Genomic DNA, 62,910 nt, shown 5'->3' with positions numbered 1-62,910 from the left:
GCACAATTGAAGAAGGATAGTTCTTAAAAAAACTCGACTCTCATCGCTTTCTCGAAGAAAGCATAGAAGGCCTTGATACACTACTTGTGCACCAAATAGAAGGCTTAGCCTCCACAAGTGCAGATCTTTGGACCCAAGAGCAAAGAGTATGGAGAAGTCACTTGCTTACCACACATGCTGCATGAAAGGAATGTTGCGCTATCGAAACAGGTCCAGGAGTCCATGGACCATGTGAAAGCACTTAAGGTAGCGGCAGATGTCACACACAAGGAAGTGATCCTAAAGAGCTTAAAGGCAATCGAGGAACATGAGGCAAGAATGTAGACCTTGGAAGGTAATAACAGATTCATCAGCATGACCATAGTCCATACCACCAAAGAAAACGAGGAGTTCAAGGCAAGATTAGAGCAAGCCAAGGGACAACTACAAAAGGAAGTAGCATATACCAAGGAGAAGGAAGCACAATATACAAAAAGCAACTAGTGGAAGCACATGCCACGTTCCAAGAAAAGAAAGATGGATATACATGACAAATCAAAACACTCACTGAAGTAATTACTCAAGCAGAATATAGAGTGGTAAGCCTTCAGATCTCCAACTATATTTTTCTTGGATTCACAAACGTCATTTTTTTTCTATCTCCATTATTATCTTTAGGTGGCTTACAAACAAATATGATAATTGATGCCATATTAGTATTTATATAAATGGACATAAGGATGTCATCAATTTAACATGCTCAATGATGAGTAATGTTCATGGATGTAATGTTGAGTTCATAGAAGTAAATAAATCTGTGAACTTTGAGTTTAGATCAGAACATGTGTAAACTTCGAGTTTAGATTAGGACATGTTATCTTTGTAAATAAATTTGTGAACTTTGAGTTTGGAGTAGGACATGTTATCCTTATAAGGGTTTATCATTAATTATGACTTTTGATAAAAAGGCAAAATGATGAGTGTGATAAAATTTGTGGTAATACAATGTGTATTTGAATAAAGCTTTCCCATCATATTGTCCTTAAATATAGTATACTTTAAGTATTGTAAGCCTCAATATATTTTATTGACATATTATTGGCTAATTTGTCCTAAACATATTAAAATAAAAATTTGATTTTTTTCAAATTCCCCAATATGGACTTGAGAAATTATTTGTTTATAGGTTTTTGGTTATTGCAGGCAAACATGTATGACGGACTCAATGAGATTATTTATGAGAAGTTGGACAAGTACAACTTCCATGCTTAGAAGTTCAGAATGGCTAATTTCATGATGGGTAAAGGATTTTGGGACTATGTTGAAGGAGACAATGAGGAACCTCTAGAGTTGTCTAAAGAGAATGCCACTCCAGCACATATAAAGGCATTCAAGGGCTAGAACTAGGGTGCAAGTAAAGGCATGTATTGTCTTTTAATTAGTTTCACCCCCCACACCACAGACACAATGATAGGACACATACAAGATGCCACCTGGTGTGCAGACGTTCCAAACAAACACAAAGACAAGGAAATTGTAGCTAAAACAAGAGCTACATATAGTGGAGAAAAAAAGCATGTCTATCTATTGAGATTTGAGGTGACGTAAGAGCTAGAGAGAATGAGAAATATCCCACATGCAAGAGAAAAGGCAAGTTGTACTCTCCTCATATAAAAGGGGGAAATTTCAAGCAATGGAATACAAGCACAACATCTTAAGTCTTTTGTGAGTATAAGTTTCCATCTTGTAACCTAACTGAATTGAACTTGAGTATAAGTTTCCATCTTGTAACCTAACTGAACTGAACTTGAGTATAAGTTTCCATCTTGTAACCTAACTGAACTGAACTGAACTTGAGTATAAGTTTCCATCTTGTAACCTAACTGAACTTGAGAGTCTAATCTTAATTAGCACACACTCTCCTTCATTTCTATCCACCTTAGATTAGCTAACATTAGAGTAGATTAGTGTGTGATTAGAATGTGTAGTTAGGAGAGCTCAATCCATGTTTCTCAACACTATTAGTAAGTATGCTTTAAACATCAAGGGCATTGTTGAATCCCTTGGGTCTATAAATGTATTGGTGGTGGAAGATGATGATTTAGTGAGCATTTGTCTAAATGGGCTTGGCAAAGAGTACAAGCCATTCAAGACCTCCGTAATAGTTAGAGAGAATGTTCCCAACTTTCAAGACTTAGTGTCTATGCTGATCATAGAAGAAAAGTCTTTGGGTGAGGACTCTTCTTCACAAAGCAAGAACACATTAGAACATGCCTTCTACTCCAATTCAAGTAGAGGCAGAGGTATAGGTCATGGTTGACGCCAAGGTGGTGGCCGACATAGAAACCAGAATTATGGATAACAACAATCCAATGATTCGCCAACAATAGCAGTAATCATACACAAGTGGAAGAGGCCCTTCTAGAGGCAAGGGGAGCCAGAGGGGTCAAGGTGGTCAGCAAAGAAATCAGAGTGCAAATAGCATAGAGTGCTATTATTGTGGAAAACTATGGCACATGGCAAAGGACTGCTTGACAAAAGTGGAAAGTCGCACAAGGCAACTACGCATCATCTAGGAAACAAGGTGGCGATGAAAGAAGTGAGCAGCTGTTTGTGATATAGCACATGCTTAGTTCCACAGCTAGAGATATTTCAGGATTTAAAGATATATGGTATGTGGATTTGGTGCCTCTAACCACATGACCAATCATGGTGAGTGGTTTAGAGACATGTAGAAAATGGAAAAACCAAGTTATATAGAAATAGGTGATGATACTGTGCATCCCATTGTGCATGTTGGCAAAGTGCTATTGTCTATACAGAATGGAAAAATGAAGTACTTAGCAAATGTACTTCATGTTCTAAATATTACAAAGAACTTGGTTTCTATTGGACAAATGATTGAGCAAGGTCTGTAAGTGAGGTTTAATCCTCAAGGATGTTTTATGGAAGACTACAAAAATAAGTGTTGCGGGGGTAACAAAAATGGCAGGATATTTACTTTGGATGTAAACATACTTGAGGTAAAAGCAAATATATTTGCGCATGGAATAGGTGTCATTGTAGACATTGACATATGGCATAAGCGCATGGAATAGGTGTCATTGTAGACATTGACATATGGCATAAGCGCATTGGTCATATGAATAGGCGGTTGAAGTCTATGCAGGACCAAAATATTATTGTAGGTTTGCTAAAGTTTAAGGTTGATAGTATGCATAAAGTATGTGAAGCATGCCAGCTTGGTAAGCAGGCCAAACATGCTTTCCCACATGAAAAACATGTCAATGCAAGGCCATTAGATGTTATACATTTAGATGTATGGGGGCCGACCAAGACTGCAATAATTACAAGTTGCAAGTATTATGTTCCATTCATTGATGATCACACTAAGAAAGTGTGGGTTTATTTTATGAAGGAGAAAAGTGAGGTGTTTGCTCACTTTTAGAGTTTTAAAGTCTTGGACGAGAAGGAAAAAGGCATACAAAAAAAATGTTTGAGATCAGATGGTGGGGGAGAGTACTTCTCCAAGGAGTTCAGTGATTTCTTGAGATCAGATGGTGGGGGAGAGTATTTCTCCAATGAGTTCAGTGATTTCTTGAGATCAAATGATGGGGGAGAGTATTGTTCCAATGAGTTCAGTGATTTCTTGAGAAAGCAAGGATCAAGAGACAGTTTACATACAAGTACACTCCACAACAGAATCATTTTGTAGAAAGAAAAAATAGACACACTGTAGAAGTGGCACGTGCTTGATGTCTGAAAAGAATATGCCACATTATTTTAGGTATAAATAGTAGCAAACTACTCTGTACATTATGAAAAGGACCCCCACTGTTGTTCATGGTATGATGCCTGAACAGAAGTTTATAGGCATAAGACTACTGTTGTTTATGGTATGATGCCTGAACATAAGTTTACAGGCATAAGACCAGATATGTCTCACTTAAAAGTGTTTTGGGTGTATTGCATATGTGCATGTTCCCGATGAGAACAAAGTTGGATCCAAAGACAGAGAAATGCATCTTCATTGGTTATGCTTTCGAGTAGAAAGGTTATAGATGTTATAACCCTATCACTCGTGAGATGCGAGTGTCTTCTTTGATGAGATGAGTAGCTGGTATGTACTAGCAGTAGTGAAGGCAACAGAAGATGTAAATGTAAGTAGTATTGATACTGCATCACATGTAGAGCGGTAATCTCACAGGTACTTAGTGGACCTCGAGAGTCGTCTAGCAATGGATCCAATGTTAGTCCATGGTCAGGCACGTTGAGGACATATACAGGTACACATGTATCATGCAAAGGGAAGGAAAAGGTAGATCACATTTTGTGCCTGATTTGTCTCAGCAGGTCACTCATATGTGGATGGTGACTCTAGTGGCTCTGAGTAGAGACTTGATGAGGAGCTTGGCATTCCATCTGTGGTTACTCCTAGTGTAAGGAGATCTAGGGTTGTTTTGAGGACATCTGCAGTGATCCAGGTGTACGCAGGTCTATGAGGGTCCTTGCTGACAAGTTTAGATATGATGGATATATAGCCCATCATTATGCTTACATGGTTAAAGTAATACAAGAGTTGGAGCCCACTTGTTTTAAGTAGGCACTTGGAAAAAAAAATGGAAAGATTCCATGAATGAGGAGATGGCAGCATTGGATAAAAATGCAACATGGGATTTAGTACCTTTGCCTAACGAAAAGAAGGAAATTGGATGTAAGTGGGTGTATAAGGTCAAGGATAATGCGTTTCTAACTGGCCAAAAGAGGACTGATTTGACTCGCCTGCGAGCTCCGCTCCTCCCCCCCCACTGCTTCTCGCCATCGCGCCTCACTCTCCCCCCCGCCAGTCCTCCGCTGTCTCCTCCGCCCTCTCCCCCGCCTTCTTCATCGCGCCCCTTTACGCCATCTCTCCACCGCCTTCTGCCTCGTGTACTCCCCCGCCTTCACTCCCCCGCCTCCCTCCTCTTTTCCGCTTTCTTCCCCCCCGCCTTCTCTTCCTTCGCCACCTTCCTCGCTGCCTTCCCCGCCTCTCCCCCTGCCGTTTGCTTCCTTCCCCCATCCTTTTTCCTCCGCCTCTCTAACCACCTTCGCCTCCCTCTCTCTTCTCTCCCCCGCCACCTCTCCCCCCTCCGCCTTCTCTCTCCTCCCTTTCGTCTCGCCCCTCCGCCCACCGCTAACTCCTCCCCGCCTCAGCTTTCCCCCCCCCCCCCCGCCCCGCCCCGCCCCCGCTATCCTGTAGCCCTCCGCTTCTCTTTTTTCCTCGCAGGGCTGTGTCCCTCCCGTTGGTGACCCCGGTTTCTGGCTTTTTCCCTCTGGAGGACTCCATGGAAGCCGCTCCGACTAACCCTGCCGATTCCGGTCTCCGTCTGGAGTTCACAGCTGAAGATCTTCAGTTGTTTGTTTCCACAGTTTCCGCTCTTGAGGCCTCCTCCTTGGTCTGCAAGATAGTGGGTAGCCGTCCGATGCGGAGAGAGCTTCGCGACCTTCTGCAAGGCAGCCTTGTTGGCGTGCCCGCCAAGATCGTCAGCGTAGATTTTTTGGGACGTGGCTACTATCAGGTGGATTTCGAGTCCCCACAGGCAGCTCAGATGGTGCTGGCTCAGAGCCCCATTGCCCTCCGCTCTTCCCGGGCGTTCTTGGCGCGATGGACTCATGGTTTCGACCCCGCTTCTGACCCGCTCGCAGGCGCGATAGGTTTCCCCGTCACTATCTGTTTTCCTGGACTCCGTAGGGAGTACTTGCCCCTCTTGTCATCCATTGGCAAGGCGTTCGGGCAGGTGGTGGAGACGCCTCAGACAGCGGCTTCAGTGATTGCTCGGGCAGCAGGACTCCCGGCCATTCGGGTTGTGGTTCCGTCACCGGAGTCCCTCCCGAAGACGATCCTTCTCCCTTGTCTTTCTGGAGGACATATGATACAGCGTGTGGAGTATTCGGGCCTCCCCGGCCAGTGTTACATATGTCGGGAGATGGGCCATCTCGCACGCGCCTGTCCCCGCAAGGGGGCTCATCCTTCACGTTATGCCGCCTCCGGACCCCCTACAGGAGACCCGAGGGGTGGCCATCCACTTCAGAGACCGGACATCCCTGGCTCGTCACAGCAGGCGCCATCATCTGACGAGCAGGCCCCGGCGGAGGATGCCGCGCAGTCCCAGGAGGCTGGCGGATGGCAGGAGGTTCGCCGGCGGAAACGCCCGGCCCACAGGGACCGTCGTTCGCAGACGCCAGAGCAGGCAGCACAGGCTGGCGGACAGGCGACTCCGGCTGGCGTACAGGCACCTATCCGCACTTATGCTCCTGTCAGGGATAGGCGGCCAGCAGGTCCCACCCCGATGGACGAGGATTCGGACTCAGTGCCCGTTGAGGCCGCTGGTGGAGCCTCCCACGTGGAGACCCCGCTCCCGCCTCCCCCCGCGGGGGGCCCCCCCCTCCTTGGAGCAGATTCCTGAGGATCCTGGGCCGCACTCTTCGACCCCCGGCTCCCCTTCCCCTCACCCGGAGAGCACTCCTTCCACCCTCCCTTCTCCCCCCCCACCAGCCCCCCCCTCCCGCCTCCCCCGGCGGCCCCCCCTGACACCTATCCTCTGGCAGATGCCTCTCCATCCTCTCCTCGCTCTCCCCCCTCCTCGCCACGAGCCCCCATCCCTCCCTCGGCCTCTCCAGGATACTTCGCCAGACCACCCACTGCCACGGGGCAGCGCAGCTGGGTAGGCCAGCGGCTGTTCCACCATCACTCCGGGCCGGCGGTGGAGATGGCGATCCTCGCCTCGCCCGCCACAGAGTTCTCTCCAGCGGGCCCCCGCGAGTGATGGGGCTACCAGTGGATTACGGTTTTTTCAGGTGCCTCCAGCTGGACGCTGGCCCGTTCGAGACACTGGTCGCGACCTTGCGAGTTTGCGTGGTGTGCCATCCCTCTCGTTCTCCCTCTGTGGGTGAGCAGCATGGTGGCTTTCTTCTTTCCTCTCAGTGTTGCCCCAGACACAGCATGGGATTGCAACTCTGTAGAGGAAGTTTTGCGTGATCAGATACTGGAGTTTTCTCACCACTTCAGTGACTTGGGGCTCACGGACCTATTACAGACCCGATTACACTCAGCCTGCATGAGCTTGTTTGGTATAGGAGACTGGCGGGCGGATCCGGTCCACACCTCAGTTGAGGCGGTGCTTCTGATTCTCCTCCATGCCGCCCCGAGGGTGCAGCCTACCTTTAGATACATATATGCAGAGGATTGGTCTCACGCCTATGCCCTGGACAGGGCGAAGGCGGAGTGGGGCTGGACACAGAGACAGGTCACCCTCTTTTTGGAGAGACTCTGCACCCGGACAGACAGTGACTATTCTCCCTCCAAGCCGGCGCCCAAGACTCACAGAGTGGAGGGCAGATCATCCGGGCCGGCTGAGAGGGGTGAGCCAGTGGAGGCTGCTTCACTTGCCATAGCTCATCCATGAGGATCCTCTCATGGAACATCCAGGGTCTCGGTGGACATCGGTGCTACATTGGCCGGGGCAGACTTCGCCAGGAGATCCAGAGGGCTCTCGTTGGAGGACCCATAGATATCCTTTTCATCCAGGAGCACCACCTTTCTGCCAGGCATACCCGCACCTGCGGCGGGAAGATCTTGCCAGGCAGGAGTCACACTTTTTGGTCACCGGCATATGGCTCCCAGGGGAACCAGGGTGGAGTATGCATCTCAATCAGCGAGCAGCTTCTATCCGAGGTTGTGGACTCTGGCATTCTGGTCCAGGGTCGTGCGCAGTGGATCATCCTTCGGGTTGGGGAAGACCGCATTGGCTTCCTCAACTTCTACGCCCCTAATGGGGCGACCGGGAGAGCCGAGTTTTGGAGCACCATTAGGCAGTCCCTCCCCTTGGCAGACCACTGGTGCCTCGGAGGGGATTGCAACATGCTGGAGGATGCAGAGGACAGGATGGGGGGCAGCCAGGAGACCATTCATGGGCCGGAGCTCGCTACCTGGGAGGAACTAGTGCTTCAGGTGAGAGGCCAGGATCCGTGGACTCTCCCGAAGTTTGGCAGGTTGCAGGGGAGTCTATCTTTCTCGCGCTCGGATAGACGGGCCACAGGAGTTAACCTATCCCGCATCGACAGGTTTTACATTGATGAGTGGGCCTGTGATAGAGGTGGCACAGTGGGCATACTTGCAGGCTCCTCGTTTTCAGACCACTATCCAGTGCTTCTCCAGATCGAGGACCACTATCCAGTGCTTCTCCAGATCGAGGACCCCACGAGAGGAGAGCAGGGCCAGAGCGTCCGAATTCCAGATTGTCTCATAGAGGAGCCTGAGATTGCGATCAGAGTTGAGCAGGTCTGGCAGGAGCTGCAGTTCAGGAGAGGATCGGCAGCCAGCGATCTTGCCAGTGGCTTGCAGGAGATCAGCCAGATGCTCAGACAGGCTGCCTTGGACCGGCTGGAGGCCTTCAGAGAGCAGGAGAGGAGCCTACGGAGGAGTCTAGCGTCCCTCCAGAGACTCCAGGAGAGGGATCCTACGAGCCCTTGGATCTCAGAGCAGATGGAGTCAGCTCGCACGGAGATCAAATCCATCGAGGAGAGGAGGGTGGAGTTCCGATTCCATGCTCGGGCTTCCTTTTGGACACAGGCTGGAGACAGAGTGACTCGAGATTTCTTTGAGGCGACAGGGCCTCGCTTCAGACGAGAGGGTCTCAGGCGTCTCCAGCAGGCTGATGGCCAGGTTGTGGTGGATCCCCCCAGGGTTCAGGCTATAGCCACAGATTTTTACAGGGACCTTCTCTCTGCTGAGCCAACAGATGACAGGGTGAGAGAGGCTCGGGAGGCAGTCTGGAGCTTCACGAGACCGGTTGTGCCGGCCCATTTACAGCACTCCCTTCTCTCCCCCTTCTCGGATACGGAACTGGAGGAGGCTCTTCAGGCATTACCTCGGGGCAAATGCCCAGGAGAGGACGGTCTTTCGGTGGCTTTCTTCCAGAGGTACTGGGGCCTCTTACACAGGGGCTTCAGATTGGCATTCCAGGAGATTATGGAGTCAGGAGTCATGCCGGACAGCATGGCTGAGGGGTTGATCCACTTGATCCCCAAAGAGGGAGGAGACAGACTGGAGATTAGACAGTGGAGATCGATCACCTTGCTAGGCACGGCCTACAAGGTCCTAGCTAAGGCGATCAGCAGGCGGCTTCAGCCTCACCTTCCGGACATCATCCACTCCACGCAGACTGGCTTCATCCAGGATAGGAGCATTCTGGATAACATTTTCTCTTTCTGGGAGGCTACGGCTCTGGCTAGATTTCGACAGGAGGATCTGGCAGTGCTCCTTCTCGACTTCGAGAAGGCATATGATCGGGTGGACTGGGCCTTCTTGGAAGGCACTATGGAGAGGATGGGCTTCCCCCCTCATCAGTGGATCCGTGGGGTCTCTGCACTCTACTCATCGGGGGCTCATAGCCAGGTGCTGATACAGGGCGTGCGCGGAGAGAGGTTCCAGCTCTCGCGCTCGGTGCGGCAGGGGTGCCCCTTGGCGCCCTTTCTTTTTCTTTTTGTGGCGGAGGCCATGAGCACTTTTTTGACGGCACAGGATACAGGTTTGCGGGGCCTCCAGCTTCCCATCCGCACCTCGGAGGAGCTCCTAGACTCGGAGTTTGCGGATGACACTGCTGTCTATCTTCAGGGAGGTGAGGAGAACCTTCGCCGCTTCGCCTTAGCCATGGACAGGTTTTGCAGAGCTTCGGGCGCTTTGATCAACTGGTGGGTCAGCTCTATGCCTCCCCCGACTTGGAGGCCAGTTGACGGTTTTCAGTGGCTGCCCCCCGGCACTACAGTGCGTTATTTGGGATGTTATGTGGGCATTGACATATCTCCGGAGCAGCAGATAGCCCCCCTTCTTCTGAGCATTCGGAAGAAGCTTCTGTATTGGAGTACCGCTCGTTTATCTCTGGCTGGCCGAGTAGTTGTGGCCAACCAGGTTCTGCTTGCTACTATGTGGTACATCACGTCTTGCTGGGCCTTCTCTCGGGCATGCATTGGCCAGGTGCAGAGGCTCATCAGGAACTTTCTTTGGTCCGGTGGCGACGGGCGGCCCGCCAGGGCCAAGGTGGCATGGGCGGTGATCACTCAGCCGAGGGAGAGAGGCGGCCTGGGCATTGTTGATCCTATTTGCCAAAGCCGAGCATTGCTTGGAAAGTTGGTAGTTCGTGGTCTCCTGCCAGGCGCTGAGCCGTGGAAGGAGCTTCTTGTTTCCAGGATGCTCAGCCGCACCCCTTCTCTTAGCGGCCCCTGGACCCCTAGCATCAGGTGGATCTTTACAAAGCAGCGATCCAGAGGAGTGGGCCTTGGCTTCGAGGAGCGTTTTGCAGCTAGCCTTCTGAGGGCCTGGTCGCATCTGAGGCCGTCACTCTTCTAGACTCCCCCGGGCACCGATGAGGAGCGCCTGAGGCAGCCATTGATCTGGAACCCCTTGATTCGACTTCCCAGTGGCCATATGGTTGGATCGCGGTCTCACGTGTCGTGGGGCCCGTTGAGCTCCGGCCCAGCCCAGTCCCTAGACGACTGGATATGTTTTCAGTAGCTGCCTCTAGAGGCTCAGGAGAGGAGACTCAGTGGGATGAGGGGCAGAGAGTTGATGAGACAGGACATTGAGGCGGCCATCCCCCGGGAGTGGCGGACCCCAGTACAGGACCCTCCACCTCCACAGTGGATGGGTGTCTTTACTCGGCATGAGATCCTTCTAGCGGTCTGTGGCACAGCGGAGAGAGTCGCCCCACTCACTTTCGAGGTGGGAGAGGGTGGCCAGCTTCAGAGGACACGACTAGATTTGGATGGGCTCCAGGGTTGTATTCTTCAGAGGGTGCGGGTGGTCGGCTTTCATCAGAGACAGTGGCATGTAGACCCCTCACCGGCCTCGATAGGGGAGGACTGTTCTTGGAGATTATGGGCTTGGGACAGCAGGCCTCTTATTCGCCTTCAGTGGGATCCAGGTGAGTGGTTTTGGCGAGATCCCTACTTGGCCCCTACCAGCCCAGGCATCCCCTTTTTTCAGTACACAGCGAGGCTGGGGCGGCGGATTCAGAGGCACAGGATAGCGAGCACCCCGGCGGCGGCCGAGCATTGGCGGCGACAGGGGCTCTCCCCTGCCTTTCTTAGGGACTTCTGGCAGCGCCTTTGGGCCAGCTTCCGGCCCCGGAAGGTGACGCTTTTTCTCTGGCTCACAGCGCATAGAGGACTGGCTGTGGGGGCTTGGCTAGCTGTTGGCAGACACCCAGCGTCCTGCCCTCGGTGCGGCCATGCACAGGAGTCGCAGCGGCACTGCTTATGGGATTGCCCACAGGCACAGCAGGTCTGGCAGCGCGCTCTCAGGATGGTTTTTGCAGGTTCACCAGGTGAGATGCTGGTGACGTGGGGTGCGGTGGCTTGGGCCACGGACAGCGGCCCGGCCCTTGGATATGAGGACGTCCCTGGCAGTGCGACCATCCAGGTCTCTGACAGGGCGATGGCGGTGGTTCCGACGCCAGACTTCTCTTCGGCAGCCCCTCAGGAGGGGGTCGGGCACAGATGGGAGATGATCAGCAGCATGACGGCTTGGCACATATGGAGAGCCCGATGCAGGGAGGCCATTGACCGCCAGGCGACTCCACCGGCGGAGGTCATACAGGCCCTCTGGGTGGACATCATTCACACCTTGAGAGGACACTGGGCGACTCGGATCGCATGAGAGGGCGCCGCAAGGCTTTCCTCCGCACTTGGCAGCCTTGCCCTTTCCTCACCGCGAGGGGCGAGGATGTCACTTGGCACTACAGGCCTCCAGTCTGGCTTTTCTCACCTCCCATATGTACTACTAGGTAGCCCCCCCCAGAGAGCGGCCAGCCACGGGGGTGGAGCTCAGGAGTTCACTGTGTTTTTATCCCTCCTTGCGAGGTGAGCTTTGTAGCCTTATGGCATTTTCTCATTAACTAATAGAAGGATCTTTTTCCCAGAAAAAAAAAAAGGTCAAGGATAATGCATATGGTTAAGTGAGCAGGTATAAGGCAAGATTGGTTGCCAAGGGCTATGCGCAACCCTATGGCTAACTATGAGGAGACATTTAGTCCGGTTATGAGAATGGCAACTATGAGAGCTGTCACTGCTATGACTACATCAAAGGGTTCTTCTTTACACCAGATGGATGTAAAGAACACCTTCTTGCATGGTGATTTACAAGAAGAAGTATATATGATGCAGCCACCACCAGGTGATGAAAGTGATGCCAAATTTGTGTGCAGGTTACGCAAAGCCCTGTATGGCTAGAAGCAGGCATATAGAGCATGGTCAAAAAAGTTTGGGGAGTATCTTGTTACCATTGGATTTCAGATATCCACCAATGTAGATTTTTCACTTTATGTGAAAAAGACAGATAAAGAGATTATGCTATTAGTTATATATGTGGATGACTTGATTATCATCGGTGATAGTGATGCTGACATACATGATGTCATGAGGCTTTTGAAGCAAAAATTTGAGATGAAGGATTTGGATGAGCTGTAATATTTCTTGGACATAGAGGTGGTGAGATCACCTCATGGCATTTTGGTATTATAGAGGTAATGGCTTGGAAATGTTGTCCAAGTATGGTATGATAGGTTGTAAGCCTATGTCAATGTCATTGGAGCAAAATACAAAGCTTTCCACATATTTAGGTAAGCTTTTGGAGGACCCCACTAAGTACATGTGCATAGTGGGTAGCTTGATCTACATGACCATTACTAGGCCAGACTAGAGCTATACTGTTGGACTTGTGAGTTAGTTTATGCAAGCCCCTAGGAAGCCACACTTAGATGTGGCTAGATGGATTCTCAAGTACATAAAGTCCACAATTGATTATGGACTTTTCTATGAGGCTGGTACAGAGATAAAACTACATGGGTACACATATATTAATTGGGCTAGTAGTGTCACAAATAGGAGGTCTACCAGTAGTTTTATGTTTTCATTTGGGAGTGCTATTGTGAGTTTTATGTTTTCATTTGGGAGTGCTATTGTGAGTTGGAGCAGTAAGAAATAGCTAACAATTGCTTTGTCGACTACAAAGGCAGAGTACAGGAAGAGTACAAGGGTGCTACTATGGCAGCTTATGAGGTGTCTTGGTTTAGAAGCTCCTTGGTGATATGGGTGAGCTCGTGGATTGGGCAGTCACAATAGGCGATAAAGTTGTAAGAGCATTAAAGAGACCAAGTGACACAACCTTATATCCCATTTTGTAGCTAAAATTATCTTATGTTGATTCGTTAGATCAATCAATAATTGATTGCGTCGTTTCTCTCTAGGGATCCATAGGCTTCTTTTTTGCAACTGTCCCTAGCACATGCTTTGTGTATGGTAAAATGATCTCAAATTGTTATTACATATTGACTTTCTTCAAATCTACATAGACTTGCCACTCTAAGCATACATAGAGGTGTCATCTCTACCCTAAGGTTGTCTCTCAAAGATTGGTTTTGTTGTCTATGAAAATACATAACCCCAACTCTCGCAAGATTCCAAGGGGTTTGGTTGTGTTTGTTTGTTGCTAGTTTTACAAAAAATGGTTTCCTCCATGGGTGGTTGTTAGGCTCAGACCCATCTCTCAATGAACACACATGAGAGTGAGGTACCCACACAAACCATCTCTCAATGAACACACATGAGAGTGAGGTACCCACACAAACCATCTATCAAAACCAAGAGAAAATGGTGAGAAATACTAAATCTTATTGTTAGGGGTTTAATTTGGTGAACGATTGAGCTCCTTCAACTTTGCAACTAGCCTTTGTGACAACTCCCATCATTTGTCACTGTGATTTGTTAATGCTCTTCAAGGGCTCACTTGCTCATAGCTTGGCACTATGGTGGTGAAGAAGATAACTTGCAAGCCACACACTACCATTCTCTCTCCTACACACTTTAAAGAAAAGGATAATAAGAAGAGACTTAAGTGTGTGTAGATAAGAGCTCCCTATCTCACACAAGGGAAAGTTCATTCTCATTAGTTGAGTTATCGTATATACAAAAAGTATAAGTGGCGAGGTGCACCCAGTTTGGGTCTCACCAATCTATGTGACCTAGGCTATGTTGTATATATGAGAAATCAATTCCAACATTACACTTAGCTCGATCATCCCTTGTTCACACCATTATGAGCTCATTAGAGCATTAAAATCCATAAATATACATTAAGTGAAAAATCACTCAGGCAGGTAAAAATTACGAAGCGATGTAAAATAGACTATTTCTTCATGCTAATCACTTGTAAAAATAACTTTGACTTTGTTTAAAAATTGTTGGTGGGGCTCGTCCAAGTTGTTCACCTAGTTAACCATCGTAAAGTGATTAATATCTCCCCCTACCTAACTGCCCTCAAACCTATACAATAAAGTGCAAAGTTAAGGGGAGTGGGATGACAAAAGATAAGCAAAGGAGACCTTCAAAAGAGAACCTTCATTGTCAGTGAAGTGCATGTTAGTCCCAGGCAGAGAGGGCAAGAGAATGACTGATGGAAGCAAGATCGTGATGGTGGTGCATGTTAGTGTGTGTAGAGAGGGCAAGAGTATGACTAATGAAGCGAGATAGTGATGGCAAGCAAGATAATCAGCACAATAGGAAAATGATTGATTGGGGATTAAAGGGAAGTACACAAAAGTCATGGAAATCATAGTTGTATTATGAAATTTGGTCATCTTTATAGGAGAGGCCCCCTTTACAAGGTGTGTGTATATATGCTGCAACCACACATGCCACATGTCAAGGCATGATGCCAAGTGTCCCTAAGGGGTGTCATCTTTACACATCATTTCTTGCATGCCAAGTGTCCCTAAGGGGTGTCAACTTTACACATCATTGCTTACATAGGATCCTTCTAAGAGGCTGTTCTTACACATAAAGGAACCCACATAGTATAGCAATGGGGCTGTTCACACACACTAGAGCCACGTTATTTAAAACCTAAGCTTACACACATTAGAGTGCTAATTTACACAACCACCTAGCATTGGTTTATTCCCACATTAATCACTATTAATATTTAACATTCCCCCCCATAGCGATAATGTGGTTAGAAAGTCGACTAGGTTTGCTTTTTCTTCTAGGGCGTGCTGCTTCTTATCATCATTTGACTAGGTTTGCTTTTTCTTCTAGGGCGTGCTGCTTCTTATCATCAAAGGTAAAAGTAGCAGAGTTTGTAGAGTCTTCATTAGCTTTTACCTTTACAAGTCTCTTCTAATATTCTTTGATGTAGTGACTTGGCTTATGGTAGTAATGTCACTTTCCTTTCTTCTTCTTGGTGACGAGTCCACTTTGCCTTTATCCCTAGAGAAGAAGGCTGGATCTCCTCTGCTTGCATCACCCCTGGATGTGTTCTTCCTTATCTTCTCCTCATGGAGAAGTAATCTAACTAGCAGCTCTTCAAAGAATATAAGATTTCCTCCTCCTCTCATAGAGAGATTCATAGAAGTATGAAAACTCTAATAGGACTCAAGTAAGGAATTAAGAATGGTTGTGACCAATTTCCTATTTTATCAACTACCTCATTGATATTCAGCTAGCTGTTCTTTAGGTCTATTACCTTGGTAAGGTGATCCACGATAGAATCAACCTTGTTTATAGTCTAGTTGTTCACTAGCTCTGGCATTAGGTACACGACTCGTGCTTCATTACTGGATTGGAACACGGTCTCGAGGACCATCTAGGAGGCCCTTGCAAAGCTACATGATCAGATGTGAGGAACAATGGATCACTTGACTGAAAGAGGGATCATGGCCACATTGCTTGAGCATCATGGGCATCCCACTGTCTTTGATCTTCAGTGGATCCAAGCGACAATGTTAAAATGCCTCACACCACTTTTGTCACAATTTGAGTCCCTCTTGGTGCTAGTGCTACTAGGGGAGGTGCCCAGAGTTGGTGCTAGAAGATGAGGCTCTTTCTCTATGATAATCTCCCATAGGCCCTTGGCTATTAGCAAAATCTTCATCATAAATCTCTATAGTAGTGAGTAGTTTGGACCATCACGATGATCTTCATAGTGAGTAGTTTGGACCATCAAGTTGATCTTCAGTTCTCATGAACCCACCAAACCTAGAAAGATTAGTGACAGCTACTCTTTGTCAGCCTCACGGTACGAGATTTCCCAAAGCTCTTAGGAAGTAAGAGAAGAAGAGAGGTATGGGAGTGTGCACACAAGACACCGAGCTATGATGGGATGTGAGGTGTGATCGCCAAAGTATACCAAAAATACGGTGTATACTTGCATGAGCTAACACAAGGCTTCGGGAGTGTTGCATAGGAACATGTGCCTAGATGATGCACATGTATAAGAGTGCATATGGATGCTTCCACTACACAATTTTTTCCCTTTTATGAATAAGAAACCCCAAAAAAATCACAGTATAAAAGGTTTGATTTTGCCCAAAAATTGAGGTATGGAGAAAAAAAACACCAAAATGTATTTACCTCTATAAACAAAATGCTATGCTGGTCGACTAGACTATCCAATCTCCTTTGTGTAGTATGGTTGCAGAGACCCCAATGCAAGAAGACCAAGAGAGTGCACACATGAGGGGGACCCACCAAAAAATACCAAAAACAGAGGCCACCCAAAAAATTTGAAGAGGCCCTTAAAGACACCAAAATTCTAGTTAGCTAGGTATCGAAGCCTAAGCCAGCTGTGGTGGTGCTTCTCCCCCCCCATGGTGTCGCCCGACTCTTTGCCACCCCATGGGCTGGGTAGAGAGATGAGATAAGATGAGTTGGTGGCACTACCAGGGCTAATGGGATGAGCTGAGTGGCAGCTAGGTAGAGCTTTGGCAAGGGCAGAAACTGTTACCTAGGCAAGTCATCAATGTCCGTAGCACTAGTTGAGCTCAACATCTCAACAGCCTGTTGAGCTCAACATCTCAACAGGCTGAATTTTCTTCTATCTTCTTCTCTTCTCTATAACCATGTAACTAAAAAGATAAGAATACATACCATAAGGGAAAGTACTCTCCTACAATAACATACAATGGTCGGTCCATAGTGTGAACTCGACTTTATAAACTGGCGCTATAACTATGGCATAACTTTAGTACTCCAAAGTGGCTGTCACACAGCCCATCATCCCCACTGGTGGCATATCACCCATAAACTCACCAACCATGCCAATGGCATAAGTGCGGAAGTTATCACCTAGACAGGTCATCAATGTTCGTAGCACTAGTTGAGCTCGATATCTCAACACTTCCCCTCAAGCTCAACTCCACACACTACACTCCAAGTAAGCTCCTAAACCTATGGAGCTTCTCTGTGCCCAATGCCTTCGTGAAGATGTCATCCTTTGTGCTTACATATACCAGATCTACATCACCTCTAGAACCTTCTCCCTTACAAAGTGATAATGCACCTCAATGTGCTTCGTTCTAGCATGGTATACTGGGTTATTGCTACTCATGTTGTCACATATATGGACATGGTTAGGAAATGAGAATAAGTGATATTTTTTTACCATGTGGAAAAAGAGTTGAATTAGTAGAAATCATTGAAAGAACAATACTATTAGGGTATAATTGAGTAGATTTGATTTGAAGATACTTCTTTTTTTAAAAACATGCATATTTTGGCTATTTTGATATCCTTTTTTTGGGTTAAAAACAGGAGGAGAATGGTTGTGGATTTTAGGCACTTTTTGTAGCATTCAAATATTTGTTCCTTTACTTTTTTTAAAACATTATCCTCAAGAGATAGATCTACATCTTTCATGTATACAAAGTAATGAATATTAAAATTACAATGCAATTTATGGCTCCTTTTGTTTATGAAAATCATAGCTTTGATTTGATAAGGAGAGTTTTTAGCAAAACAAATATATACATTATGAGAAAATTCCCTTAGAAAAATCTTATGGAGAAATTTTGTTGACTGTGAAGAGAGATGAATTTTAGTCTTGTAGGGAGAGATGGAAGGGCCATAAGCGAGTGACATAGTTAGCATTATAACAAGGAATTTTGGAGCTATATCTGTAGCAAATTCTTTTCTAAACAAGGTTAAGGGGCTTCTTGATTAAGATGTAATCTTATTAATGATTTGATGCCTTAACTTGAAAAAATTAGGGATTGGAGACCACTTGAGTACAGTTGAGTTGATAAGGTGTTCGAATGCTCTAGCCAAGATGCCGGGGGAGAATATTTCTCCAATGAGTTCAATGCGTATCTGAAAAAGCATGGAATTCAGAGGCAATGCAGGTACACTCTGTAGTACAATGGTATGCTCTAAGAGGAAGAACAAGCACATTTTAGAAGTTGCCCATGCATTAATGGCTGAGAAGAGCATGCCTCATCATTATTGGGCTGAATCATATTGTAGTTTACATAATGAATAGGACCCGGGCGTCACCTTGTAAGGGCGCATGGGGAGGACCCGTGTGTGTGTGTGAGTGTAGATTAGAAAAATTCCCCCCAACAGAAAAAAATATTAGGGATTGGAATATTCGTTTAAATTAATTGGATCAAGGGATAGTACCACCCATACAAATTACAAAAAAGAAGAAGATTTAAATTGACTCTAATAGTGAAATCCTGCAAAAGAGGAAGCAAACATGCTGCTGGCGAGGGTGTTTCGGCGCCAAGTGGTGGTATCTTCTACCGCATCACAGAGGCTTAGAGGTGGCCTCCAAGACTTCTTCGAAGTTGGGCGGGATCCCGACCTCACCAAACCGCCCGTCTATGGTAAGCTCTGCAGAATCCCTCACCTGTAAAACCCTAGAACTCATTATCTTTAAAAACTGTGCAATACTCTCGTCACATGATCTATAGATGACTGCTGTAAAACCCTAATTATTACAGTTTAAAAACCCAATTTATCACAGCCTCTTTTTTTTTTGGGGGGGGGGGGGGGGGGGGCTAAACTATTATCACGAGATTTTTTAAGAGACCCATCTGCGCAAAAAGCAGAAGAGAGACCATTTCGATGCCGTGTTGCTCATTAGGGTTTTGTGCGTGTTTGCTGCTTCAGGGAGGGCATGGAAGGCCTCTGAATTGCGCCTCAAGTCTTGGGAGGATCTGCACAAACTTTGGTATGTCTTGTTGAAGGAGAAAAACATGCTTCTCACTCAGAAGCAAATCATGAACTCCCACAACCTGGGCTTTCCAAATCCGGAGAGATTGCCAAAGGTACTCCCTACATCATTTTGCATTTCAACTCATCTAAGGTTGCGACCATGCCATACAATGTGGAAAGCTGGGCTTTGTGATGTATTTTACCTGGTGAAAATCTAGACTCTGCCATGTAGCATATCCTTCCTTGTGAAATCATGCCACACACGCGCGCACACACACACACACACACACACATATATATATATATTTTACAAACCACTAGAATATGGTGCCATTTCACACATCCTAGGTATTATCATTTTTGTTGCGACAAGGCATTGCAGAATTTGAGATTGCAATCATGGGATTAAGGAAATTGGGATTAGGAAGAAAAAGAGATGGGAGAAGAAGAGGTGAAAAGAAAAGCAGAAGAGATCTGGACAATGAGCAGGCGGGCACGGGCACAGGACGCACAGTGTGGACATGCATCAGTTAGATGTGAAAAGGAAACCCATGTTGGAGGCCAGTCCAAGTGTGAAAGGGGACAAAAAGGAACTTTAAAAGTTATAAGGTTTTTAAAACCTTTGATGATTAAAAAAATAATAACAATATTATTATTTGAAAAGCATGCGTTTTTAATACTTTGCTTTTTGGCATTTTTATGAAAAACGCAACCTTTCTTTATATAAGGGAAGGTGGCGGAGATTCGAAGGAGCAGGGTGGTGGTGAAGCCGTGGGAGATCGTCGTATCGATCTTCAGGGTGGCCAATGGTCTACGTGGCGCTGCTGCACAGGGACGCTACGCATGGGGAGCTGGTGTCGCTGCTAGGTACGCATCAAGTACTGCTGTCGCCGCTGCCACCATGTACAAAGCCGCTGCCGTCGTTGCTGTCGGGTACAGAGCTGTTGCCACCGGGTATAGGCGCTGTCGCCACCGGGTATAGGCGCTGTCGCCGTCGAGTATAGAACCGCCGCGGGTGCAGAGCTGCCATGGCCGTCGTTGTCCCTGCCAAGTACCGCCGCCGCCGCCTCCGCCGCCGGGTACCGCTGAGTGCTGCTGCCGCTGCCGTCGGGTGCTAATGCGAGAAGTTGCTGCTGCTGGGCGCTGACAAGGTGCTGATGCACATGGCCTACAGCAGGGCACTGCTGTGCATGGGCAGCCAGGCAGGTGATTAGGTGGTTGAGCATGGGCTACTACCAAGTAAAAAGCGACCAGGCGACTACATCTATGGGCAACCAGCAATGGGCTACAGCTAGGTAGGCGTCAAGCGGGAATTTCTCTGCAAATAGTTGGGCAGCCAGACGAGTGTCAGATGGGAGGCTCTCTACGCAAGGTGACTGCATGTGGAAGCAGTCAGCGTGGGTCTCTCTCTCTCTATCTCTCTTCAAAGAAGGTGAGTTGAAGGAGGCACTGAGGGGCTAACAGCCAAGGAGTCTCTCTCTCTCTCTTCGCAACAGCACGTTTTGTTTACAAGATTAGGATACAGAGGATCAGGCTATATATGCACAGGAAGATGTTCTTGGAAGAGATGTGTGTTGCTCTTCGTCTTGGACCTATGTGTATTCAAGGATGGCTTGACACGTCCTCTATCTTTCTCTCTCTGGGTTTTTGGCATCGTGATTGGATGATGCATATGAGGATTTATCTATTATGGAAACAGGACATTGGTCTTTCGTGAAGAAACGGGACTTTGGTATCGAGGATACATGCCTATAGTTTATGGATACAGGTCTAAGGTTTATCAGATATAGGTCTTTGGTTTCATGTGGAAAGCATGTCTCTGGATTCATGTGAATTGGTTCTAGTTTTCTCGAGGTTACATGCAGGCTGTGACTATAGGAAGGACATATGGTTTGGTACAGTCCTACTGCTGTTTGGGAAAGGGTTCGTGGGGATCCATGGTTGAGATGGAGAAGACCTTTTCAGGCAGGGAGGTGTCGTACACATGTGTCTTCTCTATGGAATGCTTTGCTGTAATAGCGAGAGATCTTATTTGGAAAGTCCTCGGTGAAAAGCTAAAAGGGATCCTATTGGTAAAGGATTCAACAAGTTGTACTTTGTACTCATATTTGATCAAGTAAAGAAATACCGCAAGGGGCGCCACTGCGTTTAGGGGCCAATCGGTGTCCTTGTACTATTTGCAGGAGCATTCTAGCTCCCCTGTTTGTTTTCCTTTTCCAAGTTCTCATGGGTGATGAAGTGTTTTGTGTGCGAGTGTTTGTTCCACCGCCCGTTAGATTTCTGAAGGCCGGTTTCAGATAATCTCTATATAACCTTAGGCTATTCCTTATTTAAACAAACCATTGGTATTTTTATATGGGTGCTAACTGTGCGGTTTTTCTTGCCAACTTTTATCTTTTTACATATGAATTTGAATTTATGGAACGCCTAGTTTCCGTTGATATGTGTCTTGTCTTTCTTCACAATCTTTGTAAAATGAGACGTTTTGTTGATGATCTGTTTGTTCCCTATATTCCTGATTTCCAAGACTTTATGTATTTCAACCCTACCTCTCTGGGTGGAGGAATTTGTCTCAAAGAGTTTTGTGAACTTAAATGCACTCTCATAAGAATGCCTCACTTCACTTTTGATATTTCTAAAATAACTAAATATGGTGTTGTCTCTTCTCAGTTATTCAGATTCTCTCGTATTTGTGCAAACAAGCTTGCTTTTATTACTCAAGTTTGCCAACTCATCAATTTGCTTGTGCAAAAGGATTATTGCCTTAAAAAGTTTTAAGCAAAGTTCGTTGCTTTTTGAATCGAAGTTTGAGATTTCTGCTTTTGGAATGTTTAAGATTATAAGTAATAAGTTTCACAAAAATGGGAAGCTTAAAAGCCCATTTTTTGCTTAGCTCATTTTAGCTCTTAGTTGTTATTTATCATTGCTTTTAGTCTTGCTTAATCATTGCTTTAATAGGGGAGTGATTTGTTTTTGCTAGTCTAGTTGTAAGTGCTAGCCTTCATCATGGCTGAGTCTGCCCTTCACCTATGGAGAAGTGATAGAAACTCAGCTTGTTGGTCTCTATATAAAAATTGTGTCCTCTTGGTTGGGACAAATTTTTATATATGTAAACTTGCACCTACTTTGGAGCGCTGATGACGTGAGTAGGGATGTCGTAGCACGTAGTCCATGCTATGCATGATGAAGTTGATGATCTTATACTTCATGATTGGACAATCTTTGTCGCACTTTTTGTATTCTTTACTTGCTAATTTAAAGTTTGTTTTTGCTAATTAGTTATTAAAAAATTATTTAGCTTGTTTGTTAGAAATTCTTTTGTTGTGGTTCAATAAAGAATTTGTTTGTGTGTATGTGGGCACGTGTGATTTAGTTATGTATTTGTCTATTTTTGCAAGTTATTATTACTATTATTATTTTTATTTTTTCTCAGGTGTCTCTATTAAGCTCTTTTTTTATTTTATTTTTTTTTATAAAATTATTTATTTTTGGTGATTCTCTTCTTTCTTTTAAAATTATTCGTAAGTTCAGATTCATCTGGCCTTATGATGGTATATAATGTATCATCAACATGCTTGAAGAGGTCATTCTTTGTGTAGCAGCGCAAATCTAATCCCAGCATTTAGCCCTAATCCAGGCAAGTTAGCATCTTGTCGGCAATTTCATCATATATGTGTCAATCGGCAGTAGTAGATGCTCGTCGGCAGCGTCAACCAGGGTCGGTAGCATTTATCAATATTTAGGGTGAAGAGTTTGGCATTTTATATCACACATTTCATGTCAGAGAACACAGAAGCTGGCCGATTGTCCCTGGAACTGGCGGACCAGCATCCATGCATCATCGATAACTGCCCATCGGCTCGAATCCAGTCGATAAGTGCCCATTTGTACATTCGATAAATGGTTTTTAAGAAAAGCCCGCTGCCCACACGATTTGGGGAAAATCCCCCAAATGGTGTGGGCAACGGGCTTTTTTAAAACCACGTGGGCAACACAACGGACGGGCTTGGCCCTTTAAATTTTTTTTAAGGATAGTTGTGGCCCGTGACGCGTGGCTTGGTGGCCATGCTAAATGTTCGACTAGCCGCCACCTGCACGGGTAGTCGATGAAGAAACGCAGAGAAACGTGTAGTCGATGAAGAAACGCAACAAACGTGTACACACACCTCTCGGCAGCAAACACAACAAGTTTACCTCTCTCTCTCTCTCTCTCACACACAGACACACACACTCCCCAACAAGTTCACCTCTCTCAGTTTCTCTCTCTCTCTCTCTCTCTCTCTCTCTCTCTCTCTCTCTCAGACACACACACACACACACACTTGTCACTGTCACACTCACATAATCACATTAAACATTCTAGTGTATACCGCTCTCTTAGAGCATATTTCTTTCAACATGGATAGAAAACAGCACCCATATTGGAAAATTCACACAATAGGCTGGCATGATGATGGCTCAAATAGGTGGCAATGTCGCTATTGTTCCAATGAACTTTCAAGCTCCAGCATGCGTCTCATATATCATCTAGCAGGGGTTGCAGGACATGGGATTGGAGTGTGCAAGTCTGTTCCACGAGATGTTGCAGTGAAGGTGTGAAAGGATCAAAATCTTCAGCCATTAAGCGAGGCTAATGTGGCACATGATGAGGATCTCTTGGAGCTCCTTCCTCGCCCAGGTGTTTCTTCAACTCATTCGACTGCTGCATCTTCCCATGCATCTGCCCCAAGAGGAGAGCCTAATAGAAAGAGGCCTCATGTAGAAGGCAACATAGACACAAAAACAGGTAATTATGTTGGCCATGATACTCCTTCCTCACAATCTACAAATTGAGGATATTCCTTGCAAACAAACCACACTTCCATCTTGTGTGTTCTCCAGCTCATGGATAAAGGAACGGCAAAGAGTTGCCGAAATAGAGATTGCTCGCACTTTCATCAAGTGCAATATTTCTTTTAATGTTCTTCGCACAGAGCAGTGGAAAAGAATGGTGCGGGCAATTGCATCTATTGGCCCATGTGATGATTGGTCAGGGGTGGAGTACAAGAAGATGCGTACAAAGATACTAGACGGGGAGAAGGCCAGGATTGATGTGGCCTTGCAACCTATACGAGATAATTGGAAAAGGTTTGGATGCACTATTTTGTCAGATGGATGGGTTGACATTAGGAGACGCCACATGATTAATATATTGGTGTCATCATGCAGGGGCACATATTTTCTACGTGCTGTGGATGCAGGGAAGGTCGGGGAGAGTGTAACTAGTGAATTTATCTACCAGCACATATGCCATGCCATTATTGATGTGGGAGCGGAAAATGTAGTACACAGGTTGTGATAGATAATGCCTCAAATTGCTGGAGAATGGGAGAGTTGGTGTAGGCAAAGTTACCTAGTGAAGGTGAACGCCAAGCCACGTTGAGAGACGAGGAGGAGCAAATCTTTCGCATGCTACATAGAGAGCTGGAGAGCATAGATCGGAGAGTCACACAGAGCTTATGACATTTAGCCTATTGGGATTGCTTCACAGGAGGGCCATGCTTTATAGGCTCATGTTCAAGGTAGACACGCTACTAAGCGTGGGACTCGACGTGGATGAATGGGAGAGAGAATTAGGTTTAGAGATTCATGTGGGAGACATACACAGAGAGAACAAGGGAGAGAGAGAGACAGAGAGAGAGAGAGAGTTGTGGGGATAAGTCAACTCATGGGAATGAGTGTGTGACTCCCCTATCACACATGTATATTGCACTAGTACACACAGTGCACTTAGTACATTAAAAGTACTAAGTGTACTATGTACTATAACTTATGGGCTTGTACACACTATAAGGGTGGGCATAATGCCTTTACCCCAACAACCTCCCACTTAAAGGCAAAGTGTCCTTAAGTAAAGGAAAAGAAAAAATCAGCATGTACATGATAATATACAAGGCCATATCAAGGCTGAAACTGGCCTCATCCAATGCCCATCAAGTGTCTGCAATGAGCAAACCGCTCCGGAGGCAAACTCTTTGTCAACAGATCAGCCGGGTTGTCATCCGTATGAATCTTAACAAGCTGAATTTGCTTGTTCTCTATCACCTCTCTGATGAAGTGATACTTCACATCCACATGCTTCGTCTTTGCATGAAAAACAGGGTTCTTTGCCAACTGAATGGCACTCTGACTGTCACAATGCAACAATGGAATATCCCCTGTATAACCCAAATCAACCACTAACCGAGATAGCCATAATGCCTCCTTGCAAGCCTCTGTGGCTGCAATATACTCGGCCTCTGTAGTAGATAAGGCAGTGCACTTCTGCATCCTGGATATCCACGACACAGCACCTCCTGTGAATGTAAACACATAACCGGTAGTAGACTTCCGGTTATCTGGATGAGCCATAATCCGAATCCGTGTAACCATGCACTAATGCATCTTGTTTGCCAAAGCAAATGCACATATCCTGTGTGCCCTTCAGGTATCTCATGACACCTTTCACTGCTTCCCAATGCTTCTTGCCAGGGTTGGCCATGTATCTGGAAACCACTCCCACTGCAAATGCAATGTCCGGCCTAGTAGCAACCATGGCATACATGAGATTGCCACAAGCTGAAGCATACGGAATCTTGGCCATATCAGCCCTGTCACTATCCGACTGTGGGCTATCCATAGCACTGAGTTTCACATATGGAGGCAAAGGAGTACTAGTCTTCTTCCCCCCGTCCATATTGAACCTCTGCAAGACTTTGCCAATGTATTCCTTCTGAGACAAATACAACACATGCTGATTTCTGTCCCGAAGTATCCGCATACCCAAAATGTGATTTGCATCACCCAAATCCTTCATATCAAAGGTTTGATGCAGCCTCTGCTTCAAGGCATCCATCTCCTTATGAGATTTCCCGGCAATCAACATATCATCAACATACAAGATGAGGATCAATAGACTGCCATCCAAAGCTTTTTTGGTGTATAAGCAGTGATCTATGTCACTTCTCCTGAATTTCTGGGATTTCATGAATGTATCAAATTTATGATACCATTCCCTTGGTGCCTGTTTGAGCCCTTAAAGACTCTTTTTCAGCTTGCATACAAGCTTCTCCTTTCCACTCACTGCATAACCCTCTGGCTGTTGCATATATATATCCTCATGGAGATCACCGTGAAGAAAAGCAGTCTTCACATCCATCTGAATTAAGTCCAGATCATCATGCGCAACCAAAGCTAACACAGCTCTAAGTGTGGTCATTTTGACCACTGGAGAGAAGATCTCATCAAAGTCCACACCATATTCCTGCTTGAAGCCCTTAGCCACTAACCTGGCTTTGTATCTTGGCTTTGCATCTGGTGCAACTTTGAGCCTGTAAACCCATTTGCATGGCAAAACCTTCTTGCCTTCAGGCAAATGCACCAACTTCCATGTTCCATTTTTGTGCAGAGAATCCATCTCTGACTTCATGGCACGCTCCCAAAGAGCCTTGTCTGCCCTCTGTAAAGCCTCCTTATAACATGAGAGCTCCCCACAGTCAGAGTAGTCAACCCTTGGAACAAACCTGTCAGGGGCTCTGGAGGGTCTTGTGGACCTCCGTACCCAATGACCATCATTTGCAGGTTGCTGTCCAGCCTGCATATCACCCATTGGTGGCTCCTGTTCCATGCCATAAGGCTGAAAAATCATGCCCGGTATTTCCTCTAACTGTGGTATATCCATAGGGATATCTTCTGCCATCTCTGGCTGTCCATTTGGACCATTTTCAGCACCATTTAAGGGCTGGTTTTGCTGCTGTAATGGCTGATTTACAGTCCTTGGTTGTTGTCCATGATGTCCATCATCATCAAAGATGACTCTGCCAGGCTCCTGTTGCCTTGCAGGCTCCTTATACATGCATGTTTCATCAAAAAATGACATCATTGCTGCGTATAATCTTTCTATTCACGGGATCCCAAAGTCTATACCCCATTTCACCTTTGTCACCATATCCTAGGAATATGCATTTGTGAGACTTAGGATCAAGTTTGGTGCGCATTTCCCTGCGTATGTGCACGTACGCAACGCAACCAAACACTCTCAAGTGCTTGTATGACGGAGGCTTCCCTGTCCATACTTCCTCTGGCACTTTCCCACCAAGCCTCGTGTTAGGTGACCTGTTTATAAGGTGAACGGCTGTCATAACAGCTTCAGCCCAAAAACCATGAGGTAATGCAGCATGTGACAACATAGAACGGACCTTCTCCTGAATGGTCCTGTTCATCCTCTCTGCTGTCCCGTTTTGTGCAGGATCATAAGGAGTAGAGAGCTCCCTCTTGATGCCTTTAGCATCACAAAAGTCCTGAAATTGTTTGGACATATACTCTCCACCATTGTCGGAACGCAAAGCCTTCAGTGTTTTGCCAGTTTGATTCTCAACAAGAGCAACAAACTTCTCAAACACTGAGAATGTATCACTCTTCAAACGAAGAGGATAAACCCACACCTTGCGTGTGGCATCATCAATAAATGACACAAAATATTTTGCCCCTCCCAAAGAAAGCTGAGGCATCTCACATACATCTGTATGCACAAGCTCTAACTGAGCATCTTTCTGTCCAAGAGCTTTCTTGTGGGGGCACTGGAGTTGCCTGCCATATATACAATGCTCACAAAACTGAAAACTTGAAAACTTTAGAGAAGGCAAGTAACCCAAACGAGACAATTGCTCCATTCCTTTGACACTCATGTGTCCCAACCGGCTATGCCACATAGAGATTTCCGGCAGCTCGGTTGCATTTACATTAGCATGGTGACAAACACCTGCATGCATGAAGTAAAGAGTGTGCACCTTAGAGCCTCTGGCAACAACCAGTGAGCCCTTACTAATTTTCCACTTTCCACGACCAAATGTGGTAACATAATCAGCATCATCAAGCTATCCAGTAGAAAGCAGATTCTTCTTGATCTCAGGCACATGCCTGACATCATGGAGCATAAGCTGTGAGCCATCTGAAAACACAAGCCTCACATCACCTCTGCCAAGAATCTTGCATGCATGGTTATCACCCAAATAAACTACTCCTTCATTGCCAGCAGTATACCTGACAAACAAGTCTCTGCAGCCTGTGACATGAAAGGAGGCACCTGAATCAATGATCCATGAGTGCATACCATGACCACCTGTAAGAAGTGAATGGGCATCGAGTGAAGACGTAAATAGGACCTCATCCTCACTGTCACCTGCATGTGACACACTGATTTCTTCAATCTTGACTCCACTTTTTCCCTTTGGCTTTACATCTTTGGCTTCATCTTTGTCTTTTTCTTTGCCTTTTTCCTTTTCTTTTTGATCATTTTTCCATTTGTAGCATTGCTTTTTGATGTGTCCCTTCTTGCCACAATAATGGCATTCCAAGTCCTTTTTGGAGCGAGACTTGCTCCTTCCCCTTTCTTGGCTTTTATCCCTTTGCTGGGATCTCCCACGTGCATTCATTGCATTGCACTTTTCAACAGAGTTGTTTTTCCTGTTCATCTCCTCTTGAAGGAGAGCACCCTCAACATCTGCATATGACAGCATAGCATTCGAATTGCTAGTGGCTGTCCTGAATGTGTCCCAACTCTCTGGCAAAGTGCATAAGAGAAAAGTGGCTTTGAACTCATTGTCCATTGCCAACTTTTGATTAATAACTTGGCTGACAATACCATTAAACTCATTTAGATGGGCTGTCATAGACGCCCCTTCCTTCATCTGAAGATCTATGAGTTTCTTCAACCAATACACTTTGCTTGAGGCACTTTGTTGGGCATACAAGTCCTGCAATCTCTGCCACATTCCCCAAGTTGTCTTCTCTTCACGAATGCTGAAAAGTAAAGAGTCTGACACAGACAACATGATAGTAGATCTTGCCAGCTCATCCATATCTTCCCACTCTTTAGCACTAAGAGAAGCAGGCTTTACACCCCTTTCTTTGATAGGCTTGTGCTGCTTCTTCTGGAGCAACACATTATAGCACTGGGTTTGCCAAATATCATAGTTATGTGAGCCTTCAAGCTTCTTGATGTGAAGCAATGAAGAGCTCTCACCTGTGGTTGCCATAGCAATATGCAACCTGTCAATGCCTGACTCCCTGCAAAATGTGCAAACACTGCACCAAAAGCACACAAAGTGCTCACAGTTGTTCTCCCAAGCTTTATCTCCCGCTGCGGAAGCAAGAATGCAACTTTTCTCCCACTGTATGTGATGAAATCACCAAAATCTGGTTGCTGCAGATTTAGGACAGCACCTTAAATGTGCTCTGTTGCCCTTCCAAAGTACTGTACAACAGTACCAAGTGCTCACCTGTGATGTACCAAACCTGTACCGACAAGTACAGCAGCTGAAATTGAACCTTTTCCTCACTCAAATCAGTGTACAGCCATGCCAAAACTTGTACAAAGCTGTACCAAATCTGTACCAGCAGGTACAGTAGCAATAAATGCTCTCCTGGCTGTCCAAATGAGTAAAAATCAAACTTTTACAGTCCCGAACACTGCATAAAACAGTCCCTGAAAAGCCCCTTGATTTAAGATCAATTGCTGATCATACATGGTACATTGACGCACATGAAGGCATCCAAAGTGGTGCTTCCCCCTGGCCACATATACATCCAATACATGAAAGCCCCTTGATTTACAGGCACATTGAGTGCTTGTCAGGCATCAACACATTGCCCAAAGCATCAAATGCGATTGCCTGCATGCAAATCAATCCAATCGGCACAAAAGCCCCTTGATTTGCACTGCAATTTGCTGCAATTTTGCCCGAATGTGCGATTTCTCACATCATACAGCATGTATGAATGCTTAATTGCACAATCACATCAAAAGCCCCAAATTTCGACATCCAATTTCCTGCAAATTGATCCTGATTGTGACCAATGTCACCCAATTTTGCCAATTTTGCTCAAAATTGAGCAATTCGGCACCTTGTAAATTTCTGAATTTTTCGTTGCAGAAAAAAAAAGGGGGATGATGAATTTGGTGCTGCTGCAGTATACTACTATTGTAGTCGGGCAGGTGCTGCACGTGTGTTAATGCTGATGCAGAAAGGGGGGGGTGCTTCTTGCTGATGTGCCTGCTGCCTGTGTACATGTGCTTCATACAAGCGCAATTTTGCAGCTCACACTATCCTGTACTATATGGCCTTCAGTCAGCGCTACAGCCTCCTTGTATTCAGCGCTTCAGTCTCCTTGTTACGCTACACAAAGGAGGATCGCTTTTAAGAAAAAAAAACGATGCACAGCTTGTAGCGAATCTGCCCACATAACCTCTACGCTGCCTTCGCCGCCTCCGCCTGGTGTGAAAAAGGAGCAGCTCCGTCGGGTGATTAGCCACCCGCAAGCACTGGCCCAGTGCGAGCAAACCCTGACTAGAATAGGACTGGCGAGCAAAGGAAGGCTAGTCGCGTTGCTCACCGCACCAACGAAACTCCTCAGCGGGGACAGACGCACACGCCTTGGAGAAGGCGGCCTGGAGGGAGCGCTTCGCCCTCTTCTACAAGTTCGCCAACATCGCCGATGGCAGAGACAAACCCTTGAAGCGTTGGTTGGCGGACACCGATGTTGAAGAATTCATCCGCCCCTCACCTTCTTCTCCTCTACGGCAAACATCACCATACCAAGTGGGAGGTCTGAGGGCAGCTGCTGTTGCTGGATTCCCAAATGCGCAGACCGGCTGCCCGTAAAAGCCATCAATGCAGGATACCCTATTCGAGCAAAGAAAACCCGAAAACCTGTGTGTGTGTATCACCGCATAGATGAATAGCAACGCCTTCAATAAGTGCGGCTAGCTATGGCTCTGATACCAGTTGAATGGGAGAGAGAATTAGGTTTAGAGATTCATGTGGGAGACATACACAGAGAGAACAAGGGAGAGAGAGAGAGAGAGAGAGAGTTGTGGGGATAAGTCAACTCATGGGAATGAGTGTGTGACTCCCCTATCACACATGTATATTGCACTAGTACACATAGTGCACTTAGTACATTAAAAGTACTAAGTGTACTATGTACTATAACTTATGGGCTTGTACACACTATAAGGGTGGGCATAATGCCTTTACCCCAACAGTGGATGAGGGCGGCGAGTGTCTGCTAGAGATGAAGCAGAGACATCCACACAAGCTGCAGAGCATAGACAGGATGTTAGTATTTCACCTGAGAATGATCTACATGGAGGCCTAGTATCCATTATAGAGCCTGGGTACGATTCTGATGGGAATTTCCTCACCGATGGGAATGTGCCTTCAGATTCGTCCTCGTCGTCTGGCATGGATGTGTATGATTGATTCTTTATTTGATACTAGAGGTTGATCGAGGCACTTTTTACTCTCATTAGGAGAGGTTTTTCCCCGGATATTTTTAATATATTGTTTTTGTATAGCGCTTTGCGTAGACATCATATTATGACTCATGACGTATCTTCTCATTTGCAAATTGCAGATTTGCTTATGTTTTGTTGTCAATTTTGAATGAAAGTATTTTTGTTTCCAACTACATGACACACCTCTATAGGTATGTTTTTATTATTCAAATGTGGATGCACGCTCAGAACGTGCTGTATCTTGGTCGACGTTCTGAACCACGTTCTGAACGCGTACCATTTCGAACATACCGAACGTTCGGAACTACCTTGCTCCCTTTAGGATCAGGCCATAGTCAGTCAGTAGGCTAGATATCTTGACATATACACATCACATGCCATGCGGATTGCAGTGGACCAATTGTGGGTGTCATCGCACCACCTAAGGATAGACAGGGAGAGCCATGCAGATACCTCGTGAGGAGAGAGATGCACTATATGCCAGAGGGAGGTCGAGTCGGAGGTGCACTTCATATGCAAGTGCACCGTATATTATGAGATCTGAGGGAGGTTCTACTGTCTCTCTCAGAGGGGTTTGGACCCTTATCAAGGATCATGGATTACCTAGATCAGCAGTACCTAGGCCTCTTCCTACTAGAGCTTCATCGCCACAGAGAAGTGCACTTCGTATGCAAGTGCCCTGTACATTATGAGATCTGAGGGAGGTTCCACTGTTTCTCTGAGAGAGGGGTTTGGACCCTTATCAAGGATCATGGATAACCCAGATCAGCACTACCTAGGCCTCTTCCTACTAGAGCTTCATCGCCACAGAGAGACACTGATTAGGGAGTCTCGACCTGTGGGAGACATCCACCCCGGCCACAGGCAACCATCACTTGGTCCTTCCGACCACAAGAGGATGCCACACCAGCCATGGATGATATACCCACAGCCTCATCGAGCCACACATTCTGGAGTGCCCGACCTCCTGCCGACCCCCCTCTGGTGTGACTCTAGATCGGGCCACAACACTACAGCAAACCCGACATCCCAGATCCCTTGGACCTCACCAGCAACACAGACATCAGCCCCAGCTCCCACGGCCAGCGGATCTGTTGAGCCTTCTACACGCTACCCCCATGCTTGATATCCTTGATGGCCCCCTCCTCCTACCGGGGGGTTAGCTCCATAGACTGTATGATGATGAGGATCCCATTTTGTATCGTCTCTCTTGGATTTGACATTCCAACTCGTAGCTGTAGTCTTTGTTTTCTTTTGTACCATGATGAGATTACATGGACACTATTGTATCACTTTTGGTCTCATGTCTTTTGAAGATGTTTAATATAACTCTCTCTCTCTCTCTCTCTCTCTCTCTCTCTCTCTCTCCACCCAAAGTCTGAGAGTAGTTTGTGTAGAACGTCAAGAAATGAAGAGCTGGCTTTACATTGGTAGGTCCCTTGTTTTGCGATCTTCAATCAGGCAGATGTTCCCTGTTTGAAAGACAGCTTTCTTAAGGAAGTCTTAAAGCGAAGTAGAGATAAAAACAGGGTAAAACACTCAAAAGCTAAGATTTTGTGCTTCTTGCTTGCAGGTGCGAACATCAATGTGTCGACTCAAGCATGTGCTTACAGAGAGGGCCTTGAAAGAACCTAACTTGAGGAAGAGGAGTGATATGAAGAAGTTGATAAATGCCTTGTAGGGTGGTTTGGGTTGAAATGCAAGCATCTACGTTTTATAGTAATCAGAGTTGTCAATGTTGGAAGTTTTGGTTGCATTTTTCCATAGTGCAAAATGTTTTCGGGACATGGCATGACAGTGATGCCCTGTTAGCAATGCGGTTTTATGCAGTGTGGTTGTATGCAAGCAAACAAATGGACTGGTAAGGGAAGCACTCCTCACATTTTTTGCATACATCATGACATTTCAGGGTTTTTAAAGGATTTGCAACCAACTTGTTTATGCATTGTCAACATTCCATCCCAGGACAGTGATTCCTAGTGGTGCAACTGTTAGCAATGTGGTTGTATGCAAGTAACCAAATGGACTGTTAAGAGAAGCGCTACTCACAAATACAGCCTCATCCCAGTCTTTATCAAGCATCATGCATATTAGTGTGCGAGATAAATAACACCCCCGTTTTAATATCTCGAAAGTCCAAAAGGCTTAACATCTGTTTTGAATCCTTACTACCTGTTGTAAGTCATGTGTGGCTTTTAGCTTTGAGTGAATTCTTCCTTGATGGCACGTGTCATGCATGAAGAAATTGCTAGTGCTTGGGTAAGGAGTGTCTTGACACTTGGGTTATTCTAAGAGCACTGCCTTTACAGCTTCCCATTCCTGTCTTGCTACGTCATGCATGTGAAGCATCATCATGACCACCCTGTTTCCTTTATGCTATACATTTCTAGCTTGAAGTAAGCCCAACCCTTCCAAACATGGTCAAGCATCATACAAAAAACGTGTTGAGTGATGCGCTGCCAACATATTCTGTATTGTGGTTGTTGCTTCCCTCTTTTTTCAATTGAATAAGTGGAAGTGTGTCCAAGGGTTTTTGTAAAATGGAATGGTCCTTTGTGCTTGTTACATTCTGAATAGAGCATGCAACTTACATCATGTTGACCTTATATAATGCCATTGTTGCAAGAGTGTTGAGTTCATTTCTCTAGATGTGATCCACACCATATCATTTTGTGAACTAGCCCTTGTAGGGTACACACCATGCTCATTTTTCAAACTAGCCCTTGTATTTCTGGCATTAGATGTGACCTGTTGATTTAGGGATGAATGTGCCATTATACCTCATTGACATTTTGTACTGTGGGTGATTTTACACTTGCATAAAAGCGTTTTGAGTTCTTTACTCTGGAAATGTGATTTGTATATATGTTCACTTTTCGAATAAGTCCTTGTATTAAAGTTTGTCATTAGGTAACTTGTCAATCAAGGATTGACATTGTGCCCAATATATTCTACTCGTCTACAGAATGACACATGTTCATTTTAATCACTTCTTTATTGATTGTCCAAGGTGTGATGCTCTCAATATCAATTAGTAATGTTTCATTAGATTTTGAATACTATTTTGGAGACCAACCTATCCACGCTTAGCTTTTGGCAAGTTGCAAATATCCTTCTAGTTTCCTCTGAGGAGTTCACATGAACTCTCTAAAGGTTTTGGTTAGATGGCCTCCAGCAAGAAAAGCAAATATATATTGTTGTCTATAGTATATTGGTGAAGACAACATTCCTATCCACAGGAGAGTTTTGCATGCCATTTTAGTAGGGAGTTTTTTGTTTGGCGTTGCTCAAGACCCACTCCTATTTGCAGAATGTTGAGCTTTCATTAAAATTTGTAATTGACCCCATGCATAATTCTCCATTTTTTTGTGAAAAACTCATTGGCTTTTCGCATCGTGTAACTTGGGATTTTTGTCAAAGACTAACTAGATTTTCATCATCTAGGTTTGCTCATTAGTGCGAGTCTTGCAATATTTGAAATGCCTATGCCAACAAGTATGCTAGTGCCTATGCCTCAAACTGAATGCATGTCGATCATAGAGGTTATGGATGCCTCTACAAGTACGCCTATATATATGCTTATGCCACAACCAAACAGGGATGTTATGGCAATCTTAGTAGGTAGTGTAGCATGTCCATAGCTATGCCATCATCAATGGAAGTAGATGTTAGTGAGTTGGCATAGAGATTAATGAATATGTTAATAAATAATTTGATAAAGGAACACATGCAACTCACAACACCAATGCCAACTCCCATCATGTTCATAGATGCAACGCAAGTACGCCACAAAAACATGATAGAGACGCAGGTAGCTTTGATGATGGGGAGGATATCAAAAGGAGAAAGATGATTAGTATGCATAATGAAGGTCTCAAAATGCTAAACCTTCCTCTTACGTATTAAGTAGACAAGCTTCCTATTGAAGGCACAAAAGGAGTGCTAACATCATGTTAGAAGGTATTGAGCATTGCCTAACATTTTCCTATGAAAATATTGATGAATATAATGAGCAATATTTGTAGGTGACTAAGACACATGAAAATTGGGTTGTTGATTGTAATGTCTTATTAGCGTATGTCATGGATGCTATCACAGGGACGTTGTTTAAACAAATGATCAGTAGGTTAATGGATTTCGTAAAGGAGAAGGACTTGGAGCTTAGAAAGGTGGTGGAAGAGAAGACATCAGTACAAGCCAAAGCAGACAAACTTCGTGCACTTAAAGGTGAAGTCAAGGAATTAGAAGAAGATAATAGTATGATAAGTGCAAAGTTTGCATCAAGAGAAAAGGAGGGTAAAGCTCAAAAGGCACAAATTCCAGAAGTATAAGGGTAGCTACAAAGCACAAACAATAACCTCAAAGCAGCAGGCCAGGTACAACAACACAAGAAAGACCTCAAAGTTGAAAGAGGAAGGTTAGACATGATGTTTGCAAAGTTGACACACGTTGAATGCTCAATAGCTGTATATACAAGAAAAGGTTTTTGGAATTATAGGCACAAGTAACCAACCTCACACAATAGCTAAGCGAGCACCAAAAGAGAGTTGTTCAAACAATAAGTGCCATGCTCAACTGATCTAGTCTTTGCACAGAAAGCTCGCACAAGTCCAAGAAGAGAAAGGGCAAATGCTCAAAAGCCAACAAGATGTAATGAGCAAATGTAGGAGGCACTTATATTTATGCTATAAAAGCTTAAGGTGAGCTAGCTTAGGTGAGAATAGATTTATCATGGTAAGAGAATAGAGGTAAGGGTCACCTTATAGACTCCTACACTAAAAGGAATCACGTTTTCTTGAGCTCGAGAAAGAAGGAAAGTTTCGCCAAATCTCATCAAGTCACTCCCAAGTAGCATCTTCCACTGGTAATACTTCCATTGGATGAGAGCTTCACACGGATGACCATATTTTGCAACAAAGGCTTCACTTGAATATCTAAAATTCTCTCGAATTCTATGTGGAACTCAGGTTGACTCATAAACTCTAAAATATCATTATCTATAATGAAGCAACACCTTTTGTTTAGGTCTAGGATCTTGGTCATGGGCTCAAGTGTAAAAGGGGGCTCATGGATTATCATTGTACCTTTAAAACTTTTTACCTCTCTACCTTTTGAAACCTTTTGACTTCTTGGCTCCTTTTTTGGAGATAGCCACTCATGGTCTAGGGCTCCTTTTTTGGAGATGGCCACTCATGGTCTAGGGCTCATGGCAAGCTTGATAGCCATCCTCTTGGTGGGAGGTTAACTCACTTAGGCATCATGGCCATTGTATGAGATTATCTTTAATCTTGTATTAATCCATGATGATTTGTCCCTAATTTCAGCTTTATGATCATTCCATTTCAAATGGTATTAGAGCTCTTGGCTTAGATCCTTTCTTAGGGTGTGACTAGTCATAATCATTTTTTAATTATTCTTAATTCAATTTTTAGAATGTATTTTTTTAAATCTTGATTAGTGATAATAATTTTTGGATTACTGTTAATCTAATTTTTTAAAAATGCATTTTTTATTAGGATGTGTTAATAATTTTTAAAATTGATTTTTACGCAGCTTTCAGATTTGCTAATTTATTATTTTGACAAGATTAGTAATGAAACTTGTGTTAATCATTTTTGAATTTATATTAATCATTGTTTCCAGAACCCTAATTCACTTTACGGTTTGATTTCTTGAACTTCTTGATCTTCTTAATCTTGTTTTCTTGAAATTTTCTTGATTTTGGAAATTAAGGTTTGCAGAGGTTTTAGTAACCATTATTGAGGAATTTTCTTGCATTACCTTGCTTAGAGAGCCTACAATTTCAAATATCAATCCTTTAAGCTCTTATTTCTTCAAGATTAAACCCTAGATGGTCAAATCTTTGAATTCTTGGAGAAAGATTGTAAGAAGAAGATTGTTGTGCAGAGAATCAAGGTAACGATGCAGAGGTTTGCAAAACTGTTTTTATAGATTTCAAGATTTTTATGTGCAGTTGGTACAGATTTTCAAGAAAGTGCAGAGTCTCAGTGCAGTTTAAGAAAGGGTGTAGAAATTTGGTGCAGTTTCAAGAAACTGTGTAAAAGCTTGGTGCAATTTAAGAAGTGTGCAGAATATAGTTTACTGTGTAGATTTAAGAACATAGTTGATGATTATAGTGCAGAGTACAATTCTGTTGTAGATCTACTGCTGAACAGAGCAGTTTACAGATTATGCAAAGTTTATTGTGATAAAATCAAATCTTGATGCAGAACAAAACAATAAGTGATTCTTGATCAAATCTTGTCACTTTCTTGCAAAGAAGCCGGACAAAGATTATAAATCTGTTGTAGTAGTACAAATCTACACAGATTAGTTTAAAACTTGATGTATTACAAGTATAAAGGAAGCAAGAAAAGTGATGAGAAAACATTGTTTACAAGAACATCCCCTGGATTATAGCACATTTCCATCAAGAAGATGTATCGCATATTGTTCTACTACAGATCTAGACATCAATATTATGCAGAGCATATAGTTGATACAAAAGTGTATAAGCTTTACAATTTCGAGTGCAGAAATTCAAAAAGTTTGTTGCAAGTATGGCCCTACTGGGAATTGAACCCAGTCCACTGGTATGAGCCAGTATGCCTCATACACCACAAGGTTCTCCTAACTTGCATACAAGGTTTCTTGAGTGTAAAGTGTTGGAATTAGGGTTAAAGTTGCGACAATGCACACACACAAGATAGAGAAGCTTGAGAGCAAACAAACTCACTAGAAGAGAATGAACAAATGTGTGCCACATACAAAAGATAAGTACACACCCCAAAATGAGTAGATAAGAGGGTGTATATACACACAGGGGGGAAAAACCTCCTAGTGAGAGAAAAAGTGCCCCGGTGGTCCTAAGTGTGTTCACACACATCACTACCATATAATGCTATAAATCCCCCCTAGAGTGATGATGTGAACATATACAAGGTATGGCCAATCAATCCTGAAAAGGCAGTAAGCCCAAATCTTTACGAAAAGCTTTGATCTTTTCATGAGGAAGAGCCTTCATGAATAAATCTACCATGTTGTCATGTGTAGGCACGTAGACCAAGCTGATCTCTACCGTAGAGAGTCTTTCCTTGACATAGTGGTAATGCACCTCAATGTGCTTAGTGCGAGCATGAAACACTGGGTTCCTCGTCGCAACTCCTAATGCGCTCTAGCTGTCAGTGAAAATCGTAGTACTAGACGACTGACCACACCAACACCCAAATCAGCCACAAGACGTCTGAGCCACACACACTCAACTGTAGCTCTAAAAGCTATTCTATACTCAGCTTCATAGCTGAAAGTGGCCATTGTAGGCTACTTCTTGGCGAGCCATGATATACATGAATCACCAAGGCAAAAGCAAAACCCACTAGTGGACACTCGTGTGTCATAACATCCACTGAATCACTGAGCATGTAGGCGTGACTCACCCCCCTTTGGATAAAATAATCCAAAATACAAAGTTTTCTGTAAATAGCTGTGAAATTCCTCTTAACATCCTGCCAATGCTTTGTACTTGTGCTATGCATAATTTTGCTCAACTATGAGACCACATACTGTATATCTAGCCTCGTGTTGCACACATAAAGAAGGGATCCAACACCCTGCTGATACAAACTAGCATCAAACTAGTCTCCTGCATCTTGAAGAATAAATCGAGTACCTGTCTCCATAAGTGTGTCCATAGGTTTACAGTCTTCGAGATTAAACCTCTTCAATAGCTTCTGTATATATTTAGACTGCAACATAACAATGCCATCATTGCACTGCATAAACTGAATCCCCAAATAATAATGCAAGGGTCTCAAATCTGACATCTCAAATGATGACTGCAAATCAGCCTTAAAGGCTGAAATCTGATCTGTATCAGATCCCGTGAGAGCAGCATGTCATCAACGTATAGAACGATGACCAAAAATGTGTCCTTACTCCTCTTCACATAGAGGGTACTCTCTATTGGACTGTTGCAAAAATCATTTGCAACCAAGTATGCATGAATCTTCTCATACCATGCTCTAGGAGCCTCCTTAAGGCCATAAAGAGCCTTTTTACTTTCTTATTTTGTGTTAATGCATAAGTTGTATTTTCTTACATGGTATCAAGAGCTTAGGTCCTAGATTAGGCCATGAACAAGGCTTTGTAAAAAGTTGTTATATGAAGTAGATTTGGAGAATGGCTCAACTTATAGGCAATGCCCCTTAGGCACATCACAACACCACCATTTGGTGAGGTGATGTTCGAAAATAAAGGAAAGATAGATGGTACCAATTACACCCTTTAGAAGTTTAAGATGGAGGAAATTATGTCTTTGTATGTGTGTTAGGCGAGACACTTATAGTGGTGGATGAGATGTTGGTTGCTATTTCAAGGGTGCGTGTACAATAAGGATCCTCACTTTGGTCCACCTTCTAAGCTAAAAATGGCTAATCTCACCCAACTGGCCAAGGAATTTTATATTGAGCTCTTCTAATGAAACATCACACCCTTAATCGTACACTTAATCCTATGGTCTGACGAAAATTTAAAAATTCAACCACCAAATTTTCTACATCACAAATGTAGTGTACATGGCCTATTCCAAGTTTAAACTGGTAGACATTACGATCTTAAAATATTAATAACTTTCTTGTTTTAACTCCAATACCATCCCTAGTTTGCAAGCTAAAAAAACATGTCATGGGGATCTTAACTTGATTTATTGGAGTAAATTTTACATGTAATTTCTATTATAAACTAATAATTATGTGTTTTAAAGATATGCAAAAAGAGTAGTTTTTTGTACATCACATCTTTATTACAAAAAGTATTTATTTTTACTTGATTAAATAACACAAGGATATATAATTATGAGGACAATGTGGCCATATTGTCGAATTTCATTTTTTATTGGTTAGGTCTCTTGAAATTTTACTTTAAAGTCTCATGGCAATTGAGCATAATCAATATATTAATTATAAAAAATTTATGCAGTAATTTATGTGAGATAGTAGTGCTAATCATGTTGAAAAAAAATAGTTTAATTTGAGTAAGAAAATGTGTATTTTTATTCATTTTATATGATAATAGCTCTACTTAAATAGTTTCTTCCCTTCCAAGCTTAAATCTAGGGTTAGGTAATGTACCAATACCCCTAAGGTGGCCATACATGTGCTCACGTGTGTAGCAGTGACATCTACACATATCATGCATTCTACCTATAATCAACTAGACTTGGTGAACCAGGTTAGGTAGTGTACCAAGACCCTTAAGGTGGCCATGGATATGCCCACATGTCTTGACAGTCACCTATGCATGGCATGCATTCCACCTTAATGTGCCACTTCATTATGTCATGATGACATAGCATACTACCTCATCATTAATTACATGGAATGCCACCTCATTTAATGCCATGTCACATGTATTAACACATCATTAAGGAGAGAGAGCTACCACCTCACTCTAATTACCACATCATTAGTCCATGTCATCAAAGCATCCACCATGTGGACATACCAACAATATTTTAAAGTAAGACAGATCATGTTTGTGTGTCCTGAAAGTTATATAAGCATGCATTGATCCCCTTTTTTGTATATCTTCTTTCATCTTATGATTGCAATCAAGCTTTGGCTTGATTGAGTTCAAAGCTGTAAATGCAATGCTAGACCTCTCTGGTGGTTTCATGTAGATGAGCATGAGAGCATACAGTGCTTGACCTCTCTGGAGGCTTCATGTAGATGAGCATGAGAGCCTTAGATGTTTTGAGAGCTAGAGGGGGTGTTAATGATTAGTTTGGTATCATCACAAGTTGTTCTTTGGCTTTTTATTATCCATATTATTGTTGTCACAACTTTTTCCTTAAAGAGCCCCCTTAAAATTGGGCATCTGCACAATCCAACTAAATGTGCTTGGATGGTGACTAAAATTTACAAGAGTGAGGGTGGGGTCCCCATATGTATATACTTACAAAGTTTGGTCACTATCCAGGCACATTTAGTTGAAACCTGCGGGCTAGAGGTCCACTATTTGATGTGTCTTAGGTAGAGATCCCCCTTGAAATTGGACCTCTGGCACATAAAATCGAACCAAATGTGCTTGGATGGTGACCAAACTTTGCAAGAGTGAGTGTGGGATCGACATGTACACACTTGCAAGAGTGAGTGTGGGGTCCACATGTACGCACTTACAAGAGTGAGCGTGTACATGTGGGGTCCACATATATACACTTGTAAAGTTTGGTCACCATCTAAGTACGTTCACATGGTTAAGGGACAGGTATGCTAAAAAAAGAAAACTCTTAAGAGACAAAACATGCTAAAAAAAGAAAGTTTGTATGTGTGTGTGTGAGTAAATGTTTGTGCGTATTATGTAAGTGCATGTGTATATGTATGTGTGAGTGCCTATGCACATAAGTGAGTAAATGTGTGTGTGAGTAAATGTTTGTGCGTATTATGTAAGTGCATGTGTATATGTATGTGCGAGTGCCTATGCATATAAGTGAGTGTGTGTGTGTGTGAGCACGCGCGAATGTTTACATACATGTGTGCCTTGTAAAGAGAGAGAGACAGAATAGACTCCTATGGAACTAAAAAGGGATGCTATATAAATATGAGAGAATAATACATAAGACAAATCATGCAACTACAACATAAGGGGGCCGTGGATATAGAGCAAGATAAGGGCAACTCCTAGATTGTGAGAGATGTGTGTTGGAAGAATTGCTCGGCTCTATGCTCTGTGATATGCCACCTCATAACCTCCTCATAGAGCCCCTATCTCTAGTCTCCCATCTATGCTCTCACCTACTTCATCTCCACCCCCATATGCTCCATCTCTCTCTAGAGAGTCCCTACGTTATCTCTTTGATAACACTAGATCCGTAGAATGTGCACGTGGTGTCTACATGAAAGAGCAAACGTAAATAAGGTATATAGTAAAAAATACATGAGACATTAACATACATGTAAGTAAGAAATCAAATATAGTTATCAACCTAAGTCACTGTAGGTGCTATGTGTGAAAATAGACGTGCCATGTGTGGATACTCTTTGTGGCAAAGCTGCACATCGACCTCAACCTGAGATCTGTTGGAATTAGGGTTAGGGTTGTAACAATGCACACACACACAAGACACAGAGAAGCTTGAGAGCACACAAACTCATTAGATTAGAATTAACAAATGTGTGCTACATATAAAAGATAAGTACACACCCCAAAATGAGTAGATAAGAGGGTGTATATACGCAAGGGGAAAAAAACCTCTTAGTGAGGGAAAAAGTGCCTCGGTAGTCCTAAGTGTATTCACACACATCACTACCATATAATGCTACAAATCCCCCGTAGAGTGATGATGTGAACATGTATAGGGTATGGCCAATCAATCTTGAAAAGGCAGTAAGCCCAAAGCTTTATGAAAAGCTTTGAACTTTTCACGAGGAAGAGCCTTCGTGAATAAATCTGCCATGTTGTCATGTGTAGGCACATAGACTAAGATGATCTTGATGGGTTCCTCGCAACTGCTAATGCGAGCATGAAACACTAGGCTCCTCACAAGTGCTAATGCGCTCTGGCTGTTAGTGAAAATCATAGTACTAGACGACTGTCCAATACCCAAATCAGCCACCATAAGACATCTGAGCCACACACACTCAACTGTAGCAGTAAAAGCTACCCTATACTCAGCTTCACGCTGAAAGTGGCCATTGTAGGCTACTTCTTGGCGAGCCATGATATACATGAATCACCAAGGCGAAAGCAAAACCCACTAGTGGACACTCGTGTGTCATAACATCCAGCCTAATGTCAATCTCACTGAAAGCATGCAGGTGTGACTCACCCCCCTTTGGATAAAATAATCCAAAATACTAAGTGCCCTGTAAATAGCGAAAAAACCCTCTTAACATCCTACCAATGCTTTGTACCTGTGCTCTGCATAAATCTGCTCAACTATGAGACTGCATACTGTATATTTGGCCTCATGTTGCACACATAAAGAAGGGATCCAGCACCCTGCTGATACAAACAAGCATAAAAAGAGTCTCCTGCATCTTGAAGACTAAGTCCAGTACCTGTCCCCACAGGTGTATCCACATATTTACAGTCTTTGAAATTAAACCTCTTCAATAGCTTAAGTATATATTTAGACTGCAGCATAACAATGCCATCATTGCGCTGCATAAACTGAATCCCCAAATAGTAATGCAAGGGTCCCAAATCTGACATCTCAAACGATGATGGAAATTAGCCTTAATAAAGGCTGAAATCTGATCTATATCAGGTCCCGTAAAGCACCATGTCATCAACGTGTAGAACAATGACCAAAAATGTGTCCTTACTCCTCTTCACATAGAGGGTACTCTCTGTTGGACTGTTGCAAAAATCATTTGCAACCAAGTATGCATGAATCTTCTCATACCATGCTCTAGGAGCCTGCTTAAGGCCATAAAGAGCCTTTTTCAACCTACATACTTTAGACTCTTCTCCTTTCACAGCAAAACCAAGAGGCTATGATACATACAACTCCTCATGTAAATCACCATTCAAGAATGCAGTCTTAATGTCCAGCTGATGTACATTCCACCCATGATGTGCTGCCAAAGCAATGAGACACCTAATGGTAGTCATACGAGATGTGGGTGCAAAGGTCTCATCATAATCAATGCTCTTTTGCTGGGCATGTCCCTTTGCAACAAGTCTATCCTTGTGGCGATCAATGCTACCATTGGCTTTGCGTTTTAACTTGTAAACCCACTTAGTACCACTGGACTTCTTGCCATGAGGTAGATCTGTTAAATACCAGGTGTCATTCTTGAGTATAGAGTTATACTCATCCTACATAGCATGCATCCAATGATCATCATCCTGTGCTTCCTCAAAGGAAACAAGTTCCTCCTGGTTACATAAAGTAGAAATGAGAACATGATCCACATGAGAATAATCTGCATGATGAGAACCTAAACGAGTTCTGCTAAGTAAAGGAGTTGCCAACTTGCTATCCCTCAATGTTTGCACAAGCCATTTTGGCATACGCCTAGATTCTTCTATGGCTGCTCTCTCTCCTCATCCACTACATCCTCAATAATTACCTCATCAAAAAGCTGATTTACAGGCTGATTTTGCACCTACAAAGGCTGAAGTACAACTCTTGGTTAAGCATTCAATTGCTCTACATATGGCTACCCTTCATTAAACAAAGATAGGAGCGAATCAAACATGTCATGTGAGCATACATTATGCTATTTTTTGCATGAAAGCATGGACTGAATTGAGTTTTTGACAAAAGTAATCTCTACTTACCAAAACCCGCTTTCTGACTGGCAACAAAAGCTTGGTCATCAACTCGCATAACAGATCTATTTTGCCTAGTCTGCTCTTCTTGCAAGAGTACTGAAACCAGATCATCAAATCTAAGGGCATTTGGATTTCCCTTCATCATGAGTCTAAGGAGAGAGGTAAAACTCCGATAAGAATCCGACAATGCATTGAGAACTATGGACACTAGTGTACTATCAGGATATATCTCATCCACACTAGCAAGCTACTCCTTAAAATCTTTGATCTTGGTCAAGAAGTTATCCATTGAGTCTCTCTCATTCATGTGCTCAAACTCCAACTGTTTGCCCCGCAGATGTGCAACACGTGCTTCATTGCGCACCTGGTATAATGGAGCAAGTGCATCCCATGCCTGTTTTGAAGTCTAACATGAGAAAATATGAGGAATAATGCTTCGCTTCACAGAAAGTGCAAGCAATGCATGTACTTGTGCATCTCTTCCATCCCATCTCGTTTGAGTAGCATTGGGAGGTATTGGTGGTGCATGTGGAGGAGCCACATTTGTATCAGATTCTACTTCAAATGTACCTGTAGCACTTGGTTGCATTGGTAGTTGTGAAATAGGATGAGTTTCACTACCACTAACCACATTCCAAAGGCCTTTAGTAACCAATACATACCTCATTATATTGGACCACAATGGGTAGTTAGTCCCATCAAGTTTGTCCTCATCTCAGACAACATGTTGAATACATCACTACTGCCAGCATGATTGTCTACCAAATATAAAATCTTTCGACACACTGCAAGTACTCAGTATTTACTGAACGCAACCCTGGATGGCTGCCGATTGACTGAATCAACTACAAAGTGTATAAAAAAATAACAGAGTAGAGAATAGAGTGTTACTGGGCGAAAATATGATGGTCGATGTTGAAGACACTGTAGATGCTGCTGTACACCAAATCTTTACCGCTGCATAGCCCAAACATCCAAAATCAAGTAGGAGCAATCCAAAATGATGCCTCTCTAGAACATTTGTAGAAACCTTGCGATGCCCAAAACGCGCTCGTATACAAAACACTACAGTATATACCTTCTTTTCCTAAGAGGGTATCTCAATCAAAGACAAAAAAGGGTCGTAGGAGGGAGGTAGACTACTAGATCAAGTGTTAAAGAAGCTAGCTTTGACACCAATTGTTGGAATTAGGGTTAGGGTTGTAACAATGCACACACACAAGATAGAGAAGCTTGAGAGCACACAAACTCACTAGATTAGAATGAACAAATGTGTGCTGGATATAAGATAAGTACATACCCCAAAATGAGTAGATAAGAGGGTGTTCATACACACAGGAGAAAAAACCTCCTAGTGAGGAAAAAAAGTGCCATGGCAGTCCTAAGTGTGTTCACACACATCACTACCATACAATGTGTTCTCCAAGCAATAGTGCACAGTTTGGTTGAGAAAGCAAACAGTTGCAGCATTTATTTTGGCATCATTAAGCTTTGAGTTTCCGTTCAAGGATTTGCAACAAGCTCTTACAATCTCTTCATTGAGCTGTAAAACAACCCTCAGATAGTGAACAACTAAGCAGCTCTTCACAACAGCAAACAAGTTCACACATAGTTCCTTCATTGAGCCTTTGGAGCTCTCCGACAGTGATTGCAAAGCACCATTGGAGTGCAAAAAGGACAAATCATCATAGCCTTGTGGAGCTCAGTAAACAAACAAGAGTGCAGAGATTGGATCATAAGGCAAAATAGTTGGTACCTTGGATCTTGGCATCATTGAGCCTTGAGTTTCCAGCTCTATAGAACATCATCCTACACAAGAAGGGTGACAATTTACTCAGCACCAGCTCAAGCACGAGTTGTTGCTTTCTTTCATATTCAGACTCTAATGTATTATGATCATGTGGGGGTTTCAACCTGCTGAAACTCTTTACAACTAATAAGCACTGGAAGTTCTGTTCTTACTTTGCTTGCTTGCTGTCTTGAAGAGCAACGGTTGTTGCCATTCATCACTGTGACAAGCAATCAAGGAGAAAATCCATTAAATCATAAAAGGAATTTGCATTGCCAGTTGTTGCAACAAACGGTAGGGTAGACAGGGATTTGACAAGGCATTTCATGCAATGTATAAGAGGCAGTGCATCATCACTGTGTAATTCATTCAATGTATAAGAGGCAGTGCATCATCACTGTGTAATTCATTCAATGAATTACACAGTGTAATTCATTCAATGAAAACATAGTATAAAACTAACATTCAAGAGGCAGTGTATCATCACTGTGTAATTCATTCAATGAATTACACAGTGTAATTCATTCAATGAAAACATAGTATAAAACTAACATTCAAGAGGCAGTGTATCATCACTGTGTAATTCATTCAATGAAAACATAGTATAAAACTAACATTCAAGCATCTTCGTAGAGTCCACAGTTTCATCACCTTCCTATAGGCTCAACATAGTACAACAAGGACATGTTGATCATCTTCAACACAGACCACAAATCATGTCGTTTTCGAAGTAAGTGCAAATCAATGGTGGAGTTCCTAGCTATGGCTTTTTACTACAATCGATGGAGTTCACATAGAAACGAAAACACGTATGTACATATGAAATCTTGTTTTTTTCTTGTATGAGTGCTTTCATGTGCTGGTGGTGGCTAGGTTCACTCAAATCAAAAAGGGTGAGAGCTGGGCAAAGCAAACATTCATTGCCATCATAGAGTCTAGAGGCTCTAGGCTCAGCATCATCAACACATCAGCTCAGGAAAGAAAGACATCATCAGGCCACCAACGTAGTGCAGAAGCCCTCTTAGTCCTCTCAACAATTGGCCGCCAGTGAGTGCAGAAGCCATGGTCACCAACGTGAGAAGAGAGAGAAAAGCAACAAAAAAATGAAGTTGAAGTTGAGTTAAAATGGGCATTAAGATTTAGGGTTTCTAAACCTTTTCACACTTTATGTTCACACCTTGGCCTTAGTTTAAGATGGGCATAAAGTGAGTTAAAATGGGCATTAAGATTTAGGGTTTTTAAACCTTTTCACACTTTATGTCCACACCTTGACCTTTCACACTCCCTTTGGTTCAACCCACCCTCACCTTTGGTCCCTTCATGTTGTCGCGGCCATTTATCTTTGGCTTGTTGCCCATAGTTCCTTGCTCATTTTTCTTTTTCCACATCTTCACTTCATTTACGCACACCTTTACCTTGGACAATCTCTCACGAAGGCTAGTGTTGACATGCGAGAGTTATGCAGATGTTTGGTCACACATGTCTTGGGGTGTATTCACATGTGATGTGGTCCGGGATATCTTGATGCATTTGGAGTCATTGTGGTGGACACATTGAGTCACATTGAGTGTGTTGGTGAGTATTTGGGCATGTTCACATGCTTTTAGCCTCGTGAAGGTGGTTTGTGTGCCGTGTGGCCGATTTGGTGCATTTTGGCCGTTCTCGTGCACACTTTTGGCCGTTTGGTGTATTTTGGGCATTCACACGCACGTTTTTTGCCCACTTTGGTGCATTTGAGGGTGTTCACTTGTGAGCCTTACCTTGCGGATTTATTTTTGCACTATTTTGGACATTTGGTGGAGATTTGCATTCAGTTTTGGCCCTTGTTCAAGTGTAGGCGGTTATTCTGAGCATTTTGGTCATTGTTTTGGTCTTTGCTCATGTGCGGGTGGCCATTTGAGCAGATTGGTGTTTTTTCCACACGCAGTGTGGCATTCTTGAGCACATTTGGGGGGGTGTTTCCTAACTCTCGGGCATTGGCGGGACAACATGGGGATCCATTACTACCTCTACCCTACCTACGATCCCCATGCTACCCACCATCATCATCGTCGATATCACTACAACTCCATCCCAGCTACTAGTGATCATGCGGCATCCGCTCGTATCCTATCACTCTAGCTCCATGCCCATCATCTTGATCTACCATTTTAGGTGTGGAGATATATATCATTTGGTCAGTTCATACATACATTTGGCACATCATGGCTTCGACCTCTAGATCCTTCTTCATCGACATCATGCTTTGATGACACATCATATTCATGTCACATATGGATGTTTAAGCTTGAGATGTTGTTGCCTAGCCAGTTTAGACAATTATTTGATGAGGAGGATGTTCATGCCAGATGGTCCAGATGTTCTACGATTTTGTTTAGGATCTATGTGGTTATCTTTACATGAATGGTTTGGCATTGCTTGCATGGGATGATGTATGTGGGGACTTGATGGAGTACCCTACACTCATGAGAGCAGAGATGATTATATACTTGAGGATGGGTATCATGAGATGACATGCATTCAGTGGGTGATGATGTGGATAGTGATGATGATCATCATGTTGATGATGATATTGATGTTGACACATGTACACATGGTGATGATCATACACACACATGTGATGACATTGATGTATCACATCCACGTACTCATGATGATGTATCATGCACACATACACATGATATTAATGTATCGCACACACATACACATGATGATAGTGATAGACGTGCACATATTGCCATTGACACATATGCACATGATGATGATGTATGTGATACTGATAGTGAGAGTGATGTGTGTGAGTTAGATCATGTGGGCATGATCTTGATGGGAGGGATGGCAGAAATTGTGATTGATGATACACCTATGTCTACCTACCTTCCAGCAGATCATAGTGATGCATTAGGAGATAGTGATACATTAGACTATCATGGAGATCAGTTGTGTTGACTAGTGATGCATTCATTACAGTGTGTGAGATTCGGGATGATGATACTTCCCATGTTGATGAGCATACGATAGTGCATGAGGAGCATAGACGTGAGTTTCTAGTGCTAGATGAGTCAGGGTACTCTTTTAAATCTTCTATTCAGGGTGATATCTATGATTCTATCTCTACTCCTAGTTCTCATAGCTCTCATAGCATACCTGGCAGGATTTACTTGGGTTTAATGCATATACTTGGGCAGTCAGGCATTACACATGAGCATAGCGATGATTTTGTTGAGGTGAGGCTTCGTAGGAGAGAGAGGATTATGCATAGGTTATATATGGATTCCATTGATGGATACAGACCATGATCATGATGATGATTTTAGAGATTGTGAGGATGACATGGTCAGTGATTTGATGGATGATGATCATATCCATAGTAGATCATATGGTATATATCTTGAGAGATTTGCATTTGATCTAGACATCTCCTTATATCTGATATTATTGGAGATAAATGTATCATGGGATATAGGTCACATAGGGCATTATTAATGAAGATAGACCATGTTTATGAGGATGAACTTGGAGACCTTGGGGGGATGCCATAGATGATGATTTAGGAGATGATACCATTTATCTTTCTTGTGAGGATACCTCTTCATTTTTATGATGATACTGTGATGATTATATTGATATCTTAGATCACCATACACACATAGAGGGTTTTACACATGAGGTAGTGCATGGTTTGGCTCATGCCCATATACCTATTGATGTAGTGGATCATGACTTTGATATTTTGAGTGATACTACATGGGATGACAGCATTGGTTCACTCTTACCCTCACATGATGCTGGCCTTGAGATATGTTCTTTTGACTCCTATGGATGTTGACACAAGTTCTTTGGAGCCAGGACCTTTTCTTTTGGATGCATTCTTTGCCACTTGAGGAGCATAGTTTTTGGATATGTGGCTTGACATTCAAATGCACCTATGACATATGTCAGTCTCTTGGCCCCTACTACATGATGGTTCTTTTTTCCAGGACCATTTGACATTCTGGCCCCAAGAGTTTCAAGCTTTTTCAGTGGATACCTTTCGTGCCAAATTCACACTGTAGTCGTGAGAGGATGGGCTTTTGAGTTTTCCTTTCGACCCTTGAACTACTATTTCTTTGGAGTTGAGCTTTCCTTTTGATCCAAGAGCTACCATTACTTCGGCTTTAGAGTTGAGCTTTCCTTTCGACCCAAGAGCTACTACCATTAGCAAATTTATGTTGTCAAAATGAACCCAGTAGTAGACTCAAAGCTTAAGGCTAAAGAACCAGAATGGTTAAGTGAATTTGATGATCTATTCCCAGCAGAGTTAACAGAGATGCCTCCAATTTGGGAAGTAGATCATGTGATTAAATTGACCCCTGGAGCTCAACCAGTAGCCCTACGCACGTACAAAATGCCAGTTCCTAAAGCCATCGAACTCAAGGAACAGCTTAGGCAACTGTTAGAACAAGGGTTTATAAGACCTAGTGTTTCACCTTGGGGTGTACTAGTTCTCTTTCAGAAAAAGAAAGATGGAACGCTTAGACTCTGTGTGGACTACAGAGGTCTAAATCAGCTCTGACAGTTAAGAATAAGTATCCTATTCCAAGAATTGATGAGCTTTTGGACAGGCTAAATGGAGCCCAGATCTTCACAAAGATAGATCTCAAATCTGGGTATTACCAGATCAGGATCAATGATCAAGATATACCAAAAACAGTCATCAATACTCGCTATGGGCATTATGAATTTACTATCATGCAATTCGAATTAACTAATGCCCCAACTACATTCAATCGCCTAATGCAGGACATCCTCAGAGAATACTTGGATGATTTTGTTCTAGTTTTCTTTGATGACATTCTGATTTACTCAAGGAATGCAACTGACCATGAGACTCATGTCAGAAAAGTTCTTGAGATTCTAAGGAAGCATCAACTCTTTGCCAAAAAGAGCAAATGCACTTTCTCTGCCGACCACGTTGAATACTTGGGCTTTCTAGTATCCAAAGATGGAAAACTTCGACGGTTCGGGGTGCATACCATACATATCCGTTTGATCCTGGAGGATACTCGACTAGCTTTGTCTCATCAACTGTGGTTCCTTATCCTCTCCACTTGTATTAGATTATCGTGGGAACATTGCCTTTGATTTCCTTTTGATCCATGCGGTTGCATAGATAGCCTCATCATCGAGACGGGAGCCCTTCATCCTTTCCATTTGGGGCAACCAAAGAGAAAGAGTTTCACCTCAGACTGCAGCAGCCAGAGCAGTCACAATTTCATATGTAGTAGAAGAGGAAAGAGGGAAGATCTATGCTGTAATTGAAAATCAAGGGCCTAACCAGCAGTTCTCCATCATCCATACTCCAGCAGAGTATCAGGGTAAGCCTTTTAAACTTTTGATTGATTCAGGTAGTTCTCATTCATTCATTTCCCCTGGATGCTTGCGTAAGCTAGTCCTAGAACAGAAATCAGGGAAACCTATGCAAGTGGAATTGGCCAGTTGGGAAGACTCTTTTGACTCACCATGAGACAGATCTTATCCAGTTCAATCTAGATGGTAATGTGACTGACTGTCAGTTCAAAGTTTTACCTCTGGGAGTTTTTGATGGAATCCTTGGAATGGATTGGCTCCACAAAAATCAAGCTGACATACACTGTCACAATGGAACCATTTCCTTCCATGACGTTCATGGGACAAAGTTCAAGGAATTGGAGTTTCCGGATCCCCAGACCTTTAGTTAGTAAAAGCTTCCAGGTTGTTGAAAGGACTTAGGAAGAAGCCTTCTTCACATAGAGGGTACTCTCTGTTGGACTGTTGCAAAAATCATTTGCAACCAAGTATGCATGAATCTTCTCATACCATGCTCTAGGAGCCTGCTTAAGGCCATAAAGAGACTTTTTCAACCTGCATACTTTAGACTCTTCTCCTTTCACAGCAAAACCAAGAGGCTGTGATACATACAACTCTTCATGTAAATCACCATTCAAGAATGCACTCTTAATGTCCAACTGATGTACATTCCACCCATGATGTGCTGCCAAAGCAATGAGACACGTAATTGTCATCATACGAGATGTGGGTGCAAAGGTCTCATCATAAATCAATGCCCTTTTGCTGGGCATATCCCTTTGCAACAAGTCTATCCTTGTAGCGATCAATGCTACCATTGGCTTTGGGTTTTAACTTGTAAACCCACTTAGTACCACTGGCCTTCTTGCCATGAGGTAGATCTATCAAATACCAGGTGTCATTCTTGAGTATAGAGTTATACTCATCCTACATAGCATGCATCCAATGATCATCATCCTGTGCTTCCTCAAAGAAATAGGTTCCTCCTCGTTACATAAAGTAGAAATGAGAACATGATCCACATGAGAATAATCTGCATGATGAGAACCTGCACGAGTTCTCATCATGGTAAAGGAGTTGCCAACTTGCTATTCCTCAATGTCTGCACAAGCCATTTTGGCACACGCCTAGATTCTTCTATGGCTGCCCTCTCCTCATCCACTATATCCTCAATAATTACCTCATCAAAAAGCTAATTTAGAGGCTGATTTTGCACCTGCAACAAAGGCTAAATTTCAGCACTTGGTTGAGCAATCAATTGCTCGACATATGGATGCCCTCCATTAAACAAAGGTAGAAGCAAATCAAACATGTCCGGTAACCATACATTCTGCTAGTTTTTGCATGAAAGCATAGGCTAAACTGAGTTTTCGACAAAAACAACATCTCTACTTACCAAAATATGCTTTGAGGCCGGATGGTAGAGTTTATATCCCTTCCTTTCTGAACTATATCCCACAAATATGCATTTAACTGTCTTATCATCATCAAGCTTACTGCATTGTTGCTGAGGCACAAGAGCATAAGCAAGACAACCAAAAACACACAAATGAGCCACAAAAAGCTTCCTGCCATGCCAAGCTTCATAAGGAGTTTTAGACTACAAGGCCTTGGTAGGGCATTTGTTCAACACATAGTTTGCGCACATAGTTGCCTCTAACCAAAAACCATGAGGTAAATCTTAGGCTTTCACCATACATTGTGCCATCTCCATGAGAGACCTTTTCTTCCTTTCAGCCACACCATTGTGGTGAGGTGTGTATGGCACTGTACATTGATACCTTATGCCTTTTTCAGCCATATATACATAAAATTCCTTGGACATATACTCCCCCCCCTCGATCTAAATAAAGGGTGCCAACTTTACATTCACTTGCATTTTCATCCATGGGTACAAAGTTCCTAAAGCACATAAAAACCTCTGACTTCTACTTTAATGGATACACCTAGATACATCTGGAGTAATCATCAATAAAAGTGACGAAGTAGAGATATCCCCCAATAGATGGTGCCCTCATAGCACCACATAAATGAAGGAGCAAGAAGCAAGTGGAAGAAAGCATGAACAAGAACACAAGAGTGGTGGGTGTGAAGAAGAAGTGAGGGCACACCACAACCCTCAAGAATATATTAGGATAGACACTTGGATGGAACCGGTTCGGAGTGAACCATGTTCACACTGTAACGGTAACATAAAGTGTACATGAGGTGGCACATGGCCTTAACCCCAACAACCTCCCACCTGAAGGCAATGTGCCTCAAGGAAGAAAAAAAATCAGAAATTACAGTACATATAAAATGTACAAGGCCAAAACATGAGACATGGCCTATCCAACACCCAGCAGTGCCCTGCAATGTGCAAATCGCTCTGCTGTGGCAAGTTCTTGGTGAAAAGATCCACAGGGTTATCATCAGTATGGATCTTGACAAGTTCTAACAACTTGTCATCCAATACTTCACGAATAAAGTGGTACTTAACATCAATGTGCTTGGTCTTCTGATGAAAGACCGGATTCTTTGCCAACATAATAGCACTCTGGCTCTATCACAATGCAAAGAAGAAATATCCCCTGAAAAACCCAAGTCTCCCACCAGACGTGAAAGCCATATGGCCTTCTTGCAAGCCTCAGTGGCTGCAATATACTCTGCCTTTATGGTAGACAATGCTGTGCATCTCTGCAACCTGGATATCCATGAAATAGCACCACCTGTGAAAGTAAACACGTAGCCCGTGGTGGACTTACGGTTGTCTGCATGCCCTGCATAATCTGAATCTGTGTATCCATGCAGTTCTGCATCTTGCTTGCCAAAGCATATGCACACATCTTGAGACCCCTTAAGGTATCTCAATATACCCTTAATTGCCTCCCAATGCCTCTTACCGGGGTTAGCCATATACCTACTGACCACTCCCACTGCAAAAGCAATATCTGGTCTAGTAGCAACCATAGCATACATTAGACTACCACATGCAGAAGCATAAGGAACCCTGGCCATCTGAGCCCTTTCATCATCTGACTGAGGGCTGTCCTCTTGGCTGAGTTTCAAATATGGTGGCAAGGGTGTGCTCAAAGCCTTCCCCTCTTCCGTATTGAACCTCTCTAGGACTTTGCCAATGTACTCTTTTTGTGAAAGATAGAGTAAACCCTTTGACCTGTTCCTCACAATCCGCATACCAAGAATGTGATTTGCATCACCAAGATCCTTCATGTTGAAGGTTTTGTGCAGTCCTGCTTTCAAAGCATTCATATCAATAGATGACTTCCCAGCAATAAGCATATCATCCACATAAAGAATGAGTATAAGAAGACTACCATCTCTTGCCTTCTTAGTGTAGAGACAATGATCATGATCAGACCGTCTGAATCCTTATGCTTTCATGAAAGCATCAAACTTGTGATACCACTCTCTGGGTGCCTGCTTGAACCCATAAAGACTCTTTTGCAATTTGCATACAAGTCTCTCTTTCCCCTTGACTTGATACCCCTCTGGTTGCTGCATATAAATATCCTCGTGAAGGTCTCCATGAAGGAAAGCCATCTTCACGTCCATCTGGACAAGATCCATGTCCTGACAACAAGCAACCAAAGCTAAAACAGTCCTCAATGTAGTCATCTTGACTACAGGAGAAAAGATTTCATCAAAATCAACTCCCTTTTCATGCTTGAACCCCTTAGCAACTAATCTTGCTTTGTACTTGGGCTTAGCATTCCCTGGAGTGATCTTCAACCTATAAACCCACTTGCATGGTAGGACTTTCTCTCTGCCAGGCAATTGCACTAGATTCCATGTCTGATTCTTCTCAAGAGATTGCATCTCTGAAACCATGGCTTTCTGCCAATTCTTTGCGTCCTCCCTTTTCATGGCTTCTTTAAAGCACGAGGGTTCACCACCATAATCTGTCACCATGATGTAATCATCAAGTGCATTCACCCCTAGAACAAACCTGTCAGGCATCCGGGACACCCTGGTGCTCCGCCTAACCAAAACATCTCGATTAGGTGGCTGATCTACTTGCTGTTCCTGCATATTTTGGGGCTGTACAGCCTGCTCTGGAAGCACATCTTGCTGAATTTCAGGTTGCATTTGTGGCTCTTCATGTGGAGGATAATATGGGGCTTTAAAAGCTGGAGGTGGCTGCTGATTTTGACCATTTTGGACAGCATTTTGATTCGCATTTTGTAGCTGTCCTGGAGGTCCTTCCTCCTCAAAAATGACTCTTCTCACTTCAATGGTATTGATAGGCTGTTTTTGCATCCTATCTTCTCGAAAAATCACATCATTGCTCCTCACAATCTTGTGAGATTCAAGGTCCCACAACGTGTAACCCATCTCTCCATTGTCACCATACCCAAGAAAGATACACTTGCGTGACTTTGGGTCTAATTTGCTGCGTATTTCCCTTCTAACATGCATAAAGGCCTCGCAGCCAAACACCTTGAGATGTTTGTAAGAGGGTGGCTTTCCTGACCACACCTCCTCAGGCACCTTCAAATCCAAGGCCCTGTTGGGTGACCTATGATGAGATGTACTGCTGTCTTAAAATTCTGCACAAAAACCATGGGTCAATCCTGCTTGTGAGAGCATGCTAAGAGTCCTCTCTTGAATGGTCCTATTTGACCTTTCAGCCACGCCATTTTGTGAAGGATTGTAGGGAGCAGGCAACTCCCTCTTTATCCCCTTCTCCTCACAAAATATAGTAAATTCCCTTGAGAGGTATTCCCCTCCATTATCAGACCTGAGGCATTTAAGCTTCTTTCCTGTCTGATTCTCAACAAGTGCCAACCAAGTCTTGAAGACTTTGAACACATCACTCTTATGCTTAATGGGATAGACCCATATCTTCCTAGATGCTCATCAATAAAAGTGACAAAATACTTGGCACCGCCCAAAGAAAGGTTGGGCATTTCACACACATCTGTATGTACCAAAGTTAGGACCTCTTGCCTAACATTTCTAGCCTTTTTATGGGCTGATTGCTTATGTTTGCCATAAATACAATGATCACAAGCTGAAAAATCAAAAAAATTAAGTCTCGGCAAGTAACCCAAAGAAGACAATACTTTCATTCCTTTCTGGCTCATATGGCCCAACTGGCTATGCCACAATGAAGTGTGTGGCTGCTCGGTCACATGGATTACATTAGCATCAACACCCTCAACATACAATGGATACAAGGTGCCCGATTTGCAGCCCTTGGCCACAACCATATTTCCCTTAAGCACCTTCCACATGGAATGACCAAATTGGGTGAGATACCCTGCATCATCAAGCTGCCCAGTGGATATCAAGCTCTTCCTGAGCTATGGCACATGTCTCACATTGTGCAAGACAAATTCAGAACCATTTGGGAATTTTAGATGCACATCCCCAATGCCAACAATGTCACAGGCAGAATCATTCCCAAGTTTCACGCATCCTCTCTTTCCTGCATCATACGAAGCAAACCACTGCTCATGAGGAGTAACATGATAGGATGCACCTGAGTCCAATAGCCAATCGTGTGCATACGAGCCATCATTGGCCACAAGAAAAGAACTATCACCAGAGAAGGCAACAAGTATGACATCGTCATTATCTTCATCACTGCTAATCACTGCATTGAGCTCCTCGATTTTAGCCTTGCCCTTGGTGTCTTTGGCATCTCTTTTAGCATCTTTGTCCTCTTCTTTTCCTTCCTTATCCTTGCCTTTGTTTTTCAGTTGAAAACAGTCCTTTTTGATATGCCCCTTCTTATGGCAATAGTGGCATTCAAGGTCCTTCCTAGGACGGGACTTACTGCGAGATTTCCCTTTATTTTGATTTTCCCCTCTATTTTGCTGCCTACCTCTGCCCACAGCCAATGCACTTGCATTCTTATTTTCACTGCTATTCTTACACCTCACCTCTTCCTACAGAGCAGAAGAGCGCTCTCCACATCTTGGCATGACAATCCTGTGAAGGCAGGGGCTGAATTGCTTATGGCTGTAGCAAAAGTATCCCAACTGTCAGGGAGGGTACTCAAGAGGAAAATGGCCTTCACCTCATCATCAAAATTCATTTTCTGATTTGTGAGTTGGCTGAATATAGAGTGAAACTCATTGAGGTGAAGTGAGAGGGCTGTCCCCTCTTTCATGCTTAGTTTCATGAGCCTCTTCAACCAAAACACTTTACTAGCTGCACTCTGACTCTCGAAAAGGGACTCAAGTTTTTGCCATATGTTGTAAGCAATGGCTTCATTCTCTACATTGAAGTAGAACTTCTTAGAGATGGTCAAAAGAATGGTACTCTTGGCCTTCTCATCCATGGTTTCCCACTGAAAGTTAGTCACCTCATCTGGCTTGACCCTTTTATACTTGATAGGCATATTTTGATCTTTCTGGACCAACACATTGTATATTTGCTTCTTCCAATAGGAGAAATTTGCATTCCCCTCCAACTTCTCGATGTTCTAATAGTTGCCTTCGTTGCTTGAAGACATGATGATAAGCCCAAATAGAAGCAAATAAATACACCCAAGGCATAGAGAGCCTCAAAGTCATGTATTCCAGGTACAATATTCTATCTTCTAACTTTTACAATATATGATTAACATTTATATATTGTCAAACTAATGTAGTAACATATGAATAATAGGATGAGTACCTTGCAGCCACCCAAGAGATTGAACCCCCACAGTAGATACCTTGCTGTTCGAAGATAAATGGAGAACTACATTTTATAAATATGAGAGAAAGTGGAGGCATGCTATTACTAGACAGCTAGCCGTGATTGCAAACCCTCACAAGGAGAAGGTTTCTTTGAGTAAGAAAGTCTCCACTCTTCCCTCTTTGTCTTTTTAGTAGGCAACGACATATTATGATTTTAATGTTGTGGTTTGATTTTGGTGTTGTGTGTATTACAGTCAACTAGTGCAAGCAAATTGGGATGAGAAACCAAATAATTTGACAGAGGATAGGCTATAAAGCTTAGTATCTAGCTCATTTCCAAATGACCAAAAAGTAATGATTTTAGATATTTTGATTTGATTGAGATTTGCAGAGGCTCAAGGACTTACAAATCCCAAAGAGTAAGTAATAATTACTTCTCCTATTTCCTTAATACATACAAAGCACTGTATTTTATATTAATAAGCAATTTCAATGGCAACACAGCAAATGCAACTTTCTTCAGAGATTGGATAAGAAGAGGTCATATGGCAAGAGATGGGAGCACAAGGTGTGGTAGTCCTTGTATAAATAACAAATAAGTACAAAATACATTTTCCGTATACATTTCACGAGGACCTCGCTGATCTCAAGAGACTGTATTTTAGGAAGCTGTTTGAGGAAATGGTGGGGTTCCTGAAAAAACAAGGCATAGTAGCTTCAGACCCTGCTATCATCAAAGCTACTAAGAGTGATGTGTTTAGGTGCGTAACATTCTAAAAAGACTACTTACTACTTTATTGTGCTCTTATATTCATAATCCGAATGGAAACAATTATGTGTATATGGATTCATAAGTGCCATGCCGAGAAATATTATATAAATGTGCTTGCCATCATAAACAAGTGGCACAATCCACGACATGAGAGCACAATGTATACATAGTAGCAACTTCGAGAACTTTGGGATGTAGAGATATACAAAAGATGCCCATTATTCCTTGACTTTCTAAATTTCTAATATTATATCTTACATCTTTTTAAATCGTGATTTATATTGTGAAGACCTGAATTCTATGTGACCAATCACATGTTTAAGACAAGGGTAGAGGGCTTATGGAAGATCAAGGGGCTAATGATTATGAAGGGGAAAAAGTGCTAAAGAAGGATGCTACGAAGGAAAAGGAAGAAGCAAAGGCATAAGGGGAAGAAGATGACTATGATGTTTTTGCATCAAAGTATGAAGAAAGCGATTCTGAGGATAATACTCGACCCACGAGGCAACCCCAAAAGTTGACGAAGTGGGTCATGGAGCAACATAGGCAGGGCACTCTTTTACTCTTGATTGATTAGTTTTATTATTAAATAGTTCAGATACTAATGTACATGATTTAGTTATGGGTCCACAGACGCTTGCAAGAGGTGAGGGGTTTGATTATTACATAGTTGGAATACTAACGTAGATGAATAAGTTATGGATTCATATAAGCTTAACAAGAGGTGAAGCGCAAAATGCACCATTGCGACACAATAATCCACCTAGTCTGGGTGTTTTGACACCAATTCAAACGAATTTGCCGAGTATGATTTTACTAAATGATAATGACAATATAATGTATATGTGTAGTGCATGCACTTACAAAATGTATGCTTTGTAGGAGTCTCTTGTTGTATGCCCTCTACAGTGGTCCTCACTGTTCCGAGCATGTTACAACATCAAAGTGCTAGTTACTCTACTGTTATATAAAAGTCTCGGCGCTACAGGTGTACTAATCAATTGCGAACACGTGTAAGGACTGTAAATGAGTGTCTTTTATATCGTGCAATGACAATTAATGTGTAACTCTTCTCAACATGGTGAAGCAAGGCATGATTTTCCTAAGGTGAGAGCATTTGTTAGGGATCCTTTCAAGATAGGCCATGCAATTCAGAACCAGGAGTGTTTAGAGGAGCTAGTACATCTTTTTGATATGTTATATATCGTGAAAGAGGCAAACTAGACCTTTAGTATTAAAGGTGTCAATATACAAGCATAGGGTGTGATTGTATTGTAATGAGGTTGCCCACATGAGGTTTTATTTATGGCTACCTCAATATCCCACCATGGAATCTTTGTGCATATGAGTGATCAAGAGGATAAGACCTTATGTGTTATTGTGTATACATTGGGTGTACAAATTCTTATATCTATGCCAAGAAGATGGAGATGAGCCTTTATTACTTAAGATTTGTGAGACCATCCTAGACGACAATGGCTCTCTTATTGTCATTGGTACTATGTATCAAGTGCCAACCATGATAGCACAAGTTGAGCAATGTGGCTTCGTATTAGACATTCTGGTAAATGTGCAGTGTACAAAGTAGATTGGAAAAGCATTTGGACAAAAGGAGAGAAATACTAACCATAGAGGTGCTTATGATTATCATAGAAGGTTTCCATTGAACATCACTTTCTCTTATAATAAATCATCTCATACTCTTGTATAGACATGTATCCTCATGTTTGTTACCTTCATGAGAATAGTTGGAATAAACCATGTAGTACAACCTTTCTTTCCTGAGTATATCATTGATCCTTGCCACTCAAAAAGATGCAACAGGGAGAGGTTTGGTATAAACATATAAGTTCTCCAAATTATAGTTGTTGTATATTATGTGGAATTTAGAGAAATGTTTTCTTTGCAGGTGGATGTCAATTTGGATATAGCTTTTGATATAGTTTGTTGAAGCATCATGTAAAAGAAGAGCAAGTGATACTAGAGCTTTATGCACGATGTGGAGATTGTGCTATAGTAGCACATAAATTAGGTATCAACATTGTTTGTATTGATCTTGGAGAGGACGTTGTGGAGGGTGTCTTGATCAAGATGTCATTGTAGTGTACTGAACGTATTTGTTTATGAATATTCAAGTGATTGGGTTTAAGAACTGTTTATGATTATGTTATGATCTTATTTTATATATGAAAAAAGAGAGAGAGGGTGAGAGCAATGCATGTTTGAGTTTTACAATATGATATGACTGACAATTTCAATAATGTTTGTGCTTAACATGTCATACAAAGTAATTAAAAATTCACATTTTTCGTATTGTGTGGATGAATGAGGTAGTTTTAAGTTTGTAAACTCGAAGGATCTATATGCAAAAGTGTAATGTGTTGAGAAATGAATGATAAAAAGGATTAGAAAAAATGAGTTGGAAAGGGAGAGATAGTGATAGACTACTAATAAAATAGACAAGGAAAGAGGGTTAAGGGTCACGGAGACAAGGAAGAGTTGGGAAAGAGAGAGTGAGCAATGTGTGTGTGTGTGTGTGTGTGTGTGTGTGTGTGAGAGAGAGAGAGAGAGAGAGAGAGAGAGAGAGAGAGAGAGAGAGAGAGAGAGATGGTAGATAGAGAGAGTGGGCAAATAGAAAGATATAGAGAGAGAAAGAGAATGAGAGAGAAGCAATAGAGAGATGTGAGATGGTTGGAGAGAGAGAGAGGAGAGGAGAGGAAGAGAAGATGGTAATAGATAGAGAGAGAAAGGGAGGAGGGGAGGGCTGGGTTGGGAGGTGGTGGGCGGAGCTAGTGGTGGGAAGATTTAGAGAGAGAGAGTGTGTGTTCAAAGTAGAGAGAGGGTGTACCCAAGAAAAGCTCCCCCACCACCGAGCTCCCTCGGTGACCATCCCTTGCTTGCAGATCCGATCTTTTTTTTTCCCAATGGCACCACCAAGCTCAAAATAGGTAATAAATCTCATGCTTTATTCTTATCCTTGTCCTCACAACTTGGTGTTTCACTTATAATACAACATCATACTCTCAAGATCTTCAAATGTTATTTATAAAATTTAAAAAAACTTCTAAAGCTCATTTCTCATCACTTTATTTTTATTCCTATCCATTCATAGAGTCGTTTATGCTTGAGCCAATTGAGCACTCCACATAAAATATATGTGCACTCCTCCTCAACGTAAGAGCATAACCCTTGTACAAGGAATGCCGCTATATCAAGGTGGATCTCATTGATCAAGTTACCAATAATCTAGCTGAGCAACCACATCCAAAGTGCACCTCAATTTATTAGCACCCTTACCTTGGGGGGGAGGGGGGGCGTAGTGGGGAAAAGCTTGGTCCATGAGCTATGAATCCATGCACAATGCTCCTTCATTTAAATAATGTTGACTAATGTTATTTAGTTGTGTGGTTATGCTCCACTTTGCTTAGCTCTTCGAGAAAATTTAAACATGAATGAATGACTTCCAAGATTCAAATATCCTCTCTTTCCTTAGGTTTTAGTGATTTGTACCACTCACTTGTTCTACCATCTAGTGCAAGACTGCCATGGCACAAGTTATCTAGTTACTAAATCCACTCACTTGTTTTGCCATCCAGTGTAAGACTAGATGCCATGGCACGAGTTAAGTCATCTAGTTCACTAGAATCCATGTCACCTTCACAATTTATACATTAGTTTAGCCATGTGCTAGCTTGGTTTGGGTTTCCCAAAGATCTATTGTTATTCTTCAAACTTCTCTCACCCTTCCTATTTTTTATGCTAAACATAACTACCACCCACAAGTGGAGAGCTATAG

The 62,910-nt window shown here is 43.2% G+C and overlaps 1 protein-coding gene across 1 annotated transcript; it reads left to right on the top strand.

The window, feature by feature from the left end:
- Window positions 1–18,503: 18,503 nt before the first annotated feature.
- LOC147638083 (ribosomal protein L29 family protein) lies at window positions 18,504–33,478 on the top strand. Its single transcript, XM_086797967.1, has 3 exons — window positions 18,504–18,671; window positions 18,958–19,115; window positions 32,892–33,478. The coding sequence occupies exons 1-3, from the start codon at window positions 18,542–18,544 to the stop codon at window positions 32,997–32,999; spliced, it is 396 nt and encodes a 131-aa protein (XP_086654093.1). The 5' UTR covers window positions 18,504–18,541; the 3' UTR covers window positions 33,000–33,478.
- Window positions 33,479–62,910: the final 29,432 nt, after the last annotated feature.

Source organism: Cibotium barometz, chromosome 5 (genome assembly GCF_041138505.1).
Source record: "Cibotium barometz isolate CiBa-2024 chromosome 5, ASM4113850v1, whole genome shotgun sequence".
Taxonomy (NCBI): Eukaryota; Viridiplantae; Streptophyta; class Polypodiopsida; order Cyatheales; family Cibotiaceae; genus Cibotium; species Cibotium barometz.
This window is presented reverse-complemented; position numbering and strand designations above follow the sequence as displayed.

Excerpts from the sequence above, each read along its gene's own strand:
- LOC147638083 (XM_086797967.1), top strand. The coding sequence starts at position 18,542 with ATGCTGCTGGCGAGGGTGTTTCGGCGCCAAGTGGTGGTATCTTCTACC. Across the intron at positions 18,672-18,957 it reads CACCAAACCGCCCGTCTATG|GGAGGGCATGGAAGGCCTCT; the intron begins GTAAGCTCTGCA and ends TTGCTGCTTCAG. Across the intron at positions 19,116-32,891 it reads ATCCGGAGAGATTGCCAAAG|GTGCGAACATCAATGTGTCG; the intron begins GTACTCCCTACA and ends TCTTGCTTGCAG.